We start from the raw sequence: 72,089 nt of genomic DNA, 5'->3' as shown, positions 1-72,089 counted from the left end.
CCCTCCCCCTTTAAGTCGTCGGGCATTATTTACTCTTGATATTCATTCAACTTCTCTATTTTGTCAGTTTCTTTTTTCCCCTTTTCCTCCACTTTTTGCACCCTCTATAATATAGAGATATTATAAGATAAATAAGATAAACAGAATATAAGATATCTTCTTTTTGTCTTTCTCTAATAATATACAAACAATCTCTCTCCTTTTTTTTTTCTCTCTCTCTATCTCACCTCGCCAATCTTTCAACATCGTATTTCATGATAGCAGCTGCATTTTGTGTGAAGACTGCAGATTGATTTCCGAGATTTGCCCGGTTGTCTCTCTGAAATCTAGTGAAACAAAAGCAATTCTTACACCTTCACTCATAATTCCCCCAATTTTTTTTTGTGTTATATACAAGCATGATAGTACATGTAGCTATTCAAATCTCTTGATAATATCCAACAAAGCTGATAGATGAAAGATGGTTAAATGTAAGTTGCAATCTACTTTTGTAGAAAAATAAGAGTGACTTTAATTTATAAATTATGTTTTATTTCACAAGTAGATTTTGTCCTTGGCAAATGTTTTTATACATGTATGGATTCCAATATTCTATAAAAATCATGTCTAAATGTGAATAATAAAAAGAAAAAACGAATCTTTGGAAATCTTTAGTGAGCTCTATGTTTCATAAAAGTCAGGCACAATTAATTGTTTTTTATCACTCTTGCAACACATGAAATAATTCTGAAGTAAACCAATACAGACCTGAATATCAAACCAGGAATTCCTATCATTTAGATACTAAGTGCAGAAACCTCAATATGTAACAAGTTTGAATTTTTCCTTGTAATAATGAAGGTTGTGTGTTTGAACTTCGCTGTAGCATTAGCATCTTGGCAAAACATCAGTATATCCATTTCGCCACTCTCTACCCAGGTTGCTAAAGTGTTACCCAGTATACTGTCTGTATGCCTGTCATCTGAAGGATTAATCCCTTCCAAGAATGGTTCAGAGAGAGACAAAGGAGAAAATGCATAAAATTGTAGATGCAAGGTAGCATCCAATGACCAGGCCTACAAGAAATATCACTGTATATGATTCATAATATGACTAGAAAGGCTTCTTTCAATTCTGAAACAAAATATTTCTTAGATATTCTTTATTTATTGGAACCTGTCTCCATGTCTCTTATTTCTTTTCTACCCCTGTGACACTTTTTCCCCCTCACTCTAACATTTTTTGTATGTTTTTTTTCAGTCTCCCCTTCTTTGTATTTTTTTCCTTGACTGTCCTTGTTCGTCCTCAATTTATTTCATACTCCTTTTCGTCTGTAAGGGGAACATAAACGTCTTTATTAAATTACGACACGCAATACATCATTACATGCGTACAATGCCCGCAACCAAGCCCTCCGGAGTTCATTCCCTGAAACCCAGCGCTGAACGCCCTGCTTTAACTCCAGACGACGTTGCCCCGGGCTTCAGCCTACCTTCACCCACGTCAATCCCATGCAGGCACAGAGCCTCGATTTCACCCTCTCCTGTTCTTCCCTACTAAATCAATGTTGTGTTATCTAAGACCTCATTCTCCCCCAGGCCTGCCAACATCACGTGCAAACTTCCGGTGAAAAAAAAAGAAGGCTCTTCGTGCGAATCCCCCTGTACTTGATTGCCTCACATGCGTTTCATCTTCCCCCGTAAGGGCATATATGTCTGGATAAATTTGCTCAAGCAACATGCAAACTCTCCCAATACCATGGGATCTAAGGGAGGCTATTCCTATCTTTGTCTCTCCATATGAATTCATCCCTTGTTTCTCTTCATTCACTCATTCTCCAACACAATATATTCCTTCTCATTTCATCACTAAGGTCCACAGTAATTTGAAATACATGCATTCTTTGGCCCGACTTCACAAAGGTGGTTTTGAAAACCCACGAATGAGCCCATGCATGGTTTATGCAGATTTCCTGTATAAATTACGCTTATTTTACCGCGTATAGTAAAAATGTCCAATGCTGATGCGCGCTTATGTCACAGTGCGCCAAATTGACGCCTGTTGCTGTGGTTATCCACGCTATTTTAATTCATGAGTCAACTGTTTTATTCATGAGTCCATTCTTCAAACATTGGACTCATGAATAAAATACATGTAGTGTATCTATAACCATGGTAACAGGCGTTAATTTGGCACACTGTGACAAAAGCGCCCATCAGCATTGGACATTTTTTATACACGTGCCCGATACACAATAAATTAAGCATAATTTAGACAGGAAATCTGCATAAACCATGGATTCAACCGTGGGTTTTCAAAACCACCTTTGTGAATTCGGGCCTTTGAGTTTTCTTTTCCTTCAAACCAAGGGTCTATCTTATGTTAACACAATGGTGTCAGAGATGGACTTCCTCTTTTTTATCCCCCTTTTTTCCTTCAATGTTCATCTTCATTCATCATAATTCATAACTTTAGAATGTTAAGTCCCAATTCTTTTCTATTCATCTCAATCACTGCATTTACCCCTTTTTTGCATCCCACTGACCTTTATATTAAAATATGCTAGAGAAATGACACTTTGGTTTTTGTTAATTGTTATCAGATGCCCAGCTATGGAATTTTGTAACCATATCTCTGTATATCTATAGTAAGCAAGTAAAATATAAATGATTTCCATCTGCCCAGAAATTGTCTCTGTTGTTCTTAAGTTGTGATTTTCAGATAACATCCCTGAATCGATGTACTTTGCTACTGACTGTCGGCCTCATGCTGTGATTTTCCAAGTAGATCCCTGCACCGATGTACTTCACCAAAGACTATGGTGTCCTCATGCACAGGAAACCACAAGTTCAGCGACCTGACGAGAAGACCGTGAAATAAAGGGGCTGAGATGTACTTGGGGGAACAGCATTTACCCTGAAGTAATTAGCGCACATTATTGGGCGCCTTTTGGAGGACCTCTCCATGACCATGTTATACATTCATAAAAAAAGGCAAAGGGGTTGTATTACACAAGGTGCTCTAATAGTGACTAAATGACATGAGCATGTACCAGACACATTTCAGTGAGGATCGCATCATGGCAAAAAGCATCTTGTACCTTGTTCTAAAATAAATCATCACCGGTTTGGTTTTGTAATTCATGTCGTCAAGAGTTGAATTTTGAGTTTAATTCTGAGTTAAGCTAACCATATTGATAATTCCAACTGCAGCAACTTTCATAGTGTAATTGTATCTCCTTCTTAAGATTATTGAAGAGAATTTGGAAATTCATGCTTATTCTGGCTGATCCCAGTCAATTTGAAAGGATACAAGAGGACCTCTCCAATTTTGATCTTGTATTGACAGGGCATATGCCAGCGCCAGGATAGGTGATGCAGGTGAAAAGTAAAATTAGAGGAAGTTACAGAAAATACTGCAAGAAATCATTCTTAAAGATAAATTCCAGTTTTGGAAACGATCTCAAAATGACTTTTTACAGAATCTAATATAATGACCACCCAAGTGTCTGTTTGTATGAATAAAAAATATGTGCCAAAAGATTCTGGAAGAAATTGTGTAATTGCTGAGAAATAAGCAAAATAAGCGTGGATTTGGTCACTTCCGTCGGGTCTTTATTCCAGCAATAATAATTCACTGTCCCACGTGTGCCTATCTGTGTTGGTGATCTTCAGTGTGAACATTTTTCAGCATAGATTTCAAGATTTCACAATGTTCTGTTTATGTAACTGTACCAGATCTAGATCCTTGATGATATTCTGACAATTAAGCCTGGTTTTACAGACTTTCTCATGAAATCAGTGTTTACTGCAACTACTGGAATTTCTCTTTAAGTTTGATAAATTGTTTCTTGGAAGTATAATTGAATAGTGACTGAAAATCATTCCCACTTGATCAAACAAAGTGGAAAATGGGAATGATAAAGAACAGCTAATTATCAGATTGATGTTTGATTAATAAAGCGCTCTCAAAGTCAACGAAAATGAGTGCACTTCTGCCAAACTGACATCTCTGTTTTGTCAATATGCATGCATCTGGTTTAAGAGAGCCTGCCACAACTCTAGCAATGATCAAAGCACCAAATGAAAGGATAAGATTTATTGCGCATATGTGACATGAATGCAATGGTGTGAAGACATCGCTTGAAGACCTAATGAAAGCACTGCTTTGCCAGTAGAGGTGAAAAAAGCAGACTAATATGCAGCTGACTTGGCGATATCTTTTCAGTATTCCAAGGCTATATCTTTAAACTTTTATTCTATTATTATTTCTTCACATCATCTGCATGTGTGTGTTATTGAATACATCTGTGACAAGTTACCCCAACAGATCAGAGAACATTTAGAACTACTAAAACAAGCATAAATTCCTTGGAAAATCCATCAAGCTTTTAAAGACACATGCATGTACATAAATAGACTATACAGTCCGTCACATGTGTCATCATAATCAATGTAACAGATTCACAATGACATGAATTTGAGGCATGACATATAATCATGAAGATGAAGCTATTTCAATCAGTTTACACGTGTGTCAGAAGTCAAAACGTAAAAAGGCGTTTCCATGACACTTTAATAATACGTTCATATTCAATAGTATTTGGAACGAACTTGTTTTCTGATAATTCAGTTTTCATTGTTATTCAAATCTGCTTCCTGAAAAAGTTCCTACATATGTCAGTACATTGTGCACACAAATAGTAATGATGGAACCCTCTGGTTCCTACATAAATGTAGAACTGGAGCAGTGAGAGTGTCGACACTTTACTCCTGCACGCTTTTGTCAGCTCAGAAATTTTGATCTCTGATACACCTATCTTACATATGATCCAATAATCGTAACTCTATGGAAATCCATCAGTGACATAATTTTTTCTATAGGAAATTTGCAAAATGTCCTTTGTAAACAAAGAAGATCACACCAATTGTCAAGAAATCAATGAATTTATGAATATACATTCATATCTAGAATTTTTTTTAACAAACATGCATTTTATATGTTGACTTTGCTGGCTTTCCATAGTTGCGATTGATCGGATCAATCACAACTCATTGTAAGACGGGGCCCTGAAATACTTCTGGGCGGGGAATTAAACCCACATCCTGCAGATTGAAAGACAAGAGTCATGACCAAAGTGTAATAATTATATGAACAGAACTGTAGAAGCCCAGCCCCTGAAAAATTCCTTTGCCATCATCTCTCTTTTTAGGTGGTCTTTCTGTGACAGATCACCTCTTAATTTTGTAAGAATTTTCTTTATTTCTTTCTTTAGTCATTCATTTTTCACACCATTGTTTGTCGCCAACTTTTCTCCGAATTTGCTACATAAATTTTTCTGAATTTTTTGTCATATGTAAAGTCTATCATAGAGACGCTATACTAAGCTTTCCAAGGTCATCAGGTCATGATGACATCATCTAGGAGCCATTTTGTAAAATTCTTTGTTTGATCATATCTAGGGCTGCGTTTATGCGACCTCAACCGAGAATCACGATCCGACAGAATCAGCGTTTATACGACCATCTTTCTAAAGCTGTTTCTCCCTGAATTCGGGCCGATCCAGTGCGCATCACAGTGCGCAGTTTGACCCAGGAAGTATAGGTCAACATTTTCGCGCGTGTTTCTAACTTCAAGTCGGCTGCTAGATTTTTGCTGCCGCCCGAGCTAACGCGCGATCGTTTGTGCAACGTTTACTAGGCTTCCGAAAATAAATCTTTTACTTCCAGAATTCCGTGTATTGTACCTCGTATTGTTTTTGTTTACTTGTATTCAATCTTGTCAGTTCATCGAAAATGGTGTTCGGTAGCCGTAGTACTGGGCACGAATTCTGTTAATTTTGTCTCGACAGGCGGTGCCACATCTCCGTAGAAATCCCTCCCTCGCAAGCGCTGCTGAAAGGGATTCGTAGATCGTCTTATTTCTGTGAATCCCGGTAAGGGATGCTTTTGCTTCAGGCCAAAGCACAAGCAGAGCCCTGAGTTCGTCGTCAGTCCAATTTGTGCCTTTGGAACTTGAAGATATGATTGATGAAAACAATGAAATATACAAATGACGCTACAGTACAACCCCGGGGGTAAAATACACAGAATGATAATTCCTAAACGCACGTGACAATTGGCATATACCGGTACTAGTACACTGGCAATACTGCTGCACGAAAATTAACCTGCACGAAACACAGCGTGCGCCTTTGAGTCGAACCAGGAAGCACGACACGACGTCATAGAATCATGATTCAAATCACGATATCGTTTATACGACCTTTTTCGTACGTGATTCTACAGAAACGTCTTCCAAACGCCCCTTTTTCCATGTTTCATGTTTGTGATTTGAAAGACGTTTATTTCCACTTTCGACTAAACGCAATCGTGATTCTGCAGAATCGTGATTTGAATCATGATTCTAATCATGATTCTAGGGTAAAAAAGTGTCGAATAAACGCACCCTACATGTAACGGATCATCAATACTCAATCGTTTTTACAGCATATAAACTTTAGGTCAGAAGTCAACTGTCAATGTCATAAAAGGTCATGCAGAGGTCACAATGTGCGGTACGTGCACGTCAAAATGTAAAAATGGTAAAAATGGCCTAAATTTAATTTTGAGTATGTTTCAGGTCATTTTGAGAATTTTAATATATTGAAATTTGCAGCATGTGTGCAAGAGCACTCTCTCCATAGCTTAATATGGGCAAAAACATGCCTATTGAAAATTCACTATAGCTCTTCAGAAGGAGCGGGAACCCTCAATTCTGGCGTCGGAAAGCAATTTTCCATTTTTGCGTGTTATGACGTCATCATACAAATTTGACTCTAACTCCGTAAACATGAGTTAATGTTCACCCAGTTTTCGATATGTTGTAGCTGAGGGCTTACTCTTTCTGAATTTTTGCCTTTATTTTTCATTCTGATAAACGGATCATCCTAAAAAAATATGCAATTTATAGAGGTGTGCCATTTTGGCTCATTTTGCATGTAATCTCTATGGGAGATAACTTTTTCTCAAAACTGGATTCTACATTCCTGTATATCTTGAGCCATATCTCCATTATTCATCTTCCGTTCATGCTGAAATTTGGGTGAGTCGTAGGTGAGATTCTAAGCTTTCGAAAGTTTCTCCATTTTCTGATAAAATGACAAGATTACGCCCATATTTCACTTGCGATATTGAGTTTGAGATTCTCATAGTTCACTTACAGACAGACCACCTAATTCGTATTCATGGCAAATTAAAATCTAGTACGCATATGTACATGAATTTTCTGTTTTCTGTCTTCCTGTCTATCTATTTATCTATTTATCTGTTTGAATATATCTGTCTGACAGACCACCTAATTAGTACGCATGACAAATTAACATCTAGTTTTTATTTCATTTATTTATTTTCATTACTTTTTAAAAATCAGATAACTGCTTTCCTCGTCACTTATTGTTGGTTCGCGGTGGCTGGTTAGTGGTCACGTATGCTCATATGTTAAAAGTACAAACAGGGCCCCGTCTTGCAAAGAGATACGATTGATCCAATCAATCGTATCTCTATGGAAATCTATCAGTGTCATAATTTTTTCCACAGGAAATCTTCAAAATGTCCTTTGTAAACAAAGGAGAATATACCAAATTGTCAAGAAATCAATGTATGGATATACATTCATACGTATAAAAATTTTAAGCAAACAAGCATTATATATGTTGACCTTGCTGGCTCTCCATAGTTGTGATTGATCGGATCAATCACAACTCTTTGTAAGATGGGCCCCAGAACTTTGAACATACATGTAGAAGCAATACCAAATAGTGTCCAGAGTGTAAATGTATGTTAACGGCAAAGGGTGTTTGAACTCACAAGAATTGAACAACTGGGTAAAATGCTTGGTGTAGTCCTATGCAGGTGGCGTAATTCTGACACAAATATTATACAAATAATGAATGTTTGAAATGGACAGAATACTTCATGAGGTGAAAGATGAAATAATGATCCATTGCACTCATAATTTGGTTTATATGACACCAAAAAATTGATTTTTTTTTTTTCATAAGAAATATATGAATTTCGATGCAAAACATGCTCCTGCAGCGCAGTGCGAGATCGGCCTGTTCACTGTTATGTCATAACACGCGCACTGCTGGTGCCTGCAGCTGCAGTCTCGGTACGCGAGTGCAATGGACAAAATCATATGGATCCAAAATTGCAGGATGAATGGATCCAATATTGCACGGTTGAGGACGTCATTGAAAAGTGGGCTGAATGAACGATATCAAACCAATCAAATCACAAGGATCTATCTACATGTAGGTGTCGTATACATGTTAATAAATATATAGTGTCGTTATATGCAATTATGTGCACTACAGCATATGTAGATCTATATCCAACGTGTACATGTAGATATGATCATTCTCAAATATCCCATATTGTTGTGAACCTTGGGCCGGAAGGTACATGTACATGTATCAATACAACACAATTTCAGTGCTCAGAAAACATACAAAACATACATCACACACCACAGTTTTTTAAAAATGAATACAATGTGCATGCGCATGATGAACTGGGACTGCTAGTGCTAGCACATCACACCTAGCACATCACACCTAGCCAACAAATGAGTGAAATTAAAAGTTAAAACTTTTGAGGTGCTAAACACGTGCATGAGTACCAATATTGGCACCACATAGGCTCACTGGGTTGATTTCAATTGACGTTACAGACAGGAAGGTGTCAGGGAAAGATGGTCTGTTCACATTTGATAGGTAAGCCAAATGCATGATGCAAACCATAAATATTTCCAATGTCACATGATGTCACAAAGAAATTTGCACATTCTCTTGTTGTTTTTTCCTTCATAAGAGAATGCATGTACCATCTCCTGAATGAACATTAATGTTAAATGTGATCAATATTATTACACAGATATTGACTGATGGGGTATGTAATATTTTTAAACATTCTTTGGACCACCGGATTTATATTTTCCCGAGGGGTTATATTTTCCCAGAAGCGCGCAGCGCTGAGGGAAAATATGATAGGCGGTCCAACAAATTTTTTTTTTACACATCCCATCAGTCAATATCTGAATTATTAGATAGCTTCTAATGATGAAGATAAAGTTAGGCCTAACGATGCATGCAGCCTGTTGTTGTTGGTATAGATCTAACGTTAGATCTTGATCTAACGTTAGTCTAACGCAGTGAATGACCCTTTTCTAATCAAATCAACTTTGTTTAGGCCTAGCCCTAGATCTGAATCTAAGTTCGAGTCCAGTCCAGGTCCAGGACCCGAGGCAAGCCGATAATGCATGGTAACATCTAATCCACAAGAGGGCGCCATACACATAGATAAATATATTCTTGGACCGGTTGGTCAATATATTCATCGAAGGTGGACCAATGACTGAACATAGAGATGTATATTAGTATATATCTCTATGTGACTGAAGTATTTCCAGTTCAGTGAGGTGGACCGGCTGGGAAAATACATTGATTTCGATCATATCACGTGACGCGCTATGGACCAACCGCGCTTGGCTACCTGTCTTGGCTATCTAATATCAATATTTATTCCCAACAAATATTTTGCAGTGCTAATCCGTCGGCATACATGGCCAAGCTTGTTTTATTCCATACACGTAGCCCTGACAGCATCAAATATCAAGAACACCGGAATTCATATCTCATTTTTTTTCAGAAAATTACCATTTCTAGGACCTAATACATTCTGAACAAGGTTTATTATTTCAAGTACATGTATGCCCTGACAGTGACAAATACATGCATCGTAATTGGGAATTCAATATTAGCACATGATTTCATGTCTACCTTTTCAAACATTATAGAATATATTCAACCCAAAATAATGTTACATTATGAAGAGGGTCATTTTACTCCAAATATAAGCCCTGACATTGAGAAGTACATGTGCATGTATTATGGGGAAAATGATGGTACGTCTACTTTTTCCAAAAGTGTGCAATTTCTTGAACCATGTTTAATGCTGCATGTGAACGAGGCTTATCACATTCCAAACACAAACGCCTTGACAGCTCGTCACATCATGAATTGGAATGTGATACCAAATGATTTCACATGGGATGCGTTAACCCTCCACAAAACTAGTGTCATTGACTTTACATGCATGTGCTTGGAATGTATCATGTTCTCATTAATACTCCTTCATGAATTTGTGGACGCGGAGTCGATGACACGGAAAGAAAATTTGTAATCGCTGAGAAGTGAGCAAAATGGGGTTTTGCTCTTCTTTCCTAGCAATAAAACACATCCACACAGTATGCTCTTACATGTATTATGTGTTATCATAAAATTCAGTGCACATGCTGATGTTTCAGCAAAGTTCTATCATTTCACAAAAAATGTTTAACTTGAAAAAAAAAACTCATCACGTGTAGATCAAGATCTATGTTGACGTTGTAATAATTAACTTTCAATTACAAGCCTCTTTCATGACATCGTTGCTTGCTATGTACAACTTGAGTTATGGTGTAAGCTTGGGGTTTGTAATTCAAACTTTATAAAATCAAACCTCATAATCAGTTTTGGCTGACTAATTGTGAGGTATGACTGAGCTGAAGGGTGTGATCGGGGGGGGGGGGGCACTCAGTATATAATGCATAGTGGGTATGTGCTGTGGAGGGGACCCCCAATTTACACTAAAATTTCTGTTCCAAGGCATAGCATTTTTGTCTTAAGAACAAAGAAAGCCGCTCCAAGGCATAGTATTTTCTTCTTATCGGGAAAAAAGAAGAAATCCGCTCACATACTTTTCGTTACGCCGTTCCGATCGTATTGATCTGCTACAATGAGCTGCAATTTTGGTGAAAAGCGGCCGCAGAGCGCTGTCCTACCATCGCCTCAGCTATCCGCGAGCGCACCCGGCCGAGACCGCGCTAGCTGCATCATGCACCGTTCCGTAGGGATGCATACACACTCACACGCTGGCGATCCGTTCCAAGGACCACCGTTTACACAAACATTTTTAGTTCCGAAGCCCATTCCGAGGACCCTCCTTTTTACAATAAGCCTGCTCAAAGGCCCCCGTTTTTTGTCTCGCCCGCAGCACACCCCGCCACTTTTTTGGTCGAGTGAAACCCCCCCCCCCCGCGGGTGTGATGACCACACAATCCATTTCACACTCTGAAGCCATCTTTCATACCAACTACACAAGAGGCTAATTAAGATGATTTGAGAATGTACATCTGGCAATGGAATCCATTGATCCTCCAAGAAAGCGTCATTAAAAACGCCCAATGAAATTGTTTTGTACATGGATTTCCATTTCCATTCTCCCCCCCCCCTTTGCATAAATGAAATCGTACTACTGTTTCTACATACTGAAAAAAAAGTTAAGTTGTAATGTTGAACAAAAGATAAAAGTAGTTAGATTTCTGACCATTTCCTTTTAGAAAGTTTCAACAAATTTTCCAAAGTACTATTACCACTAGTTTGCACAGTACATGCTTGTGTAAACCTTGAGCGCTAAACCTCATTTTTTTCCAAAATTCTTTGAATCTCTCCTGACATGTACATGTATATGCACAACTCATTTTAGTTGTGGTCGATATTTCACGGCATTACAAAGTTTATTTCAGGTTGAGTTAATATTCTTAAAGCCAAACGTGAAGGAACATCAACATAACAACAATCTGACATTAGCAAATCTTTGCAGATCTTTGAAAATAAACTATTATTTATCAAATTATACAAGAATAATCTACTGTAAATTATGCAAAAAAAATGAAGATGCCAAGGAAATGAACACAAGTGCAAAAAAACTGTGCAATTCCTCTTTGCAAAGGGGTCAGTTATTAATCACTTTTCATTTGAAATTAGTGGTGGACGGAAGCAGTGTTTTCATGTAGAGTGGTGGTCAGAAAGAAATCTTCTGTGCCGGTAAGGCCCGAACACTGCCATCCACTGTAGGACCTGAATTTTTTTTAAACTACATGTATATGTACATGTATGTAGGTTTTGTGCTGGCAGTCATATCTGTGAATAAGCCAGTTCGTAGTTCCTTTCTGCGCATGATCAAAAGATTCTACGCATCATCAGAGGAAGGTCATTTGTACTAAAGTGACATGGTGGTGAGATAATAACTTTGATGTCTTGATTATTCATATATTCTTTTCAATAGTGGTTTTCATTTACATCCACAAAAAACAACAATGCGTCCACGAACGACTGGTATTTCACAGTTTGCCAAGTACATTGTGCAACATGCTATGATATGCATTCAAAGTAGGAATGCAACAAATACCTTCATAAAGTGTTCATTGGTGTGCTATTCTAGTCACCTGGTCTATTCAATTTCTTCATCCTGCTATGTAAGGCAAGCTTACATAATATCTTGCTTTGAAATCTGCCTATCATAATGAAAGAAATGAAAGGTAATTTGACCAAACTAATCCATGAAGTAACTACGAACTGGTCTATTTCCCCAACGTCCACCCCCCCCCCTCCCAAGCTTGTGTGGTGATCACACAATCCATTTCACACTCTGAAGCCATCTTCGATACAATCAACACAAGTTGCTCATTAAGATGATTTGAGAATCTACTATAAATTAGGTCAGGCGTTTATTGCTCCTCCAAGAAAGCATCAGTAGTTTATCAATTAATTTTTAACAACCCAATGAAACTGTACTCTACATGTATTCAGACCCCCCCCCCTTCTGTATAGATGAAATTATACCATTACTTCTATAAACATACTGAATAAAAAAAAACTTATAATTTATATTGTTATTTAAACCAAAAAATTGTTAAATTTCAGATCATTTTTTCAGGATGTTTCAACAATTCTTCCAATGTACTATAGCAATTTTGCACATGACATGCTGGTGTAAACCAGGAGCACTGAACCTCATTTTTCGCCAAATTCTATGATCTTTCCCTAAATCATTCTTTTGCTTTTAGGACAAGGGTTTTTATTATTTTACAAATTCCAAATTTTGTGGGTTTTTTTGCCAACTTATATGCTTTTCACAATGCACAAATTTTCCTTAACCCTGGAAAATAGGTGGGGCTAGGTTAAAGGACAAGTCCACCCCACCAAAAACTTGATTTGAATAAAAAGTGAAAAATTCATTAAGCATAACACTGAAATTTCATCAAAATCGGATGTAAAATAAGAAAGTTATGGAATTTTAAAGTTTCGCTTCATTTCACAAAACAGTTATATGCACATCTCACTCGGTATGCGAATGAGGAACTGATGACATCACTCACTATTTCTTTTGTATTTTATTATATGAAATATTTTTATTTTCTCGTCATTGTCATGTGACATGAAGTTTCATTCCTCCTTGAACACGTGGAATTCCATTATTTCAACATTTTGTGCTTCAGGCAAGAAGGTCCTAATCGTCAAGTTCGTAAAAATTGAAATATTGTATAATTCAAACAATAAAAAACAAAATAAATAGTGAGTGAGTGACATCATCAACTCTCTCATTTGGATGTACCTGGCTCGTTCATATAACTATTTTGTTGAAAATGAGCGAAACTTTGAAATGTCATAACTTTCTTGTTTTATATCCGATTTCGATGAAATTTTCAGCATTTTGCTTGTCTAATTTTTCTCTATTGATTCAAATAAACATTTTTCTGAGGTGGACTTGGCCTTTAAGCTTAGCCCACTTCGGTTTCACACTATGTTTTATGAAAGTGGGCTAGCGGGGTCAATAGTACTTTACTATCTAGCCCTGCTGAAAAGCAGGGTTAGCCGGATTATTGCTGTGCTAGTACCGCAATTGCATTGTTATTAAAGAGCGGCAGTGTAAAACCAAAGAGGGCTATTAAAGGAAAAGTGGGCTAAGCAAACCAATTGCACAAAACGTGGCGGGAAGTCATGAATACAGGTATGTAGCTTTTTCTTCTTTGTTTGGTTAGGCTGGCAACCAAGATGAATATTTTTGCCACCGCTTATGGAAGAATTGTTGTGAGAGTATTTATAGCTTGAATAACACATGAATATATGGCATGATAGTTCACAACTAACTTACGAGGCAAAGGTGATTATCAAAATCGATAACTAAATACTAAAAAATATGAAAATTACAATTCACAAATGTATCATCTATAACCAGCCATATTTTCATCAATCAATCAATGAAAATTAATGCAGTAAAACAGTGGTAATCAATTTGGGAAAATAATTGGTCAAGTCATCAATATTCATGAGTTTTTGGGGTTAAGGCATGTACAGTGTGAAACGTGATAAAAATTCTCAACCCAGCTAAGCAAATAGTATGGCGGTTAAGAAAGACAGTATGAAACCAAAAAAAATAGTATGGGACTTAGTCCGAGGTTAAGGATCATATGAAGTTAAGAAAATGCAGTGTGAAAAGTATAATATTGCAGGTTTTGTATTGGGTGGTCAAATCTATCAAGAACCTCCACCCCCCCCCCCCCCCCAGCTTGTGTGATGATCACACTATCCGTTTCACACTCTGAAGCCATCCTTGATACAATCAACAAAAGTGGCTCATTAAGATGATTTGAGAATCTACCGTCGGAACTAGGTCAGGGATGTATTGATCCTCCAACACCTCTATGGTCCAGAAGAGGAAAAATCACCACCAAGGGTCAGTTGACATTTACCTAGTCTTGACCTGCAGTCTTGCATTGGTAATGTGCTGTAGCGGCACAGGTGATAAGCAGTGATTGCCATTCCAAGTTGTCTCACATCAAACTCATTTTGTTCTCTCTCCAGCAGTTATATGCACTCGCTCTACAAGCATCACGGGGGCTGGGGGCAATTTAGCTCGCAAAATGCTCAAAAGAGCTCTGGGGGCCCATTTCAGAGGACTTGCAATTGTTGTAACTTTGCCATTATGGCAACTACCATGGTAACCTTGATTTTGATTGGCTGCTGAGCCCTGTCACCATGGTAGTTGCCATTATGGCAAAGTTACAACAGTTGCAAGTCCTTTTGAAACAGAGCCCCTGGTGCGTGTTTTATAAAGCTGTTTAAGAGCAACTTTAAGAACGACTGGTGAACCTTTCTTATGCACTAGATAATCACCCATGAACATTTGATATCATTTACCACAAGAAAGGATCGCCAGTCGTTCTTAAAGTCGCTCAAAACTTACGAACAGCTTTATGAAACGGCCCCCTGGAATCTAAAAAAGACATTGTGCATAGCAGTATTGCGATGCAATACCTGGAAAATTATTCCCTGAACTGCATATTAACATTTGACCAAACATGCACACACAGTAAGATTATCAATATGTTGACTGTGATATTTATTTATAAAACCCCATTTCAATACGAAGCTTTATATTGCTTACGTTATTTTTCTAAATATTCTTTTCTTTTTGCAATTCTGGAAAACATCATTAGTCTTCAGGCTCACAGAATAATCTCATCTACAAGGAAAAAAATTGATTTTAAAAAATCAAATTTGCTTGAACCACATTTACTTTCCCTAATAAACTGACCAATGAATTGTCTTGAGTTGAGGCATTGACAATAGCGTACAAAGCAAAACTGAAGCTAGTCTGCAGGCACAGACTATGATTGAAACCTTGATCAACAAGTGGGTCTTCAGAAAAGACTAGCACATAGAAAACTTGCTGTTTCAATTTCAGAGAGGGCCTTCAATATATTACAGGTCATTGTAGGCTACGCATTCAGACTCTATTCGAGTAAAGGGTTTGCACAGCACACTAAACTGAAGGTGAGCGGGGAAGGCATCCAATGATAAAACAAAATCAATGGTCTTTAGTACTATCAAATTGCTGGAAGCCAAGTGCTTTTTGGTTTGCTGTGAATGGACTAATAACTGGGACCCAATCGAATGTCTGGAGGCTGAGAAAAAAAACAGAAACTCAAAATAAATTTGCAAAGGCTCGGGGTAACTATATATCAATGGAAAATGGAATGGGAGCACAAACTGTATGCCTGGCCGAATACAAACATCATCAAATCAATAGATTTGGAGAGCCATTTATCAGTCCACTTTTCCTGATGACCAAATAAATGGTGATGAGCCATTGATCAGACAGTGCATAGAGAGTCAAGGCGAGTGAGTGAATGCTCATAATCATCTCGATTGCATTTTCCCATTTTTCATGCTTTATTTCAGCATTCTCTCCAACAAACTGTTAACCACCTTTACTGTACCTATATCCTCTCTCTTTCTATTTGTCTCCCTCTCTCTCTCTCTCTCTGTCTTTCATTGCTTATTTAAAATACATGTGTTTGTTACTCTCCTGGGGGGCGTTTCATGAAAAGACATGTCGGACGTTTATCCGACAAGTCCCATTTTATCCGACAGTTACCATAGGAACAGTGCATCTTAGCCAATCAAAATCATGGAAAGATGTCAGATCTGACAACTTGTCGGAGGAAAATATTGATGAAACGCTCCCGTTTCCCCTCTGCATCTCATCATCCCCTTCTCACTCTCTCTCTCTCTCTCTCTCCTAATTATCATTCCACATACATACTCCCATTTGCCGTGCTGTATTTCAGGGTTCTTTTTCTAAATATCCTTTATCACTTTATCTCTCAATCGCTTCAGTAACTCTCTATCTTTCGCTATCCCTCTTTCAACTCCCTTCTACCCTCCTACAAATGGTAAAATCAAAATATATATCAAGTTTTCTTTTACAATATTATACATGTAGTATTAACAGCAAACCAAAACAAGAAGGAAACATTAGTGAAAAAAAGGGAAAAGATGTTTAGAATAGTAAAGCAGAAGAAAATGGCACATGCACTGGAAATATTCCACATAAATTCTATATAAAAGTTGCCAGCAGAGGGCAAAAATTCTTTAGTTTTGTAAGGCACCTACACCCTACTTTAACAGGGCTTTTTTTCAGAACAAGGTTTAATCTCCTCCTCCTCCTCCCGTTCATCCTCCTCCTACCCACTCCACCTCCTCCCCCCCCCCCCCCTCCTCCAAATGAATATAATTTTCTTTCCAATAGGGGCAAATTTTCTACTATTGGCAAAGTTATTTCTACTTACTTTACTTTAATTCAATTTACTCCAACAATGTTGTACATTTGTACATTCCTCAAACAGCTGTGCGCACCAAAATCGGTAGACTAGCTTAGCCGGGGTATTAAAGGAGAGCCTTGAACACCTAGCAAGGTGGATACTACACTATAATATTATTATTATTGTTATCAATATTAATCATTACTGTTATCAGTATTATTATTATTAATATCATTATTATATTATTATTGTTATCATTATGTAGGACTAAGCCCGTTCATCCGTCAAAGTAGAAATATCCATTGCTGCTAACTTCAAACAAATGTACTACCTGTGTTTGCAGATAGGGGTGGCAGGGGTATGGTGGACAGCAAAAGCAAACTTTAAAAAGAAATGAAAACTCTTTTAAAAAATCACTCAAAATCATCGGCAATCCACTCCCAATGCTTATCAAGTCTATTTTCAAATACATTGAACAAGCAGTATTAAAGTACCATTTCTGGGAGACTGTTTCACACATGGATCGTTCATTAAAAAAAAAATCTTATGGGGGGAAATAAGCTTAGGTGTAGTCAGAAAGCAAGCAGCATTTTGGTATGAACAGCTTGGGTTTTTTTTTTGGGGGGGGGGTAATAAGCTTGAAACAAGGTGTAGTCAGAAAGGAAGCAGCATTTTGGTCACAGTTTTTTTTTTTCTGGGGGGGGGGTAATAAGATTGCAATTCAATGTAGGTGTAGTCAGAAAGGAAGCAACATTTTGGTAACAGTTTGATATTTTTTGGGGGGGGTTAATAAGCTTGAAACTCAATAGATGTAGTCAGAAAGGAAGCAGCATTTTAATTGAGTAACAGTTTGGTATATGATGAATTCAAATCACTTCATTTTGTTTCTTCTTATTATATGGAGCAGTGAAGAAGTGCCAGGCACAAGTTGCTATTATCTTAACATAATCAAGAGATGGCGCTCTTTCTCAAATGCCAATGGGAGACTTCAGACTTCATCCAACCAAAATGGAAAGGTGTTTTGGGAGGAAAGAGACAAATCAGACAAGCAGTTTATACAATATATCAACAAACCAAATTATAAGAAAGTTACAAATTTTTCAAAATTGTAAAAATTTGTAAGTGCTGTATCTATGGGGACTAAAATGGTAAATAAATTAAAGGGGAATGAAACCTTTGGAACAAAGAGGCTTGTGTAGAAACAGAAAAATCAAAGAATAAGAATAAAGAAAGTTTGAAAAAAATCGGATAAATAGTGAGAAAGTTATGAGCATTTGAATATTGCAATCACTAATGCTATGGTGATCCTCACATTGGCAATGCAACAAGGATGTGTGATGTCACTGATGAACAACTTTCCCTTTGGTGGACTACAAAATACCCTCAAAATGTCTCTTTTTGCTTTTTCTTATGATGATACAAACTCTTTATCCATGATGTATTCTTAAAAAATATGTATTACATGCCCTCATGTAAACAGAACACATTATTTATGGATAGATGTGATAAAAGAGGCAATTCTAGTGAAATATATACTAAAGTAATGGGAGAGTTGTTCACAAGTGACATCACACATCTTTGTCGTATTGCCAATTTGCTATCTCCATAGCATTAGTGATCGCAATATTCAAATGCTCATAACTTTCTCATTATTTGTCCGATTTTTCTCAAACTTTCATTGATCTGTTTCTTTGATTTTTCTGTTTTCACACAAACTAACTTGTTCAAATGGTTTCATTCTCCTTTAATGGAATTGGTGGTGTCATTGTGATGCAAGCCAAGGACTAATTTCACATTTGCCAAGGTACACAGCATGACTACATAGACAGTGATTTGTTCAACGATTTACACATCAAACAATATTCTTTATTCACAAGAACATAAACTTGAATACATTTTGATTACTGGCCAATGGGAACAGGAATTGAGAGCGGTGTGAATTCCTGATAATTCCCCAATTAAGAATTTTGTCACTACCACTAGTCATTGTTCACTTACCACATTGCCAATCAAGACATAGTGATCCATTTCTAATCGAGTCATAACTTACTTATTACTTTTAAAATTTCTTTAAAGTCTTCACCGCTTTGTTTGGTTTTTCCTCTCAAACACACCATATTCCTAGACATGGATTCCCGTTATCATTGCTATACGAAATACCAACTATACAGATAGGCATTCTTTGCATCATTTCTTCATGCTCACAGCATACAGGGGTGGTGTGCATTTATTCACGTACACTAGTCTAGATTAAAATTACAAACAGGAATCGCAGAGCTACTGTACCAAGTCTCATGCATTGTGCCTGAGACTCACGCATCCAGGGTCAATCTCACGATCTCACGCATGGCACCCATTTTTCTCACGCATTGGAACCCGACAGAAAAAAAGAGAAAAAGTAGCATTATTCGCTACATTATAAACACTGGCCGACCGCCTTTGCACGCCGTCGCGTCTACCCCGGCATGCCAGACGAATCAAGAGTGCAGTCAGCACACAGCTAGAACGTGATATGATGAATCGCGTGCATGCATCGCGTGGTTTTGTAGTATGAATCGATATCATGATGAAGCCCGTATCTCGTGTGCCACCTTTTCGAAACGTACAAGTGTAAGCAATGGCTGCCACGCGCAGAGATGCCGAGTCATGAAAATCTCACGCATAACATTTTTTTGAACTTGGCATCTCTGGAATCACCAATGAAATGCATACATAAATCATGATTAATTGGGGAGGATGTTCAGTTGCAGGTCTTTCCCTCTCTTGTAAGCCCACCCGCCACACAATGCAGATAACTAGTGTTGTTATCTAGAAAAAAAATCCCGGTCCGAAACCGTCCCGGCAACTTCAAAATTTCCTTATCGGGATCCCGGCTCGTCCCGAATCCCGAAACGTATCTCCACGCACAAATGCAATCCAAAACTGTGAACCTACATTTCAAGCCTAACACTGCGCACTGGCGGTGCACCAGACAGTCAAAGTGTGCATACCACCACCGCAAATTGTAAACATTCACTCAAAACGTGGGGAAAATAATGATGAGACAGTCAAAGCGTGCCACCACCGCAAACTGTAAACATTGATGACCACTGACATGACCCGAATTATGTTTGAGTCGATCCAGCTGCTGATCTGACAGTCCAATAACACACGTGTCGGTGCCACTGATCTGTGGTCGGTGCGCACGTGGTTGACAGTTATATAAGCAAATTGCGTAATGTCTTGTCAGTGCGCCTGTGGCCCTAGCTAGCCCGGAATATGGATTAACTTTCAGTTTCACTCTCTCTCGTAACTCTGCCCTGTTATGTCATCTCCTTGATGTTAATATCCTCTCTCTTGATTGATATGTTCTTATCTCACTTTTATTTTTATGACATGGGGATCCAGAGGACACACGTTTCTTTCTCATCATTTTGTTGAATTACTAATACCATATATTCATAAAAATTTGATACTTCATTTTTATATCTAGGCAGTCTTTCACTTTTGTATTCTTTTCTTTCTTTCCTATTTTCCTTATTCTTACATTTAATTTTGTTTATGGATGCAAAATCGGTTTAAAGGTGTGATTATGCTTAGTTTATGCTGCAAAACGTCTGTCTGTTCATTATTTACTTGTGTTTTATATACATGTAGCCCACTTTAAACATCGCCAATTCTAATAGCGTTTGGTACAATTTTATAATTTAAGTCGAAATATATCTAGGAGAAATGATTTGACCGACTGGTTTGCAATTGTAAACATCAAGTCAACACTATCAACCATTGACGGCTGTCGATGACAGATGGTCCCCAGTCGTGAACGACCAAGCACTTCCCGTAACCCCCCCCTCTCTCTCTCTCTTTCTCTCCCTCTCTCTCTCCCGGCTCTAACCAGCTGAAACATGGTGCGCATTCGTCTAGTTGTTATTTGCAAACCTTTTCGCAAAAAATACCCCAACAAATACAATCATCACAAAATTAATGTCGACTTTTTTTAAATGACTAAATTTGCAAATACTCATAGATCATCATCGTCAATTGTTAGTAAATTATTTCATGATAAATTCACTAGTCCATACATATCGTAGCAGATTCAACTCGAAAGTATGGGTAAATGAATGACTCGGTAAAACGAACTGAGGCGAAAGAGGTCTGCACATGAGACTATACAGTAGACGATTGTTGTCTGCGTAGATCTCTCAGAGCCGTGTGCAAAGCTGCATGCTCATGCGATCGACGAGTAGCTATGTAATTGCGTAATATTTCGAGGTGCATGTGCACACAGCCAGTTGAAACTAAATTGTTCTCTCGTATTTTGTAAGTACAATTACTAATTAGGGAAATATTACAACATGAAGTTGGCCATTATTGATTTTATTTTCCTGCCGGGATACGGTCTAAGTTTATTGATCCCGGAACCGTCTCGGAGCCTCTGACCGCCGGGAATTCATCCCGATCCCGGACCGACTGACAACACTACAGATAACGGTGCTTGACCCAGGAAGTAAAGGTCAACCTTATAGAATATGTAAGTTTGAACCTGGTGGGTGTTTCATAAAGTTGTTCATAAGTTAAGAGCGACTTTAAAAACGGCTGGTGGTCCTTTCTTGTGGAAAATGGTACATTCGTTGGCAATGGTTAAGCGCGTAAAAAAGGCTCACCAGTCGTTCTTAAAGTTGCTCTTAACTTACGAACAGCTTTATGAAACGGCCCCCAGAAATCCTGTTGGAGAATAATAACCCAGATCTCTGTTGTGTTTAATTCACCCTGTAACAGTTCTGCAAAATCTCTTTCTAAAAATGTTCAGCCTTTGATTTTTGCATTTTGAGAGAAGTTTACATTTATGACTGATGAAAAGCTGACTGAACGAGTCTATTTTTTTTAACTACCGGTAAACGTCTTTAAAAACCTTGTTTATAGAGTAAATTGAATTGAAGGGATCCCAAGAAGCCCAGGCACCATTTTATGAAAATTGAGAGCACTGACGAATAGACGATCACTGACAGTTGTCATAGCAATGGTCTGAAGCCATTCCTTCTCAGCCAATTATGTCGGTGCAAGACGACGACGAAACACACCCAAGATTTCAAACAAATAGATGAACATCACTTACCATTCTGGAAAGTTGAAGGTTTGTTCTTGTGCGACGGAGCATAGAGAATGAGCACTGCCAGAACATAGATGTTCCACATGCCGTACACCCCTGTGAAGAAAGCGCTACTGTACTGGATGTTGTGCTTGTCCTCCCCCCACTTCCAGTTGCCCTCGTTAATTTGGGAGAAGATGAAGAAGATGGCCGTCATGACGGCACAGACCAGGGTGAATAACATGAAGAAGCGGAAACGGTAGATCAGTCCCTGCCATGAATAAAACAAATTGGATAAGATATCAAATTGGTACTTCAAGCTCAAAACAATTATATATAAATGAATAGAATAAAATTCACTGAGCAAAATGCTGAAAATTTCATAAAATCTGATTGAAAGTAACAAAGTTATTGAATTTTAAAGATAATAATAATAATAATTACCCAGGGTAGCCACTTCAGTTTCGAAAACTGTTCTACCAGCGGGCCCTGCTATTATTATTACCCCGGCTTTAGCTGAGCTGCCTAGGTGCTCAAGCATTCAAGGAATTTCTTCCTACCAGGTACCCATTCACCTCACCTGGGTTGAGTGCAGCACACTGTGGATGAGTTTCTTGCTGAAGGAAATTACGCCATGGCTGGGATTCGAACCCACCACCCTCTGTTTCAAAGTCAGAAGACTAATCCACTGGGCCACAACACTCCAGATAAAGTCTCTCCCAGTTTTGGGAGAGAGCAGCTCTTTTATACTGATGTTCTTATACAAACCATATGGACAGTATCATGCATCTGCTACCCCAACCTCATTTACTACAACCCCCCCCCTTCCTTACCACCTTCCTCCCCATAAATCCTGTGGCGGCCGCACAGAAGCGTTGTTAGCGTAAGTACGGCCAGTCACATCTTTTACGGGCGACCTCCATCTAGATGCATTGTTTTCACTAACAGAGCACTAACAGGAGGCCTACCGGTATTGACGAACTCACAGAAGCTTAGCCGAATTCCTAATAATCGAACAATAAAAGGCCCAGCAGAAGCTAACATTGGAGCTAATGTTAATACAAATCGCCAACAGTGCCAAGGGCACCGATAGTGACTATGTAAGTGAATAATTTCTCCCTTTAAAACTTGTCTCCCTGTCTTATACCAAGTAATTCAAAATAGACCTCAACCAAATTAAAGGGGTACTCCGGGCCCACACACAATATATGAATAAATGGAGTAAAATTAGATGAGCACATTGCTTAAAATTTCATCGAAATCTGATTAACAATTTAACACTGTATTTTGCAAATAATATTACTGAGCAGCATGTTGCCATGAATATGCAAAAAATGAAACGATAATGCCATATCCTCTAGAAGCTAGAGGATATGGCAAGTGTCTAGCTCTTTCCCCTTTTTCTGATTTTATTGAAATGAACTCGGAATTGCTCAAAAGTTTGTATGTCACCCAAGTAACAAAATGATGGATGGACTAAATATTTTAAAAACCTGATTTTGTATGATACAACAGACCCTCATTGCATATTCCTGACATGAATATAGATTTCACAGAAATAGGGTCTAATGCAAAATTTTAAGATAATATAATATTAATAATAATAATTTTTTGTATTCATTTTCAATTTTTATCAATTTGTGTTTGTCTCACTTTCCTGTTCAAACCGCATTATTGTCTTCAGCCTGGATATATAGCGGGGATGTTGATTAGTGCCAACATATGAACCTTTTCATCAAGATTTTTTTTCTTCCAAGATATATCTTTTTTTAAGTGTTTGAAGACATTTTTAAGAATAAACCCTACGTTAAAAAGAAGAACAATAGCTGATGAAATTCATAGCATGATAATCATCATTTGCAAATACTCTGTCATGAGCATGATGAGTGAAGTCTGTGAAGAGCATTTTCAAACAAAAGAAACTGATGAAAAGAGGGATTGCATTTTCTTTTAATATAGAATCTCCATGGTAATATCATGATAAGCTAATTTTCTTGATCTTTTCAAAGCTAATTCGATATTTTTTTTAAATTAAATTAGTAAATACATATTTACATCTTGGTGTCACTTCATGTTTTAAATATAATAAGGACATTTTTTGTAGGCCTATATATTAATAAATTACATTCCTTTACCCTTTCTTAGACAAGATTTTAAACTTGTAGGATGTGCAAATAATCATCACTAAATCTTAAGTTAAATGTAGATCACTACGCACAAATTATATATTTTGCCTAACTCAAATCCCCTATAACAACACTCGCGCCTAACAGTGCTTTCTGAGCCTTCTGGGCGATCATTCTACCCATGTTGTTAGTAGCTGATTTGTTAATGAATAATGATATACAGATTGTGATGTCAAGCATTGATCCCAGATGTAAATAATGCATTACTTTGACGATTAGCCATCGCGGCGAGATTACCTGTTGTAACAGGGCCCTTTGTCAGCACAGTGATGGCGCAATGTTAAGCGAAACAGCGTTTCTGTGCGGCCGATTCTGGTCATTTACCTCATAATGTTCATGTACTAGCAGTCACAATGTTCTTTTTTGAAGACACTCATAATAATATAATTAAATGGCTGCCCCACCCAAAACTTCCATATCATGCAACCCCCCTTTTTCCCCTCCATATGCATCCCCATCATTTACCTCATAATGAAGCCTCCTAGCAGCTACCATGTGTGGAAGGGCAGCTCATTTCATGCCGATATCCTTGAAGACACCCCAGACCATGAATACAAGGACGATGTCACAACCCCCAACCCCATCCCTCATCCCATTTTTGTATGCACATCCGTGGAGCGTTTTGGCCCAGTGGTTAGTCTTCGGACTTTGAAACAGGGGGTTGTGGGTTCGAATCCAAGCCATGGCGTAATTTCCTTCAGCAAGAAACTGAGCCACAATGTGCTGCACTCAACCCAGGTGAGGTAAATGGGTAATGGTAGAAGTAATTCCTTAAAAAGCTGTGTGCGCTATGAACGCATAGCTTAGCCGGGTAATATAGGAGCACCTTGAGCACCTAACAAGGTGGATATGTAATACATATAAAATATGTAATAATATAAATATCCCCCAATTATTAACTCATAAAGCATTCTCCTAGCAGTCACCACGTGTGGGATAACATCTCTCTGACATTCTTGAAGACACAGAAGATATCACAACCCACAATTCCATCCCTCTCCCTGACCCCCTTTTCCAAAGCACATCCGCATCTCTTACCTCATAATGCAGTCTCCTAGCAGCTACCATGTGTGGGAGGGCAGCTCGTTTCATGCTGATATTCTTGAAGACACCCCAGACCATGAATACAAGGAAGATGGTATATAGGAAGCCACAGATACCGGCAAGTACCACAAAGATCATCTGATCAGTTTGGTCAAGGTTATTGCTTTTCTGTTTGTTCTTAACCCTATCTTAACTGGGCTATTTCAGACCAGTATATACTGGGGGGATGTAAATTTGACCCCCCCCCCCCCCCGATCTCTGCCTCTGATCGCGCAATCGCTGCGAAAATTTGCACGTGCCTAGAGACGGATGTAAACTTTAAGACTGTATAGTAAAAATTTTAAAAAATTAATTTTGTGTATGTTTTTGCCTTTAACTCAATTCATATAGCTAGTAGAATGCTAATTTTGGTTGGAGTACCAATTATTACATTTCTAACAAATATGTACAAAAAATCGCAAAAATACATGTATAATTAATGTCGTATGTACTTTAATGTTTTTTAAATTCTTATGTATTTCTTTGTTTTTTCGAACCTTTGTTTTTTATTGTTTTTTTCCAATGAACTTTGTCGGGGAACCTTCTGCGATCATAAATAGCATAAAATAAATCCATTTAAACCAACAGAAGTAAAAATAATCATACATCTATGATTTTTGGTTAAAAAACACAATTTGCATTGACTTTGTTCAGGGAATCACTTATTTGAGCAATTTTAGGTCGACATGCACTTACAAAATGTTGCGTAATTTCAGAACCATGTCCCTAGGTCACAATTTTGGTCTCAAAAGATGCGCAAGACATGAAATTAAAAAGTCAGTGAGCGGCGCGATAAAAAAACTTTGCCAAATTGACCACCCCCCTCCAAGTTAAATAAGGGTTAATAGTCTTGCAACTGCTGTCTTGAGATTGTTGTAGAATCATGACTGGGATCTGTTCCGGGTTCAATCAACATTTAATGGCCGTTGCTTCTTCAGAATCACCTTTTAAAATGCATCTTTTTAGCCTTTAATTTTTTGCATTTTGAAAGAACGTTATTTTTACCACTGAAAGTACCCCAAAAAATTATGAAGTCATTGCTTCAACTAAAAATGTTTGTAGGGTAAATTAATTTAATTAAGGCAGCCCCCAAAGTTCAACTGTTTGACGCTTTGTTTACAATATCTCATTACAATATCTCAGTGTACAGAAACACAGGATACCATGAGGTATGCATAAACTATGTAAATCTACCTTCTATAATTCAAGTAATAACTGAAACAATATATTTAAACTCGGTACTTCTCCATGATGTTTGTTTTATTTGTCATCAACATGTACCATGCCATTTAAGCATTAAATAAGCATTTTCATAAAATGGTGAAATGGGTAAGTACGATCGGCAGAAACAAATCATGTGACCAGTTATAAATTTCAGCAAATAGGCAAATTTGCTTACGACTTCTAGTATTAAAGGGGAATCCAACCAAAATAAACCTTTGTTTCAAGAAGAAAAAGAAAAATCAGACAAGTTTATTTTTGAAAGTTTGAACAATATCGGACAAACAATAAAAAAGTTATGAATTTTTAAAAGTTGTACATATTGGTAATCAGTTAATAGAGACTTCTAATTGGCTGCATTTGTGATGTCATAGCTAAAGGCAAGGACTACTCTTCCATGTACTCCCATACATAAAATGGCTGAAATGTCATTTTATTCAAAAGTGTTATTCCGATTATATTTTTCTTTCTTTGGGACATAAAACAATATACTACATGGGTTATTACTGCCCCAGGGGTATAAAGAGAAAACCACAAATCCCTGATAATTAAGTGCATGGCCTGTGGGAAAGTTGTCCTTGCTCCATGTCACAATTTAAATTCTACATAGTCTTAGGGATCTCAATTTTAAAATAGCCATAACTTACATGTACTTATTGCTATTCCGATTTCTTTCAAGCTGTCCCGTATCTGTTAATTTTCTCCAATCCAACACAACATTTATGACCAAGGCTGGGTTCCCCTTCAATGACTAGTTCTATTTACCAGTCATGGCTTTGAGATAAGGATGGTTTGTCAAATGACAAGGATCCACATCAATATCTTATAGAAAATATTCAAACACATCCCTTCACTTGGGCACTAGAATGATCACCCACACTTGTTACCATTGAAACAGTCCAAATGCCATTCCAGAGTTACCTCGAGCCAGTAACTCATACTAATGGCCAAATGGCATTCCAAAGTTACCTCTAGCCAGTAACTCAGACTAATGGCCAAATGCCATTCCAAAGTTACCTCGAGCCAGTAGCTCAGACTTATGGCCAAATGCCATTCCAAAGTTACCTCGAGCCAGTAACTCATACTAATGGCCAAATGGCATTCCAAAGTTACCTCGAGCCAGTAACTCATACTAATGGCCAAATGCCATTCCAAAGTTACCTCGAGCCAGTAACTCATACTAATGGCCAAATGGCATTCCAAAGTTACCTCGAGCCAGTAACTCATACTAATGGCAAAATGCCATTCCAAAGTTACCTCCAGCCAAAAACTCATACTAATGGCCTCAGTGTATTATTCATATGCTATTTCATGTCACTTATCATAAAAAATTGTCAGAAATCACATTGCGAATAAATTGGTGTGAATTTAAGGATACAGCCAAACGTCTGCCCGTCTCAGTGTTCCACAATGAGTAGAAAGGATTCGTCAATTGGACACCCCTACAATTTCAGAGGAAAATAAATAGAAAAAAATAAACTCTAGTGGAAGTTAACAATCATGAAATGAATATTCAGAGAAGCCAACCAATATTTCATAAAATGCTGCTTAAAAATTCAAAGTGCACACAATTGCATCAACTAAATGTCCATCTACCGTATTGTCTATATTTCCTTGAAAGTATTTTGATAGTTGAAAATTACCAAGAAACTGAAGGATATCCCATTTTTCTTGACTCTGAAAGATCACTTCCAGTTGATTCAAACTACAATCAATGTGCAACTGTAAGACTTTAGTGAAAGAGAATCAAATTCTGACAAAGTTAACAAAAATAAGCCATTCTTGTAGGTATTCAAATATATTTTCTGGCAAAATGATCCTAGAATAAGTATTATAATCATTCATTTTAATTCATGTTCTGGGCCCCTTTTCTCAACTTGAAAAATATGATACTTCAGTTACAAGGTGTACACTGTGGTCATACATATTCACTTTTATGACATGAGACCCAAACCTGACCGAGCACTATTGCAAATGAACCTTGTTTAAGCTCACCTTTCTACAACGTCAAAAACAAAGAGACACATGCAGCCCAGAGTCATGGAACCGACTTGTCTCCAGTAAACTTTCAATCTATTCCTCTCTTGTTGATCCTATAAGAGAAAAAAAATAAAGTTGGAAAAGAAAGGAATGAAGAATATGGTTATCTTCATGATATGTAATGTACAAAGTACTAATAACAATTTCAATTTTCAAATAAAAATTCATTTCCTTTCAACATCAAAACACCAGTCATATAACTAGACTACAGATAAATGTTTCTATACGAATGTTGTTCATCATCATCATCAAATGTGAGACGTGAACGAGACAGAATCAAGATTCTGGCTGTTAAAAAATATGTGTCATTCTTTCAGGAATAAAATACATTTTCTGGCAACTATTATCAAAGAATAAGCTCTTGAATCATTTATTTTTAATTTATATTTTGTATATTTGTTAGTGGTTATGACTTTTGTCTATCAATATGAGGGATGTTGGTTCGATTCCCAGCCATGGTGTGTTTTCCTTCAGCAAGAAATGTACCCACTTGTGCTGCACTCAACCCGGGTGAGGTGAATGGGTACACCTGCAGGAAGAAAATCTGTGAATGATTGAGCACTTAGGTAGCCAAGCTAAAACCCGAGTAATGATAATAGCAGGGCCGGCTGTAATTTGGGACTGAAGTGGTTACCCTGGGTAAATATACCATTATTATCATTCTAATTATTATACATTTGAGGAACAAATATTAGCAATAAAAAAAAGTTGATTTATTTAAAAAATTTTGATGAAAAATATATCAAGACTGATTGGCTTGAAAAATGAAATTCTGTGGAAGATATGAAAGGAAAATACATATTTACCATCCATGCGTCAAAAAATAGGGAAAAGATACCAAGAAACTTTCCAGAAATAAGAACATTTTTAAACCTCCTATTAAATATTACCTACATGTTTTTGCAAAGATATGAAACAGATGGTTAAAATGGCAATATTCCTTCCCCAAAATAGGAATATTCTTTATTCAATGGGAACGGATGGCAAGTATGTAAGTATAAGTTCTCATATCCATTATATAATTTGTACGACAACTTAAAAGTTTTTAAGGTGATACTCCCAGAAGGACCTGGTAATGAGGATAGCTTCCTTAACAAATGAGTCTAGCACAACAAGTGGAAATCGTCCCAGAGTAACAACATTGCAAAACCAGAAATCTACTGACTAAGTTATTGTGCATGCCTATTTATTAATTTTTGTGAAAGTAACTAGTGAACAATGCCTCCTTCATACAATGTGAAAAAAAACTAGTGCATATAAAAGAAAAATGGGACAGGTTTGAAGTCTATAAAATTTTGTTTCAAATTATGATGTCTAAATTTTGGTGTTAATAGGTGCTCTGAAGTCTTATCTTTCAAATGCCATTAAAAAAATTTAGTTTCGTTCATGCTTGAGCCAACACAGAATGTTTTTTGTCAAGGAATCAATAACCCCTTGAAAAATTGATTCATTTCTTTGAAAGGTTCCATAACATAATTTGTTTCACTTAATAAAAGGATTTGAATAATTACAAGTTTCCCCAATTAATAATGCAAATCTTCTTGCTTGAGTTGACAAAATGTCTTCTTTTCTTACTTATGAAGGAAAATCCAAAGGTAAAAGAAGTTTAAATGAAAAAACAAAATAATTCATGTAAATAAAGTTTGACAGCATAATTCGAAAATTATGGCACAGATAATGAAAAGATTAAGAGGAAGTCTGCTGATTAGCAAGTCTGATCATCATATTACTCTTATTCTGCCTTCTTGGCGCAAGTTTCTTTTTGAACCCCCCGCCAAAAACGTCCTGTGTTCGCTCAAGCATGAACAAAATTTCCTTTTTTTAAATTGCTTTTCAAAGATAAGATTTCAGAGCATCTATAAACATCAAAATATAGATATCATAATTTGACACTTTTTTATAGACTTTCAAAACTGTCCCGTTTTTTTTATACGCACTGTATAGACCTACCATCATGTGCTCTCCGACAAAGATGATCCAAAAAGAAAAGAGCATAGCATAGCAGGCCCCTTGTCTGATGTCACTTAGTAATAACATATAGGGCATGTCATGGAAGAATGTTAGCCACTCTAAAGGTACTGTAAGAAAACATAACAATGTAATACATTTATGGGACTATCTGGAATACTTTGCTGTAAGAGAATGGCAGCCACTTACAAAAGTACAGGGATAAACAACACGTTTATGCCTATATCGGACTATGGACAAAAGGATAGTTATGAAACATATCACAGCAATATGGAACTATCCAGAATAATGTGTTGTGAGAAGATGGTAGCAACTCTTAAGGTGCTGCTATGAATTGATATATACACACATATATGTATATATAGGCCTATATACATATATACATATATGTACAATGAATAAATATAATTGACTTTTTGGTTGTTAAGTGGAGCCTTTCATGAAAAGCATTATCAGTAATTTTTTGGTGTGGATCTAGAAGGACCAGACACAATGGCCCGAATTCACAAATGTGGTTTTTTTAAATCCATCGGTTGAACCCATGGTTTATGCAGATTTTCTGTATGAATTACGCTATTTACCGTGTATATTAATAAATGTCCAATGTCGATGTGCGCTTTTGTCAGAGTGTGTGAAATTATCCATGCTATTTAATTCCTAAGTCCACTGTTTTGAATTAATGAGTCCACTCTTCAAACAGTGGAATCATGAATATAATAGCGTACTTAACCTTGGCAATAGGCGTCAATTTCACAAACTGTGACAAAAGCGCTCATCAGCATTGGACATTTATTAAAATATGCGGTAAATAAGCGTACTTTATACCGGAAATCTGCATAAACCATGGATTCAACCAATCCAGGCCATTAGTTTTAAAGAGCAGACTATTGTGCAAAAACAACATGGCCCCTGAAACGGTTGCATTGACCTTGGCTGGATCTGCCACTGTTTATCTTCACTGAAAAATATGCTCCCAGCCAGTCTGGTGCAAAGAGTTGCAGTAACTTATCAAAATAGTCATTGAAAATCACTGACTATTATCAAATGCTTCCCAGGAAATGATGGTGTGCAGTTTTTATATTCTGTAAAACGTTGCTATACAGTAAACATATGCCAAAAGGCAAATGGGTAATTGCATGCCTCCCGTGAAATCAAAATGCATTCCATCTCTAGTCCATAGGCCCACTCAATTACATGGACACACATTATCAGTGGACCGAGATGTTGTTTTTGTCCAAACAAAATAAAAATCCATATATGTCTAGCCAAAGACTACATAACCCTACAGGATGACAAGAATTTGGAAATGTAATCATATTATGTGTTTATACTTACAATTTAGAATACTAATTGTGATGGCCAGAGCTAAGATTGTTCTACAAAATGAAAACAAAAAGACAAAAAATACAAGTAAATTTAGAACATTTTTCAGGAACTACATTAAAACAAAGTTGAAGCCAGCATTTTTCTGCTCAATGAAAATAGCCCAATAAAAATATAATTATGTTCATATGACTTTATTCATATGGCAGAAATAGGGATATTCACATCCATCACACAATTACTGGCTGTGAAACAAATAGCTCAAATAATTCAGCAACTGCCCAAAAGTGAAAGAAAATTGCCCCTGAAAATCAAAATTCTTTTCCTACCCTGATACCAGTGACAGATATGGCAAGGTTGAACACAATAGCCCCCCCCCCCCCCTAGGTTATGATGGCTAGATCTGTGTCTGCTTGATACTGTACATAAACTTACCTCTCAAGAAGGACTGGTGGCCTTGCCAGCTGAACAATCCTCTTCCAGAACCAGATCATAGCTAGGATAACCAGTGGGAACAGGGCCGTCTTCAACGTTAACCACACCAGTGTGAATCCACCATTCTGATGAATCTCCTGAATGCATACATGTAGAAACCAAGAGGCAGATTTCATCAGCAAATTCATCTTATATTTTGTCACTCTTTTCTACAAAGCATTCCAAGTGGCCCAAATCATATCAATAATAAAAATTCTTGACACCTACACATAGCAATTATCGACTGACGAATATCTATAATCTCAAGACATAATATAGTCTTGAATGATATCACTCAATTACTTTATACCATATGCAATGATCCCAGAGGTGAGGGAAATGGAATATGCCCCACTCCCATCCTTCAATATTTAATTACTTACAGTACAACAACAGAGAGTTCCTGGACTGCTCCGAGATTGGTGTTGAGTTCTCTGATGACTTTCTGTTATCAGGGTCTGCCTCGCACTGAGAAGGCAAGACTTGTGAAAACAGCCTATTTTTAATTACTTACAAAAATAGACAGCTCCTGGACTGCTCCATGATTGGTGTTGAGTTCTCTGATGGCCTCATGTGTCTCAGGGTCTACCTTCCAGACGGAAAATCTACTGTCGAGAAGGAAGGACTTGCAATAACAACCTACGTATGTCTAATTACTCACAATAGAGAGTTCCTGGATTGCTCCAAGATTGGTGTTTTCTGATGACCTCATGTGTATCAGGGTCTACCTCCCAGACGGAAAATCTAATGTCAAGAAGGACTTGTAATACCAACCTACATGTATGTCTGATTACTCCCAACAGAGAGTTCCTGGACTGCTTCGAGATTGGTGTTGAGTTCTTTGATGACCTCATGTGTATCAATCAGGGTCTACCTCCCAGATGGAAAATCTAATGTCGAGTAGGAAGGACATGTAATAACAACCTATGTCTAATTACTCACAACAGAGAGTTCCTGGACTGCTCCAAGATTGGTGTTCTCTGATGACCTCATGTGTATCAGGGTCTAATTCCCAGATGGAAAATCTAATGTCAGGAAGGAAGGACTTGTGATACCAACCTACATGTATGTCCGATTACTCCCAACAGAGAGTTCCTGGACTGCTTAAGATTGGTGTTGAGTTCTCTGATAACCTCATGTGTATCAGGGTCTACCTCCCAGACGGAAAATCTAATGTCGAGAAGGAAGGACTTGTAATAACAACCTACTGTACATGTATGTCTAATTACTCACAACAACTGAGAGTTCCTGGACTGCTCCAAGATTGGTGTTGAGTTCTCTGACGACTTCCTGAGTATCAGGGTCGACTTCCCAGACGGGTAACCTGATGTTGAGGAGGTAGTACTTGTGATGCACTGTACCAAGCTCAAAGAGGGGGATGGGCTCACAGTCATAGCTATATCCTTCTGCTTCAGGAGTCTAAGGGTGAGAGAAGAAAGGGGAAACAGATTCACTCAAAATGTAACATTTTATGCCAAGGGTTTTTATTTCTTTATTTGATTCATTGTTTCTTCTGCATTCATACACACTGCTGATCAAAATTATTTTCTACTTCAAAAGTAAAAAAAAAAACACTACAGTAACATTTCTGACAATGAGCGATAGATATGTAACTATTATGCCACGCACAACTGTATCTGCCAAATTCATCAATACATTCGTATTCATAAATTATACAGTGCATGCTTGTGAAGGACTGATAAACAAGTTGCTCGAGAAAAAGAGCCTTTTCTTAAGCTGAACGAAGTATGAGTATAAGTATGAATTGACTTGGCATCACTTAATTCAACCTATTACATAAATTAATAACAAATATTTGCAATGAATTACAACAGGTATGTTCCTGCAGCCCACCTCCCCCAACTCTGCCCCAATCCCTCTCAAATTATTCATACATGAAATACTTACTTTCTGATGATAGAATTCACAGTTGAGTTTCCTGGTCTCATTGATACTGTACATCTTCTTCCATTCACCTTGAGCATTGTCATTGTTATTATACATCATCTCAACAAGGAGAGTCAGTTCAGGCTCGTCACCTTCAAACACATAAAGCACACAGGAAGAAATGAAACTTTGGGGTATACATGTATATATTAAAGTGATTGATTAACATTGGTTTGACTTTCAAAAAATCTGAGCTACAGGGTCACACTTGTCACCTGTGTCTGTGATATGTTACAAAAATGAAGCCCAGAAAAATTGCGTTCGAAAATAATTATTTAGTGCTTCAAAAATTGAAATATAAAGTGACCGGAAACACCATCTTAATTTCATCCCATACACTTATGTGTACTATTTAGGCATCTATAAGACACCTATTTACAAAATGGGGGTTTGCCTTGTAGTTTTAGCTTTTCATTCTCAATAATGGTTGTTTTCAGGGTTTATTAGTTCTAATACATGCACTTGTACACATGTTTCATCTTGGTTTGAGAATTTTTTTAAATCGGCTGCTCACAAAGTTAAACAATACCTTTAACAGAATGAACGCGGTTGGGACATACAATCTTGACAAGCATACAGAGGTTCAGGGCCTCATCTTTAAGAGTTGTGATTGGTCCGATCAACCACAACTATGGAAATCAAGCAACGTCAACATTTAAACTGCATGTTTCTTCAAAATATCTTCTTGATATGAAGTATATATACATTCATTGTTTTCTTGAAAATTATTACTGTGCTTCTCTTTGTTTATGAAGGATACTGTGCAAATTTTCCTGTAGAAAAAAATTATGACATTGATGGATTTCCATATACCAGTAGTTGAGGTTGATTGGATCTATTGTGACGCTTTGTAACACGGGGCCCTGTTCAGGCTTATCACCAAGAAATGCATAAAACAAAGCAAATGGAGCGGTGAAATGAGACTTCAAAGTAATCCCAACCAGAGAAATAAAAATGCGTTGCCCCCCTCTCCCACTTTAATGGAAATAAAGAATTTTGTTTACATTTCCAGGTCATCCCCTTCCATTCCCTCCCAACCATCCTTCCACGTTCCTTTTTATGCACTACTCATAACTCACCCATTTCATTATCCTCCTTATAAACAATATCCAGAGACATCACACCCAGCATGTACTGGAAACTGCGGTCCATCCTGTTCGGACGGTGGGGCATCAGGATGGAAAAGACGATCCAGTCCGCCTCGATGTTCTTCTCCGTTGCCTCGGCGAATGTGGACACCTTGGAGCAGGCATCGGGTCCATGGGGTACAAAGGCCTTCTGAAGACTGATGGCGGGGTCAACGCACTTTGTAGCCAGGTGGGTGTGGGCAGAAGTGGGCGAGGGTGCTGCATAATGGTAAAAAAATAAATATGAATATATTATATATATATATATATAATATATATATATATATATATAAAATATAATATATACTCTATATTAGGAATCCCATCATTTTGTATTTTGTATTATATTGTGAATACAGTGACTTGAGCCATGACATACATTAGTACACTGTTTAAATATACCAACTATAGGTGGTTTCAGACCGCCTCGAAGTTCGCCAGTTCCAGGTATTCTCTGATCGGGAAATTTACCCCGATCAGAAAATACAAGGTATTTTGGTAATGTGAAAGCAAACTACGCGTAATTTCCCCGAAAGAAAATATCTGCTAAACAGTAGGTACTTGGCGAAATACGAGAACTTTCGTGGGATTTTTCCAAGGTAGCAGGTATTTTGGCAATGTGAAAGCAAATTACGGGAACTTTTAGCAAAGCGTGTCGTTTGGCCCGGCGGCGTGGGTGCTACTGGGCTAGTGATTTTGAATCTCGCGCCTTGCCTGCTTATCAGACCACACTGCGCATGCTCGTAACTTCGGGAACTTATCCCGAAGGATGTGTTTCGGGGCGGTGTGAATGCAGTAATTAACGGGTATTTATTAGCCTTAAAAAGTTCTCGTAATTTAACGGGGATTCTTGTGATCGAGGCGGTTTGAAACCACCTAATGATTGACTGCCTATACATGTACATGTAGATGCTTGTGCAACTGAATAGTAAAAAAAATATCAAATTTGGTCAAATAATTCAGTCAACCATGTCCCCCTTTAGCCAAATTTTACCTAAGGCTATATTTTGTAATTATAATACACAGAATGAATGCAGGTGACAAAGGATTAGACTTGTATAGTAAATGAGCGCAATACATGTACATGTAGGTATAGTGGCAAAAATTGGGCAATAGGAATTTACCCAATGACAATTAACCCTCCCCCCCCCCCCTTATACAATAAAGCACAAGTTCCTGAAATGTCACTGGTTAATAGTGAGTTTTCCAATACAGAGTTGAGTAGGCTCTATGGATCTCCAATGCAAGATGACTCAGATGCTATAAAACTGTCTTGAAGTGGAAATCACACAATAACTTCACGTTTTAGGTTCTCTTTTTATGGACCAGCCATGCATGAACCTTTCCCCAGTACGTGTACAAATTATATCTACATGTATAAACCCTGCAGGGATGTATGTATTCAATATTTAAAAAGTTCTTAAATATACACTGAAGTAGCTCAAATTCCAATAAGCATCAGTACTCAAATACCAGGTGTCAATCTTCAAGAGCAAAAGATTGAAATTTAAAGGACAAGTCCACCCCAACAAAAACTTGATTTGAATAAGAGAAAAATTCAACAAGCATAACATTGAAAATTTCATCAAAATCGGATGTAAAATATGAAAGTTATGACAATTTAAAGTTTCGCTTCATTTTACAAAAATAGTTATATGCACATCTCGTTCGATATGCAAATGAGGGAACTGATGACATCACTCACTCACTATTTCTTTTGTGAAATATTTTTATTTTCTTGTCATTGTCATGTGAAATGAAGTTTCATTCCTCCCTGAACACCTGGAATTCCATTATTTTAACATTTTTTGCTTCAGGCAAGGAGGTCCTAATCATCAAATTCATAAATATTGAAATATTGTATAATTCAAACAATAAAAAACAAAAGTGATAGTGAGTGACATCATCGACTCTCTCATTTGGATGTAACTGGCTCGTTCATATAACTATTTTGTTGAAAATAAGCGAAACTTTGAAATGTCATAACTTTCTTATTTTACATCCGATTTTGATGAAATTTTTTAGCATTGTGCTTGTCTGATTTTTCTCTATTGATTCAAATCAACATTTTTCTGAGGTGGACTTGACCTTTAAAAAATCACTCTTGATATCTGTTAAACTGCCAGGCAGGGGGGCAGCATTATAAAGAATAAAATGTGATTTGAAAGTCCTACAGCAGGCTACACACAACACTACATGTACATGTACCTTTTGCATGTGCATGGAATAACTTCAAACACAAGGATATTAGCCATTAAAACTTGATTCTTGAACGAGATGCTGCCAGTCAGTAGGTATATTGCTTTAATGAATATATTATGCAAACAACTACATTTGATACTGTACAGTCTCCACCCTTTAATTTTCTTCCATACTTTCAGAATTTTCAGAAAGTGGAAGAGCCGTGGTGTAGTGGTTCGGACTCTCGCCTTGTAAAAAGAGGGTCGTGTGTTCGAATCCCGCCGCGGTCTAGCGTCCTTTGGCAAGGCGTTAATCCACACTTTGCCACTCTCGGCCCAGGTGCTAAATGGGTACCCGGTAGGATGCAAAAGATATTGTATGTTTGATTTTGCTAGCACCATAATAAGGTTGCGATGAATGCAAGGAATGCTCCCCAGGGAGTGGAAATCGTGCACTTTGCGTGTGGGATTGAAATGAATCCAATGACCGGGGTAATAATATGCTTCAAGGCGCTTTGAGCCATTCTGGGAAAAACGCTTTATAAAATTGGCTAATGTTATTAAATTGGCTATTATTTACAGTGCATGTATTCTAGATGACATATCAAAAAGGGCATACTGTAGGCAAAAATGTATGATGTACTGTCATCTAAGTACTGTACAGTATCTGTCAAATCATGATGAGACATACAGTGTACAACTGGTGCACAGACTCGCAATAGTGGCCAATTGCCAAACATGCAGGATTACATTGTACGGTATATTATTTTGGAACCAACTTTCTTTAATAGTGACCGTGCCTGCATTACACTGTAAGCAGCCTTGGGGTCTATGGATCAGCCTGTCATTATCGTTACATAAAGAATAACACACTAAAATGCCAACTCAAAAATACATGTAGTTCTCATATGATAGCAGAATTAAAGAGAAATGCAAGTAGTTGCATTAAACACTGATTTCATGAGAAAGTCTGTAAAACCAGGCTTAATTGTCAGTATATCATCGAGGATCTAGATCTGGTAGAGTTACATAAACTGAACTTTGTGAAATCTTGAAATCTACGCTGAAAAATGTTCACACTGAAGATCACCAACACAGATAGGCACACGTGGGACAGTATTATTATTGCTGGAATAAAGACCCTACGGAAGTGACCGAATCCCCCCGGGGGGGCCACTTCCATTCACGAGTGGATACCATGCGCGACCATGGGGTCTCGAAAAGCACCCTAAACACGTAATTTCCATATTCTGAAAATGCACCCCTTAACAAGTATTGGCGTGTGAAACCCTACCCTTAACAAGTATTGGAAACAAAACGATACTCTTGGCAAATATTCCCTGAAATGAACCCCTAAACAAGTACAGGAATGTTTTATTGTTACGGGTCCTTTGATTGTCGGCTTTACCGGGGCTTTACCTTTTTGGTTTAGTACGACCCCACCTTCTACACCTCGTGCAAATAGGACTCTAAACACGTAGTGTTGGGGCAAAAAGGACATCCTTTATAAAACATTTTAATTTTGTTTTATCATCCCCGCAAATTCGACCCTAAACACGTAATTTTCCTAGCGAAATAGATACCCTTTTTTCCTTATTTTTTGTGTTTTTGACACCCTTTTCACGTTACGTACGTAACGTGCCCTATCGTGAAAAGGACATCCTTTTTACGTGTTTTTTTGGTCGCGCATGGTATCCACTCGTCAATGTAAGTGGCCCCCCCGGGCCGAATCCCCACTTATTTTGCTGATTTCTCAGCAATTACACGTTTTCTTCCAGAATCCTTTGGCACATATTTTTTATTCATCTAAACAGAGACTTGGGTGGTCATTATATTAAATTCTGTAAAAAGTCATTTTGAGATCGTTACCAAAACTGGAATTTATCTTTGAAACAACTTTTTACACATACTGATTCCCCATGTAGGCATTGGAAACAGGCTTGGGGTCTATCAATGGAAAAATGTCTGTAGCATTTGGCAGGATTCTGGGATGGGCCCATGTACAACAAATCAGAACGCCTTTAACACAATTCTGATATGATAGCAATTCAAGCAATTTTTCATTATTGCCACTCGTGTGCGGCTGGAGTTCTATGGAAAATGCTCTCTCATCTATCAGTCAGCTACATGCACATGTTCGGTACATGTAGAAAATACCAAAATACATGTACTTCACAAGTCCCACCTCAACAAAAAGTTGATTTCAATAAAAAGAGAAAAATCCAACAAGTATAACACCGAAAATTTGTCTCTTTTTTTCCTATATTTCTTTTTGCCAATTATCCTCCATGCTCAAGCCAATGCACCCTTCAAGCTCAGAATCCGATTTTGATCTACTTGTGTCTGAATGAGAAGACTACAGATCCCCATCAGCGGCACATCAAAGAAGAAGAGTGTATTACTTGTGGCATGTCCTCAGAAATAATACTTCCCCCCTAGTGCGTAAACCCTCTCAGCTTTATTCACTGCTGCTCCATCAGCCAGGGTTTGCTTGCCATATTCCTTGCTATTAAGCCCAGCCACCATCAAATCCTATAGAATATAAAGTGAACATTCAGCCAGGTTTCTTAACACATGATGCAACTTGTTCTACGGCGGCCGGACGGCAAGTCGCAAAAACAGCCGTTTTAACATTTTTTGTCCAACTATATATAGGTGGTTTGAATCAAAATTAATGAAACGGCTGTTTTCGACTCGTCGTACGGCCGCCGTAGTGCAAATGTGACCAAGGTATGAATTTCATATTTACTATTCTCAGACCATCCAATTTTAACAGAATAAAGGCAAAATGCGATGCAAGCTGCAGATCTCGCAATTTCGCCTACATGTATGAAAAATAAGCATTTAATAGCACTCCCAGAACCATGTTTGCGATCAGCGTTCTGAAACGACATATGAAAGCGCTGATTCTGCCTATCCAATGGAAGCATGAACACACCCTTTTAATAGTCAGCGCAGCAGAGAGCTTTGAATGTGTTTACTACCATACTACAAGTGCAATTGATGGCAGATTTGAGTGTTAGAAAGACTTATCTCCACTCTACAAACTTCAGAAATTCTATTCATCCACTTCCCTCTCATGAGGCGGTGCTGCACCACCCTGAGTTTGCTCAATCTCGAGATTTTAGCCCGATCGGCCCTCTTCGCAATTAATCTTGAGATTCAAGAAACCCCGTCTCCACCATCGCAAGAGCAACTCCTGCTCGAGCGAGGCATCGATACAATATGGTCTGACGCCGTGAATAAATAATCCCGAGTGCGTCTGCACCTACGAATTAGCACGATAATTCGTAAAATAGCGCGCTATTTTGCAAATAATCCCAAGTTGATTTGGAATTCCAATCTCGAGATTAATAGGACTACGAACTACATGTAGCGCGATAATTGCGTCTCCATTGGAAATAATCTTGAGATTGTTCAGATCGGGATAATTTGCCGGATCAGAAATAGCACGCTAATTTGAAAACTCGGGATGGTGCAGACGGCCCTTAACTTTTTTCTCAATATTCAAGATCAATAGGAGTAATGCCAATTTGAGCATTACCGTATGTACAGAGTAGGGCCTAATGGGCATATCAGCTAATATACAGTAATTAGTGAGGTTCCAGCCCAATCGGCCAGAGTTAGGATTGATCCTAAACCGTTAAGAATACATCTCCCGTGGCTCAACTGGAGGGATTCTTGCTTGAGCTTGAAATGTGACCTTGGTACATGTATGCGAACATGAATAAAATGCTATGGTCCCATTGAATAAATTCCCATGATTATTAGTAAATTCCTATCTTTAAATATCATTATTATACTTTCAGAAAAGAATCCAAAGTTGACTCAGGATTGCAATCTCAAGATAACAAATCAATTTGGGGATTGCTCTGATCAGGATAATTTTGTCAATCATGAGCACTGTGATAAATTTGAAAACTTGGGCTGGTGGGGATAGGTCTCTCAACGCTTGGTTCATTTGAGGGAATACAGTGTGTGTACAACACTGTCTTTATCAGAATCACATTAACATGTGTACACTATATAAGCCTAAAAGTACACAGCTTTTATTATAAAATATTAGGTATTTTTAGACAATTCTCCTAGCACTCCTCAAATTGGCAAAAAAATAGTTTTCGGAGGATTTACATTTCTGATTTCTATAGCCAACAATAATATATGGAGTAACAATCAATAGATGAATTCAAAATACATTAAATCAATTTATCAAGTAAAAAATACATTTGTAAATAAAAATAAATAAATGAATAGACAGGCAGACAGACAGACAAGATAAGATAGATAGATAGATAGATAAATAAATATTCATTACAAATCAATCAATCAATCAACAATAGATCAATCCAATTAATTAATTAATTAAAATATAGAATTGGGGTAAAATTCCATCAAAGGATAAAAGTTTTGATTTTGTGATTTCACATGTCTTAAAACAGTTCTCCTTTATGTACACATGTACATGTATACTGTACTTTCCTCTGAAAAACTTGTCCTTGAATTATTATTAAGTTTCATATTAACAAAGTGTAATAATCATGATATAACCAGAACTAAAGAAGTAAGCCCCTGATCAGAAAAGAAGAAAAATGCCTTTGTCATCATCTCTCTTTTTTTCTTCTTCTTTTCTTTTTCACCACCAGAATAAGTGTCAACGGCAGTATAGCCTACAAATTGCAGTGTGAAGGTATACAGTTGAAGTTCCAACCTAATTTACTATTTTGTTTTTAATCATTATCATTATTTCAACCATCAACGCCTTTATCATCTTTTATTTTCTATCCATTAATAATCATCAATACTGTGCTTGGAAAAATTGATAACACATAAAAGTTCATACAAGTATCTCTATTTCTACACAAAAAAAAAATCAATTGCATTTTTAATAAACTTGAACCTCATGTGTAAAGATTCCAATTGTTGGAGGAAATCGACTTGCCTTTGGGCAATCTGAGGTATTCCTTTCATCATAGAGTAACCATTTTGCAGTTGTGTAGAGCTAAGTGGTTTGACCTTGTAATTCATTTTCATTTGGGGTTCAATACAAGGCATTGTCATCAAACTACCATTCATGTATTGGTGTGCAGCCCTGGGATGTAATTTTCAGTGGCTTTTGCTGCTGTATTTATACATGTGAACATCTATTAATACAAGTTTACACTGTAGGCTGTAGGTATACGTAGGTAGATATATGTACTAGTATGTACCGCAATGTGCATAGAATGACGTCTTTCTCTCAATATTGGAAATAATAATGAGTATGATAATTATAATCATCATCATCACCATCACCATCAGCATCATCCTCATCATCATCATCCTCATCATCATCATCACCATCATCATTATCATTATCATCATCATCATCACCATCATCCTCATCTGACACCATCATCGTCGTCATCATCATCTATTACTACCCTAGCTTGAGCCTGGAAAGTCTCCAACTTTCATAACACAAAAGCAATAAAAATACCTGCCAATATAACATGTAGCACAAATGTCATACTGCCTACTTTTCACTACTGTGTATCTACATGTACATGTACTGCCTAAATCTACATGTACTGTATGAAAGCTTAGTATTTTGAGGGAAAAACCAACATCGAGCCCAAATACAGGCCTGCCCAATTGGTTTCTTGTTAACAAAGCTGTGAAAGTCTCTAAACTAATCCATGAGTAGTCATAGTTTCGAAGAATGCGTGGAAAGGTTTAAAATTGCTTTAATACAAATTGAAATGTCTTTTTATTTTGTCTTATCTTACTGGTAATAAATTCAGAAAAGTTTGAAAGAACAATGAAAAAGTAATCATTCTTTTTTGTGGTCATGTCCTTTTGTGTAAATAATGCAACTGATGTTATGTCTTTCACAATAAAGCCTGTGCACAGCCTTTCCCAATGTATTGCTTCAAAGCTACATAATTGTCAAGTTGAATTCTCAGTATAAACTTAACAGAAAGTCTCACCCTTGTATTAAACTGACAGCACCAAATATAGTTGTATTAAACTGACAGCACCAAATATAGAAGAGTCAGAAAAGTGTAATGCGACTGACCATGCAAGGAATCACCCAATTGACGCACAATTATTTGAATAAAGAATATAAAACGGAAATTCCAGTTTGGTAATGACCGTTTAATACATGTATTAAAACAGAGTCCAACAAAATCATCAAGGATGTGTTATAACAAATTATGAAATTATGCCACATGATTCCAGTATACATATGTACATGTATGTACAGTACATGTACAAATACAATGCATAATTTGCATACCAACATTCAAAAAAATATCCAATCAAACTATCTACATACAATTCTATGAAGATATCATAAGATTTTGCCCCTCCCATGCACAAGTCCGACTTTACTGTTTTACAATGACACGTGATATCAATCAAAGAGCTTTCAAGAGCTACAAGTTTGGGACCATGGAATACTTTTCTATCGCTCTCTTTCAATTTAAACATTTTGATAATTTGATTGTAAAATTAACTCATCTCATATCAAATATAAAAAAATAATAAATGATTCATATACCATGCACCCTATCGGACATGGCAATGAAATTTTATTTCAAATTTTGAAATTGACTGAATTTACCAAATCTCCATTACCACAAGCTATTAAAAGCTTTGATGATGGATCAATAATTCGAATTAAATTGGAGAAGATCATGAAACCTGTTCGAAGCCACTGCATTCTTTTATCCTTAAAGGTCAAGTCCACCCCAGAAAATGTTGATTTGAATAAATAGAGAAAAATCAAACTAGCAAAATGCTGAAAATTTCATCAAAATCAGATGTAAAATAAAAAAGTTATGACAATAAAGTTTTGCTTATTTTTCACAAAACAGTGATATACATTATGAGACAGTCGATGATGTCCTCACTCACTACTGTACATTGTATTTCTTTTGTTTTATATTGTTTAAATTATACAATATTTCATTTTTTATAGATTTGACAATAAGGACCAACTTGACTGAATCATAGTATTAAAAAGTTCTCATACCACATGTCCAGCGAAGAATTATCTATATTTCACTTAGCAATGAGGAGAAAAATAGAATATTCCCTATTTCATATAATAAAATACAAAAGAAATAGTGAGTGGTTGATGTTATCAGTCTCCTCATTTGCATACCCACCAGGATGTGCATTATACATGTATGTACGTGTAACTGTTTTGTGAAATTAAGCAAAGCTTTAAAATGTCTTATTTTACATCTGAATTTGATAAAGTTTTCAGTGTTATGCTTGTTGGGTTTTTTCTCTTTTTATTCGAATTTTTTTTTTATTGGGGTGGACTTGTCCTTTAAAATTCATAGTGTATGTATCTTAGCCTAGACTCTAGCACCATCTTCTGCAATGTTTTTTTTTATTTCTATTTTTAAAAAGGGGCTCTTTGACAGTTTACCTTTAAAAATAGTGATTTACAATACAAGCAGGAAACTAAGATATCTGGCTGATTTGGAATAGATTTCATATTACACAGAAAAAACACAGATCACTTTTATTACACACCTGATAAAAATAAATTTTCATGCAAAATCACAAAATAAGTCCTGCAAAATGCACTGTCTATTCACATCTACCACTTTTAAATTATCCTGTCTAGTGAGTAATTTATTGCAGTACATGCAGTGACAGACTAGAGTGAATTTACCATGAAGCTAATGACGACAGGCTTTCATAATTAAAGGAAACCAAAACCTAAGAAGAGAAGCAATCTTATTGGAAAGAGTAAAATGAGAGGAACAATTAAAAAAAAGTTTCATTAAAATCGGTTATGAAATAAGCAAGTTATGGACGATTAAAAAGTCTTGTTGTACTTTCTATGTGGATCCTCAAATTGGCAAACGTGCTTCAAAATGGCTGATTTTGTGGACAACTCTCCATTTGTTTTGTACACATATTTTCAGATTTTCCCCTTTATTTTACACATTTCACATTATCACCTCCTGACCTTGACATATATGGTGTGGATTATATTTTCCCATGACATATGTTGTGCTCAGAAGGAGGCAAGATGCAATTTGAAAGATAATGAGGAAAATCTGAAAATTTGTGTACAAAACAAATGGAGAGTTGTCCACAAAATCAGCCTTTTTTGAAGCACGTTTGCCAATTTGAGGATCCACATAGAAAGTACAACAAGACTTAATCGTCCATAACTTGCTTATTTCATAACCGATTTTAATGAAACTTTTTTTAATTGTTCCTCTCATTTTACTCTTTCCAATAAGATTGCTTCTCTCCTTGGGTTTTGGTTTCCTTTAAAGAGCATGGCAATATGCAGCAGGGGGGTGTTATGGCCAGGGGGCAACTGCCCCTTATAAATTTTGAAAACTTAGTACTTACGTTTTTTGTCACTTAAACTTTTTTACAAAATTCACCAAAGTGTGCACGAAATCCTTTTTCACTTTGAGGAACCCCAATGTGAATGTCAAGCTCGCTCAGTCACTTCACTCTCTCACTTTCAACTTTCTTTGAAAATTTTATTAAGGCATATCGTGCCGCCCAAGGAATCAAGAAATATACGGATGGCCATGAAATGAGACCAATTCATTGAGACAAACACAACTGGGCGTTGTGGCGTGCGCCTGTAATCCAAGCTGTGGGGAAGTTACAAATTGATGCAGAGGTTCGAGGTTCGAGCCCTGGTCACGTCTTTCGGATGGTGACGTTAAAGGTCGGTCCCAGACGTAAATAATCATATCTGATTGATACACGTCTGACAAAACTCAAATACACACACACACACACATATTTTGCATCACATAAGGTCTCATGAAGTGTCCCTTTATTTTATTTAAGTTATAACTTAAGAGTCTTAAATCATTCATTGCCATGATTGTTTAATTTAGATCTATTCTAACATATGATTGCATCTTTGACAATAGTCAAATTAACATTTGTTTCAAAACAAAAGTCAAAAGAAGACATGTTTTATTTCCAAAAATTAGAATTCAAGTGAGCATTGGAACGTTTCAAAATGAACAAAGACCACACTTCAATTAAATCTAACTCGTTCTGAGAACAGTGACTCACGCTCCGCTTGGCAAACCACACATGGACAAAACAAGTCAATGACCGTTCCACTGCAGCTGCACAGCACAGAGATTTGCATGGCAGGACTGCTGGTAAACTGCCAACACACACACACCGAGGCATCCAGGCCGAAACGTCGGCATAGACTCACCGATAAGACCACCCACAAGAAAACAGATGATTTGCAGCAGCAGAAGGAGAACAACAATTCCCATTAATTTCTTTGTGCTGAGGTTTTCAATCACAACACCCGCCATGATGAAACTTCAGGTATTATCCAACACTCTGAACTCAGGCGATTTCACTGTCAGATTTTGGAAAGGAAAAAGTACAATTCGGAATTAAATGGGGTGAATGGAGGCATCAGCAGACCGCTCGGGATGAAGACGGAAAATAATTCAATTGGATGTCTGCCCTCTACGACAATTCGAAGGATTCCTTTTTCCACGAATCTCATCTGAGCAGCAGATGAAACGATATATTTTCATATTTTCGGTTGTTGCTCCTATTATTTAATGTGTAAAATTGCGAGGTTAAGAAAGTCGGACTTTGGTCAATCATTCAAAATTTCCATTGTATTTCATTCAATACCTTTTAGTTTTTCCTTATACTCGAGATTCCACGATACCATAGTATACCCCCAGTGCAGTTAGGGTTGAAATACCACAATCCGGGACCACAATCAGGAAGAACCCGAACACTTTTCAGAAACGAGGAGGAAGAGCCCGGGGGGGGGGATTGGGGAAAACATACCGTAAAAACGTTTGGCTGGTCTTGGAAAAAAAAGCTTTGGAAACAAAAACATACACGAAATACGTTTGACCATTGACCAGTTTTTCAAAACCATATCCCTATTTTTGAAAATCAATACTTTTGCTTGTTGCGCCACTGAATCATTCTTCAACTGAGAAAATTAGGAGATCATGCGTGGTATTTTTGTAACCTTTTGGAAAATGCCCATAGAGATGCCGTCACGGCATTGCCATAGGCACAGTAAACTGTAGTACCAGTGTATAGGCCTTCGGCATTAGTCTTTTTCAAAGTCAGATGGGATTATTAATTTTTTATTATTGTGTCAAGTGTCTGTTTTCATAAAATACACGTTTCATTCAATGATCATAAGGTGAGATATATAAGTTTCCGAAAAATAAATTCCATACTGTCGGTGTCAGCTGAACTCCAGAACGGAATTATACCATACACCGTAAAAACTGTGTGTTAAAACTGACACAATTGGTGTTAATAGAGGACCACACCCTGATGTGTTAAAATTAGAGATTGAACATAACACCAAAGAGCGTAACGTGACAACCAAAGGTGTTGTAATAATACCTATAGGTGTAAAACTAACACCACAAATTTAACACCGGTGTAAAGTAACTGGTGTGATTGCTGTGTATAACGTTATAGCGAATGAATTAAACGATGATTTCACAACAGTGGCAGATAGATAACGATAAAATAAAGGAAATGTACCAGGTGATATATGATCTAGGTTTTTCTCCCTGTCAAAGAAATGTGTTTCAGATGTATTGTACAAGTTGAAAATATCAAATATAGGGTGTAAATCGGTACAGCGCATTTTTTTCAAGTTTCCAGGTTCCTTTATTTCATTTCGACTCAAAATAATATCCATACAAATCAACAAGGTGACCATACAAAGGAAATAGATGAATGTTTTCGGTAAGCAATAAACAATTAATGGTAATCATTCAAGTATGATATATATATACAACGAGGGTGAAATAAAATAAAAACAATCTTGATTAACCATTCTGCAAGGTTACTTTTTACATATATTTCAGATAAAAAATAAAAAAATGAGGAAATGGAGGGATCCACTGAAAAGGGGGGCTTATTAATTTGGATCCCTCAAAGAAGATGGTATAATTATGTATAACACACTGTAAAAACTGTGGTGTTAATAGCTGACCACACCCTGAGGTGTTAAAATTACACCCTAAAGATTGAACATAACACCAATGAGTGTAAATGTAACAACCAAAGGTGTTGTAATAACACCTATAGGTTTAAAACTAACAACACCAATTTAACACCGGTGTAAAATAACTGGTGTGGTCCTCTATGTACACCGGTTAACACCATAGTTTTTGCTGTGCAAACAAGAAGGAGGGGTGGTATACATAAAGTTATGCGATGGTGGATAAATGGAACATGGAGTTAATGGAAGGAAAATAAAGAAGAGTAACCGAAGGATAGGTTAGTTCTGAGGTATGGGTACATGAAAGAGAGGAAGAGAAGGAAAGGGAGAGGGAAAAAAGAGAGATAGAAAAAAAGGGGAAGGGAGGAAGACAAAGCTGGGTTATCGATCGCTCTATTGCGATTCGCTCTAATAAAATTGAAGAATTTGTTTTTTAGCTTCAGTTTAAAACAATTCAATCTAGCGCCATTATGATTTATAGTTTAATTGTGCCACCACAAGTGGCTTCCCATATATGTATGCGGCGACTCTGCCACGATCAATAAATGTCTCACAACCTATTCAAATCGTCTGTAGTTTCCTTTTATCTAATTGCGTGGTGGCTTACGGTGTGATCAGAATTCCGCGGCTAACTTTCGCTACCAGGATCAAAGAATCCGGATTGGGGGAAATCTCGCTCAGAAACTTGGGGACAGGCGCTCACCAGGTCTAAATGTGGTGTGATAGTTTGGGTAGGCATACAGAGTTGAGTATTTATAAAGCGTACGTAGTCCCATATATATTATGTACTGTACTGCAATGCGCGCCGCATCGACGAAGCGATGCACGGTCGTGGCGGAGCCCACCCGCGTCGGGCTCGCATCTCTACAGAGATGTGTAGCCGTCGCTGAGGCACCTCAGCGTAGGTGTCCTCCTGCTGTAGAGCATAAGTCTATCGTGACTAAATCTAAGAATGACACCCCATTTTTCCCTGCCAGTGTTAGGGGAACCCCCGAACAGTTGACAGTGGAATTGCATAGTGGTTCTCCTTTGAATTTGATAAGTGAGTCTACTGCTGATTTCTTTGGCCTTGAAGTTGTAATCGATATGTTTGGTTACAGTGACTATGTTGACCCTGAAGTGTCGTTTGCCTTACCATCTGGTATTGTTGGCATTACATCTTTTTCTCTTTTCTATGATGGATGTGAGTTGTATTATGATGGTTTCGTGGTTGAAGACAGTGTGGTGAACTTTGATGTGATGGCTGGGGCTCCCTTTATGGAGAAGAATGATGTTTCGATTCGACCTTCTAAACGCCAAATCATGTTTGGGGACTACCATACTTTTTCTTACATGTCATCTAATCAATTCCAATCTAATCCCACTAGTATGAATGAGTTAGATGAGCTGGATCGTGCAGTGGGTATGATAATGCAAGGATCTGAGAGTGAGTGCAAACACACTAATCCTGGATTTGACAGTGAGTGTAAACACACTCTTCCACTAAATGACTGTTCTCAAGTGCACAGAGAGATCATGGATGTTGGGTGTAATATAGAGGTGAATGAGACTGAAGCTGAGCGTCCACACATTCACCAGTCCAATGACAATGATAACATACACAATGAGGTCGAGTGTAGTGTTGGAGAGAATGAGACTGAAGCTGACCGTTTACATACTCGCAAGTCCAATGACATTAATAACATACACAATGAGGTCATGGATGTTGAGTGTAATGTAGAGGTGAATGAGACTGAAGCTGAGCATTCACACATTCACCAGTCCAATGACAATGATAACATACACAATGAGGTCGAGTGTAGTGTTGGAGAGAATGAGACTGAAGCTGACCATTTACACAATCGCAAATCCAATGACATTAATAACATACACAATGAGGTCATGGATGTTGAGTGTAATGTAGAGGTGAATGAGACTGAAGCTGACCATCCGCACATTCACAAGTCCTATGACAATAACATGCACAGTGAGTTCGGACTGATGACCAGTGTGGAGACTGAAAGTGTTATGACTGAGTATGATGTTGGAAACCCAGACTTGGGATTTACGTCACCACTACGTGAGTCGAAGATGGATGGTGAGATTGGTGAGACGTTGAGTGAAAGCGTTGAGATAGTGACAGTCACAGAATCCAAAAGCTCTAAGCCTGCTGTGAGTACTGAGGATAATTGCAGTGATCGTGCTAAGCTATGCGTAAAGACAGTAGGTGCAGTTGGGTCACATTACAATTGTCAGGTACAACATCAACATGAACATATTAGTTGCAGCGGTGACCTATCGTGTGTAAAGGTCGTAGGTGAATTTAGGCCACAAAACAACAATCAGGAAAATTACCAACAATTTTACAGTGTTCCTGATACTGAGCCTAGCTCTGCATCTGGTGTTCCTGGTACTGAGCCTAGCTCTGGCATTCCTGATACTGAGCCTAGCTCTGGTGTTCCTGATACTAAGCTTAGCTCTGTTCCCGACACTGAGCCTACATGTAGCTATGGCGTTCTTGATACTGAGCCTAGCTCCGGTGTTCCCGGTACTGAGCATAGCTCTGGCATTCCCGGTAACGAGCCAAGCTTTGACATTCCTGATACTGAGCTTAGCTCTAATACTAAGCCTTCCTGTAGTGTCATGGTAATGAGCCTTACATTAGCTCTTTTGTGTCTTGTCTTGAACATAGCTCTAGTGGTAGTATGCTCTTGTTTCATCGTTACTCATGTTTCGGAAGCGGAGCCTAGCCTTGCTGTTGCAGGTTATGTACACAGTGCTGACATCACTTCAATAGAGAATTGTGCCATCATTCGATCGCTTTCGCATGACCTTTATTCTCCTTTCACTACAGTAGAGAACCGTATTCGCGAAATCCATGATCGGCTTGAAAACCGAACCGCTGACTACCCGTCAGACATAGAGTACGTCAATGAGAGTATCCGCAGTACAAATCGTTATTTCGGTTTCGTTCGTTGTACACGTGATCATGATATGCCCAGACATGTTTGTGGTGTCTGCAACGCAGATCGTTTTCGGCATTTCGTCTTCGTTCATTGTACACGCGATTATGATATGCCCCGGCATGTCTGTGGTGAGCCGTGTCACCGCACAGACGCTTACCTTGATATTGCGCTGTGTTCCTCTCTCATCAATAGTAACCATCACTATACGAGTCTCTTACCTTATGAGGTGTTCTATGGATGCACAGCTTACATGCATTCTGTAGCTAGTATCATCTGGTCGCCCTACATGGACTGTATAGCTTATAGTACAATAGACAAGGATTTGGCACCTTGCCTTAGTCCCAAGACGCCTACTCTCCTACAGAATCTTGCTGATCGATTGATATTGCCTGTTGTCCATCATGCTACTGATCCTGATGTGATTTTGCTGCTATCTTACCTGTGTGACTACATCTGTTCTGGTAACCAGTCCTCTGCATATGATGTCATGACTAGTCTTCCCACCTCATGGCTCTTTGAGGACGGAAAAGCGGCCCACAGTAGCACACCCTTACTCCATGTTCATGGAAGTTCGTCACGCACCGTATTACCTGTGTCCGACCCAGTCCGTACCCCTGCTGTTGTTGATCAGCCCTTGAGGATCCAACCCCCCGTTGGATCTTGGCCTAGATGCGTCGCGACCATTGAACACCAGGATTGGCTTCTATGGACTTGTGGACCTCGCCCACCGTCGCCCTTTTCTGATGGAACTCACATGATCCCCAATCCCATGATGTACCTCGCATGATTCCCTACCCCTGATGGAACTCACTTTTCTGGTCGGAGTGTGGTTGTAATGCGACCTTGGCTTTCTGGACTCTTTCAGGCTCATATGATGACTTCGCACACAATGATTTTCGCCGTGTTTGGTGACTGCCCCGTGGGCTTTCAGTTTTTTTTTCCCACTTCAGCATGCACGGTGGCCCAAAGCCCCCCCCCCCCGCCGTGTCCCTTGGTAATATCTGCAGGAGTGACAATAATGTTTAAAGTGTCTACATTTTACCAGTGGTGTATTATGTTTTTTATTATTCATTCCCTGTATTGTTACTCATGTTTTGCTTGGGGATACGGGTATGGTTTCGCTATTTTTGTGCTTATTTTTTATTTATAGATATATACAAGTATAGAGTTGCAGTTGGTTTTAAGTTTGTCATGGTTTTACCACACAACGAATATCATTGTGTTACTACACTGATTGGATGCAGAAAGTTTGGTTAAATTAGTATTACGGCATACTATAGTCTTTGTTTCGTTTTTGAGTATTTTTTTTATGCCGTGTGTGCATACTTTCGGCCGTTTAAGATTATTAGTAGTGTACTGACCATATTTGGAAACAAGCCTTATTTTTTTTGTTTTTTATATTCAGTAGTGAATCCACATGACTTGTTTCATTTGGTCACATTTTTTTTGTGTTTTCGTATATGGTCGTGATTAAAGAGTGCTTTTGTGGTATTATTTATGCCTTTGATTTGTTAGAAGTAGCATGTATGCGTGCTGTTGTACATTATGTACGCAATTTGACCAGGCAGTCAATTTCTTTTTTATTGTTTAAAACAAAGCGAAGGTAGTTGGGATTAGTGTATTGTTTTAATATATTTTGAGGTTTTATATTAATGACCTGTATAGTGGAATTGTTATATGTCCTTTATCCATACTATACGTATATGGCTATTATTTGAGGTTTGTTATATTACTCGTATAGGGGAATGGATTTGATCCTTATCATTTGCACAGATCATATTTAGACTGAAACAGTTATGGCCATTTTTGATATACCTACTGTTTAAGTGTAACCCTACTTATGTTATTCTGTTACTTGAATATTGAATATTTTTATTGGTGTTCATACGTTTTGAATATGATTTCATACAGTCAAATTGAAGCTTGATTTTGGATCTGTTTAAAGGAAAAAAAAGAGAGAAAAGAATGAAACGTAATCACGCCATTATGATTTATAGTTTAATTGTGCCACCACAAGTGGCTTCCCATATATGTATGCGGCGACTCTGCCACGATCAATAAATGTCTCACAACCTATTCAAATCGTCTGTAGTTTCCTTTTATCTAATTGCGTAGCGGCATTTATAATGTAATGGCTGAGAGGGTTCCGGTATTTAGGGCCGTAAAAAGTAATATTTTTTGTTCAAAGAGATTGCGGGTACGGGGAAGATAATAACGGAGGGATTGTCGGGTTGGGCAACTGTGGTGCTGGTGTTGTTTTTTGTAAACATATTAATCAATCATAATTAGTAGTGCATTTATTTGCGATTGTACATTAATTTCCCTGTATATGAAAAAGAAACAAATCTGGAAATTCTAGATATTCAACTTGTAGAAAAACTTCTCGGATTTGGTTTTGATAGTTTATGGTCAATGTTCTGATGATTATAATTATTAATCATGTGTTTCTCATAAAGCTCAAATTGCACAGTATAATGGGGTTTTTTCGCTTGTCGCAGTACAATGGTCAAAATATTTTTATAACGAGTGTATATTTCACGGGTTTTATTATTTAGATTAGTTTTGTATTTATAAAAAAAGATTGTCTTTTCGGTTTATTGATCTTAGAAAAAGAGTTTGTTACCCGGCATGGAGACCTAAGGTCATTTTATAGTTACTCGCTTGTTCTGTGAATGGTATACAAATTGATGCTTTAGAATATTCATTGAAACTATCGTACGCCTCAGCCACATCTGATGAAATATAAACCTGTTGCCAATCATCTGGCAACCTGTTGCCAGGAACCTGTGTAATACTTCAACTACTAATAGTTTTATTCCCATTGCAACAAACAAAAATTGTTGTAAGTTTTCTTTCATACCACGTTCTGCTGTTGGCTGGCGCATACATTCGTAATTCAGAAGCTTCGTTATTCCGAAGGTTCGGATATTCCAAAGGTTCGTTATTCCGAAGGTTCGTAATTCCGAAGGTTCGTTATTCCGAAGGTTCGTAATTCCGAAGGTTCGTTAGTCCGAAAACTAAATGATTAACTAACCTTATTTCGTTTTCGGATTAACGAACCTTCGGAACAACGAACCTTATTTCGTTTTCGGATTAACGAACCTTCGGAACATCGAACCTTATTTCGTTTTCAGATTATCGAACCTTCGGAATAACGCCACAAATGTTCGGATTAATGAACCCTTTTACGTTTTCGGATTAACGAACATCGAGGTATAGGCAATTTACGTATTTCGGAATTACGAACCTTCGGAATTACGAAGTGTAACCGTTGACTGGAACAACTTATCAAACCCAATCAAATCAATTCTCGACAAAGAAATATTCAAAGTACCAATCCAGAAGCACTTAAACCACTGTCAATACTAAGCAACGCCTCTGACCTCTGCGTAACGACCATCAGTGCACCCTACCTCTGCCCGTTTGGTTTGACCCCTTGTAGAGGAGTTGGGCAGTATCCTGGAGGTATGTAAGTAACCATTTTTTGAACGATGATGCAAAAATTTCTCTTTCAACTTCGCCCTTCCCCAATCATGTTGATAAAAAATTCTAACTTCAGTCACACCATTTTTTCTAAGAACCAAAACTATTGTTGAGGATTAAAAAACCCAGTCACGTTTAATTTTGGAGAAACATGGTTGTGTTAGCTCAAATTGAAATAATGCATTGAAGGAAACAAAATCATTTACAAATTTCATTCTAGTATGAGGAAAGGTTATTGCACTAAAACATGTTTAATTCATTTTGTTGGATTTTGTTACGAATGATATTTCTGAAGGCCGTTTTGCATGTTGTCGGGGTGTTTCTTCTCGACTTGCAAGAAGCATTCGGCGACTCTTTGTTATTTGAATCATTACGTACAGCTAAACTTCCAGATATATTATATACCAAGATTCAAATTCCGGCTTCACATGCAACGATACCACACAGTCTTTCACCCTATTTAATGAATATGTTCTCAATTATTGCAAACATTCACAATTACTTTACCTATTGATCAATTAACAAATTCCACGGATGGACCTTTTCAAATGAAAGATCTAAATATTCAATACGACATACTAGCCCCACACTATGGAATATGGAATAGACCTATAAACATATAATATACAATTTGATAAGCTTTTAAAAGACAATGTAAAAGTAAATTACTGAGCAGTTATTGATTTCTCTTAATGTGGTCTTGTACTATTTGCTTATTTGATTGTGCACCTGTTTGTTTATATTTTGGGGTTTTTTTTAATTATCTTTGTTCTGTTTTGTTTTACCTTGAAGTTTATTTGTTTGATATAGTTTTTTTCATGATTATACTAATCTCTATTTATTCTTTGGTACTTGTCGCATCCATACCCATATACTGAATTCTATTTTAACGATAATTATCTTAGGATATGTGCGTTTTAACAAGCCTTTCTGTGGCTTTTTTGTGCATGCCCCATTTCCATCCATTATTTTGTTCATCTTATATTTTGTATAAATATGTGCCAACCATTATTTTATCATTACCACTATTTGTTACCCTTGTGTTGCATATTTTATTAGTGTATAAATTTGTTCTCATTGTGTTCTTTTTAATGAATCTGGAAAGAAATACTGGATTTAATATGTATATAATTACATATACAATACCATTTACCATCTACTTTACCATTTGCTATTATTTTATTCCATATGCCGAATATATATATATGTACTTTTTGCAACAAGTGTCAACACTATGTGTTTAGAGTACGATTTGCGTGAGATGTGGGAGGTGGGGCTGTATAAACCAATGAAACCGACGACCGTCGACGTCCGTGACTCGCCGCTTGTTTAGGGGTAAATTCAGGGAATACTTGCCAAGAATATCGTTTTGCTTCCAATACTTGTTAAGGGGTGCATTTTAAGAATATGGAAAATGCGTGTTTAGGGTGCTTTTCGAGACCCCATTGTCGCGCATGATATCCATTCGTCAACAGAAGTGCCCCCCCCCCCTCCAGAAATATATATCCTGTTCAAAGATTCCTGCATTGGGCTTCGAAATTGTCATACTAAATAAATAAGCATGCATAACAAAGTGAAATTTAAGGCTGCTCTATAAAGCATTCGCATTATCTGTTCATAATATATGTCCGTATTTTTTATGTTAGCTAGAGTATCGAGCAAAATTCCACCTGGCACTTCGCGCTCACATAATTGTTTGGTTTAATATGAGTAAAATCTTAATTGGTTTATCTTAAAGTTTAAAAGAACATTAGCTTATGACATATAGATATAACCCCATTCTTTAACCCCTAGTTTAATTTTTGAGCTATTCGAGCAGCCGATTGGCGAAAATGTGGATCTTAATCACCCCCACACACATTGTAATTCAATGTCTACGATCTGAATTTTAGCATTGTTATATCTTATTGAGAAACGTAACATAGAGTGCATTTTTTTTTCTTTGCTAGCTCCATCAGACTTTTTCACTCGCTTCGTACGCCCGCCCCCACAAAAACACATCCTCCTGCGGAACGGTTAAAAGTGGAGGGGGTGGCTGAAGCCCCCCCCCCCCCCCTCCCTTCCCTCCTAACCTCCGCGGCCCTAGGGCATTCATTGTACATAGTGCATCGACGAGCCGTGCGTTCGGAATTGAAAAATGAAAAATGTCGCGCCACCTTCGCACACCACGACCGATCGATTACTGTTCACTGGCTTGAGACGATGAAGAGGAAACGAGAGAGACATAATTCACGATGCGATATGATTGATTTAATTTTCATTGTCCCGTTCACATGCACTCGAGGAGCCTTGACTCCACATATCGCTCGATCCTAGCATGGACTTAAAATCCTATTCTAGTGTGCTTTCAAATGCGACGGTGGTGTATTAAAGCTCATGCTCACTGATGAACATCGTCAATTTGCAATTTGGTATCGGGGAGACTTACTCCCTGGCTATCGTGTACTCGTAAATAGTCACCACGGAGGACAAATTAAGTTATCATGGACGACGCAACGGCAGAGGTCTCCGCAGGGCGACCTCGATCTCGAAAAGCGAATTCCTGTTGCGGTGGATGCTCCAGCTGTAGCTCGTCGTGGTTGCTCGTCGTGTACGGTTTCTTCGCCATCGCTTTCACCAATGGATGTTTTCGGGCAATCACCATCTTCATGCCGGAGTTCATAGTCGAGTTCGAAAGCAGTGCTACCCTAATGGGCTGGATATTTTCCATCGACCCCTTCATGCTTGGCGTCATGAGTAATGATTCATTATATTAATTTATATTTATCACAATTATTAAATAACCACTATATAGCTAGGACGATCTACTATTATTTGTTCATATAATTATCATTTCCCTTCGCCTATGCCTATGCCTAGTATAACAGGCCTACTTGTATCCCAGACTTGTATACGCCTTCAAGTTCACGAGCTTGCATTAATAAATTATTATAACACAGGATGATTTTCTGTCATAATGATAACGTATGTGCATATTGCCAGCATAATTATTTGAAGGACATGCACTCTCTGTAATTATACGAGGCGTATGTAGTATGATATCCACAGCTGTTGTATTCGTAGTGTTATGCATGTTATCTCGTTTGATACCTTGAAATATGAATATAATATTTCCTCGTTTATTGTTATTGTGGCTATGCTAGACAGCTACACAATACTCTACGTGGGAGAATGTGAGTAGGCATGCATTCACTTCTGTTCGACTCAAGCTCCCCATTGATTTCCTGTTATTTCGATCAAGCTCGAGAACTATGGTGGATTGGATGCTTCTCTTCTCTCTCTTGCGCTTCCCTTGTCGACTGTGACCGTTTCAATGAATTAACTGTGACATCACATTCCATGAAGGTCAAGTTCACCCAAATATAAGTTGATTTAAAGAAAATATAACCAGAAATAAAGGGAAATATCCTGAAATAAAATCAGAGACGGGTCCTGCGTAAAATCACAATTATGACATTGGATGGCTTCGCTTATGCACAAAGGTGATGTATAGGCCTATTATGTATGAGAGAGCGATGCAGTCATATCACTCACTCATTGCTGTTGAATATGTTCAATGAAATTTCATGTATTGCTATTGTATCTAGAGTCAGTAATAATAAAGAGACTCTTGAATCAATAAAAGAAATTACAATGATGGTCAATCAAGTTGTTAAAAGTTACCATAATAATATTATAGGAGGAAAAGTATATGAAAATTAAAGTACTTACATCCACAATATGCGGGCTTTGTTTTCTTATATTTAAGAAAAATAAATTACTTATTTTGTGGTATCTTATGTATACAGATATTGACCGGTATCCACAGTCACCGTTTTCCCCCATTTTAAAACTCTTCTAGTTTTATCTTTCCTCTGAGCATTATGAGTGTTACTTGGACAAAACCATTTTTCTGAAGTGTCATTATGTTTTGGGTAAATTTGCCCGTTTTCGTATTCTTTGATTATCATAACCCTGATTATAAACAACTAAAAACTTACACTGTAATGCCTCTCTCCTGCAACAACATAAAATGAAATAATACAAAAAGGCATTATCTACCGTGCTTTACCCGCACTAACCATGCTAACATTTTTATTTACTTCTTTCTTTTTTTTCTCTCGCTCACTCATACACACGGGTGATCAAGCCCCATTGTGTAGTTTGATACGTTGGATCATGGTTGGATCAATAGAGAAACACAAAGGCCCAAACTGAGCTGCACTCTAAAAACAAATCAGTCAAACATGACTAGTTAATAGGGTCAGCTGGGTGCAACTGTTATTCAAGTCATATTTGATTATTTTCTAGTCATATCGTCCCAGAAAAGATTATTTCTGACTAGAATATATTCAGAAATGTGAATATCAGTGATTGCCATATCAGTTGCTCCCAGCTGACTACTGGTCTAGTCAATTTGACTGATTTGTTTTAAGAGTGTGTATTAAAAGAGGAGGGATGGTGCCGATATCCATTTTTAGAAATAGTGCGTATTAGGCGTATTTAAATAAACAAAAGTAAAATAATGTGTTATTTATGTAGCTGAGTAAGTCAGTATCCACCTTGTTAGGTGCTGAAGGCTCTCCTTTACTACCCCGCTAAACTAGTCTACCGATTCCATTGGTCACAGGTTTTTAAGGAATTACTTCCTGCCGGTATGCATTTACCTCACCTGGGTTGAGAGCAGCACAACGTGAGTAGATTTCTTGCTGAAGGAAAACACGCCATGGCTTGAAATCGAACCCACGGCGCTCAGAATTAGAGACTAGAGTCCCAATCTCTGGACCGCGACGCCCTGGACACATAAATATAATTTTTGCGTAATTTTGGCGGGCCATAAATCTTAGTAATTTTCAGCTCGACATGTTGTTATCTTAATTCCTCCTCTGCCCTGATCGGATACACGCCTCTGCAAATATTTGACACTATGAATTCCTTTCAGGAATATCATAATTGGAATACGACCATAACTAAATATAAGTATTATGCCTTTTACAATCTGTGCAACAATATTATTTGCATATATCATTTAAACCTACAGTTCTATTCATGTCTGCAAACTCCGATATTTGTATAAAGTCCAATACACCGACTTGGTCATGTCGAATAACGAAAAGCTAATAGGCCTTTGCTGTAATGTAAACTGCCGTTTTTAAATTGCTCCATAATACATTACCATTGGGAATCCTTCAAATTTCACTATTCTTACATGTTTCTCAAATTGTAATTTAGTTTTGTGTTTCTGTGATCTTTAACCCCCCCCCCCCCCGACCTCCAGCCGGACACTAATACACGTATATGAAAGTAAGCTCCAAAACATTATAAACGAATTAAGTGTCTCTGTAATACATGGAACTTGATTTCCTAATACCTGTTATGTGCATATGACTTATGTTTGCAAAATGAGCAAAATGTAAAATACATTGATTTTCTTATTTTACATCCGATGTTGATGGCAAGTCATGTTCAGTGTTAAGTTTGTGTCATTTGCCTCTATGCATTTCAAATTGCGCATTTGTGTTGGGATCAACTTCAACGTTGAATGATGCAGACACTAAAGAATATTTGACAAGAAAGGAGACCTTTCAAAAAGTTGAAAGTTCCGGTGTTTCCGTCTAGTTCCTTGTAAAATTCATTTTCTCGCCACAAACAATGAGCGATTTAATGCATAATAAAAAAGAATAATGGTTACAGGGAAGTGGTTATTACTAGTTTATGGTTATTTTTCCCGGCGAGAGAAATGTCTTCTAATTGTACAGAACCCGTAGCTATATCATGTGAGTGCATGTCTGTGCTGATGGGTCATGGGTGAGTGTGTCTGTGTGTGGGTTACCACGTCATCGATATAGAAAAACGCTTTTTAAGATTCTTGAACAACGCTGTTTACTGTATGAACCTTACAGTAGTTATTTAAACAATCCAAAAAAGTATATACACTTAAATAGCAAAGTTTAATTGTTAATAGTTCACTAGAAAAAGGGCAATTCCCCCTTCACCCTACCAACGCTGGATGTACCAATTGAAATGACCCAACAATATGTCTTGTGTAACATTTGCATAAATCAAGGTCTAGTCATACATGCATGGTTGCCTATTTTATTTCATGATATAGTAATGTAGAATGACCCTGCCCTCCTTCAATTACAATACAATTTTTTGTTCGTGGGGCAACTGTCCCTCACACCATGATTCTACATAGGTCCATGCTCACACTTCCTGCTACTACGCTGCAGATTCGACTTGCTTTGATATGACTTCAGTCTTTTTCACACATTTATCCCTATTTCCTTCAGAAATTCATAATTAATTTCAAGCTTAAAGTTTTGCAAGTTCTTACAAATTATTTGGAGCCCAAAAGTTATCAACAATTAATCCATTGATGTCACCAAATTATTTTGTGCTGTTTTATAAAAAAAAAGGAATTTTCTGTTATTAATAAAAGGCAATGATTGATCAAGAAATTATATTCTTATCGAGAATTCGATTTAATGACGAAAACCATTCGCCATTGATTTCTTTGTTTATATTTTTCAGCTCCTTTCGCCGCCTATTTCACCTCCAAGTTCGGGACACGCCCAGTTGTCATGGTAGCCGGAACATTCGCAGCATCCGGGGTTCTGCTCCTCTCCCAGGCACGTCACATAGCACTGGTGGGGTTCGCGATAGGAGCAGTGACATGTAAGTATAGCAGCAAAAGATAATTTCTTCTTGGGAATTATTCAAGATGAACACAGATTAGAATGCAACATCTGCCCTCCGCCCCTCTCCATCCCTCAATTACCTGCGAAACACCCTATGACTGATTTTTTTTCCGCTAGTATACATAAGATACCTGATATTAACAATGAGCGAGTGAAACGACCGATCCGATTAAAAAGTATTTATTTACAAATTCATTAGAAAGAACACGAGAACAAAATTATATATACACAAATAAAACATATAAATCACAACAAAAACACAAGTATCAACAGCTAACATAACCGTAACAAAATAGTGGTAATGATAAAATAATGGTTGGCACATAATTATACAAATGATAGATTAACAAAATAATGAATGGAAATGGGGCATGCACATTCCGAGGGCGGTTGTTTCTGTTTCACTTTTTTTTAAACTTAAATGTATATTAAAAGCGACGACGGATCTGGATCATATTTCAGATGGACATTATTAACACTTGCAATTAAAAAGGTCGCTTTAATAATAATGACAATACTTATAATGATAGTGATAATAATAATAATGATAATAATAATGATGATAGTGATAATAAAGATAATAATAATAGGTATTTAGATAGCGCCATCTATCTATTGCGAGGCGCATTGTTTTTACCCCGCTTTTAGCTCGAGGTTCCCTTCCAGCGCTCAGTGCATTCAAGGAATCATACCTACCGGGTACCCTTTCACCTCACCCGGGTCGAGTGCAGCACAATGTGGGTGAATTTCTTGCTAAAGGAAAACACGGTATCTTTGGGATTCGAACACACGTCACTCTAATTGAATGTCGAGAGTCATAACTACTCGACTTTGGGATTCTCTTTTTTTTAATTCAGACTGATCACCCATCACTCTATATCAACTTAAACAAAAATTTATATTGATAATATTTCATTTGGAAAACATGTCAAATGGTTTCTTTTAATCATCTTAGTCTTATAGTCTTTCTGAAACGCTTAAGCAAAAGCAAACCTAGACCAAAAGCTTCGGTCTCTGTTAATGTTGGTTGTTGAGCTGAACTCCGTTGGCTTCACTCACCAAATACAGAGACCGAAGTTCTAGCGCGATCTGTACAGGGGACTCAATGGCCATATGTTTATGTACTTAAGATCGGACAAAACGGGGAAGTGAATTTGCGTGACAGCCGAGGTAAGTCACTGTTTTTGTTCCTTTTAACTTGATTTTTCTCCGTTTTTTGGCAATTAATGCCAAGAGGGTATATTAATTTGCATTTTGGTTGCAATAATTTTCAATTTTTTTATTCATTAAAGACAAAAATTGAAGAGCCCCGACGGGGGGATTTTGCATTGCAAGTCCCCTAATGGTGGCTGCACGATAGCGAGCCGTCTGTGTACGAGGAGACATTAAAAAAAATGTTAAAAAACTCCTCGAAACAGACGGCTGCCAGCTGTCAAAAGCAAACCATGAAGTATATATTTCCGTAGAAGGTTTATGATATCACTATTCCTTCCGAATGTTTAATTCCAGTACGAGTTCATTCACGTCAAAAATTGTTTGTATAAGCTTGCTCTAGAGCAGTTTTTATTATCTTATATAGTGATATACACAAATAATTATGCGATATAAATACATGCTTATCTCCTTTTCAGTAAATATTATTCTTATGCGGGTTAGTATGACTGTTAACAATGTATACAATAGCATCAAAAGTCACGTCATAAGCAACAAATAGAATAATGCATTATCAGTTCTTTATCAGTTCTGGAAAAGGTGACATTTGACTTTAATTTCATGCATCTCCTCAACCAATTCTTTAAAATAATCCTAATAATCTCTGATCTCTGTGTGTACTGTCGTGTGGCGGTGGTAAAAAAGACCCCCTATATAGTATATCAACCGTTGAATGAAAAGATCAAGTAATGTTTTAACAGTATGCTTTTCATGATAAGTATGACAATGTGCAGACTGCGATTATAAAAATTCTATTTTAATGTCAGTGACCGATTGGAGTTCTAACATGCATGAATAATGTATCGTAATGTAATGATTACAATCGGATACCCTACGGTCGATGACTCGAAATAACTTTGACATGATTAAACATTATTTTCCTTGTTCCTACTAGTTTTGATGTACTCTAGAGTCTAGAATTTGATGTGACAGTAATCCACTAAGGAAAACATATCACTTTAGACTATATAGTCAAAGATACCCTAGGTTAGTCTGTAGTTGGATTCACTGTTGTGAGGTGGCATTACCTAAACAAAAAAGGGATACATTTATTAATCCATCATTTTAAGCGATAAGCCATCTTTGGATCCCGATAGTTTAAGAAAACAAACTGAAAGTAATTCAATTAAATTTTACTTATCCCCAAAAGACTAATGAGAATGCATAATAATATATACAAGTCTCATTCTGAACCACTCTTTAATTCATGCAATATTCTACAAACGATATTTATACATTTATACCTTGGAATATCTATGTTTTCATTTTTCAAGAAAAGCATTGCCCAGCATTGTCTCCCATATTTAGAAGGAATGACTAGATTTATAGTTATCCTACTCGTCAAAGTCATTGTCATCGTCTTCCACATTATTGTCACAGGGTTAGTATTTTAGAATGATCTACAAATCGACTTTAAACATTCCAGTTCCTAATATAATATTTCGAATTTGATTATGAAAACTTATATTTTAATCATATAAGCTCCTCAACAAAGATTGGAAATACTTGAAAATTCCACACAATGTTGCATTGAAATTCACCCTAGAACATGAATTTTATCCAACATGGGGGGAGGGGGTACCCAGCAAACGTGCATGTTCCTTTTCTACCCAGTATTGGGTACATTTTTACCCGTCTTTTTTTTAGAGTGTACTCTCATCTCTCCAGTTTCTTTCTTTTTAGGTATTTTTTCTCTTTCTTTTGGTAAACAAATTGACAATACTTATTCATAGATAATACTTATTCATAGTTATATATGGGGAAACTATAAATTACAAGATTTGTTTTTTTTTATAATTTTATTTTTGTCTGTCTCTAATCTGGACGTTCAAATGTTATAATCATTGTATTACTTATATTGAATTATTGCGATATGTTGTAGTATTATTTTACCATTAATAATTCATTTCTTTATGGACGTTACATTGTATTTAATATCTTTGTGAGATATGAAAATGAACCAAACTGAAGCTGAACTGAAACTAAATGGGGGTTTCATTCCCTATAAACATAATGAAATACCCATTCCAATTGTTAACTTTAAAAATGTAAAGATAAAAGTGTACAAAATTTACTTTATTTCTTGATAATATACATCATAATGGGGGAGGTCAAGGTCCAGGGGGAGGAACCTCGGTCGATTTGTCTTTGGGTAGGAAAAGATGGATGAACGCGCGACCGGGGCCATGGTAATTTACAGTCATGTGCAGGGGCGTCGATCCATTTTTCAGATGGGGGGGGGGCAAAATCATGAATCAATTTTCCAAAGGCGCTCGATCACACAAAACAAACAAACTCACACACACACACATGCCTATATATATGTGTGTACATATATATATATATATACACTCAGCAAAAAAAGTTCTTGGACACTTAATAAAGTTAAAATATTCAATATAGATATATGATTAAAGGCAAATTATTGTATGTCAACATGACCAGACAATATTCCTCTTCCAGTATGACATGACATTTTCATGTGAACAGTAATGCATGAGTAATTAAATGCTTTAAACAATAGCAATGTCAGTAAAAGAAAATTGCAAGAAATTGACCATTCAAATGCTAATGATCATGGCTATCCTGTAGGCATACATTCAGCAATTTCAACATGCGTTTATCATTTGAATTGAATGCTTAGGGATGCATCATGAGATGCATAATGAGATGGATCATTTGGATACTCACTTTCAAGATGAAGCTTTCCAACCAAGAGCATGCAAGAGCAATAGGAATGTTGCAGTCTGGGCAGTCATTTAGACAAGTGGCTCGATATTTCTAAGTGTCACCAACAATATCAAATTTGAACCAGCGGTATTCGGCTACTAATGGAGTTAGAGACTGCCCTAGGAGTGGTCGACTTAGGGCCACCACCCCTGCAGTAGATAGGAGGATAAGGATAATTTTCTTTTGCTTATGCCAAGATACTGAAATTGACATTTTGTTCATTGACTAACTTTGACTTAAAATTCCAGTGGAATAGTGATGCATCCAAGGTGGATAACTTTCTCTTCACTATTAGAGTGGTATTTGACTTTAAGTTTGCTTTTATCGTTTAATGGATATTTATGCCACACAAACTTTTACAACTGAAAGAATGACTGATAATTTGCTAGCAATTTTCTTTTACTGGCATTGCTATTGTTTAATGCCTGTAACCAGCCATGCACTGACTGATCCATTTCTTGCAATTTTTTTTACTGACATTGCAATTGTTTAAAGCATTTAACCACCCATGCATGACTGTTCACATGAAAATGTCATTTCATACTGCAAGAGGAACATTGTCTGGTCATGTTGACATACAATGATTTACCTTTAATCAAATATCTATATGGAATATTTTAACTTTTATAAGTGTCCAAGAACTTTTTTTGCTGAGTGTATATATATGTATGTATATATATATATATATATATATATGTATATATATACATATCTCACCAGCAGATTAATGCAAGCGCGAAGCGCGAGCTGAAAATTTTGATATTTCGATCTGAAAAAAAAATTGAGTTTAATGGAGTTTTTAAGAAAGAACAAGATATATATATCCAACAAAAGATTATTGCAAATCGAAGTGGAGTTCTTTTGAGGTTTAGAACTGAAAACGGGACCATATTCACCTATTGAATCGTGGAAAGTATGGGTTTCTGTTACAGAAATGATGCGAGCGCGAAGCGCGAGCTGAAATTTTTTGATATTCCAATCTGAAAAGTGGACATTTTGAGCACGATTTTAGACCAAGAACGAGTTGTTTTCATTCTCGCTTGGTGATTTCTGTGTAACATACCAATCTTATTTTATTTTTAGCACATGCGGAATTATTGGGGGAGGCAAAATGATATGTTTGCCCCCCCCCATATTTTCATTGGTGGGGCGATCGCCCCCCCCCCCCCCCCCCCCCTGCCCCCCCCCCCCCCCCCCATACTCGACGCCTCTGGTCATGTGCGAAGAGCAAGACACTTCGTCAACACTGCTCTTCACGTATAGTGGAGCATGACGTCGAGGGTGGCGTTTACATATATCGTTATAATACTGATACTATTACTACTAATAATAATAATAAAAGAAGAATAACAATAATAATGATAGGCTAATCATTATAACACGCAATTACAGTTAAATTTCTTAAGAAATTTCCCAATTTTTTTTTCTCGCCAGCTACTACGCAGGCAACTGTCTACGCATCTTCAGTGCTACTGATACGTCGAAACTTTCGCCGTCACTACGCACTGGCCCATGGTGTTGTAATATCCGGCTACAGCTGCGGACTCTTCGTATTTCCACCCATCCTGGAGGCCTTAAGCACCACCTACAGCTGGCGTGGTACGTGCCTTATCGCATCAGGAATCATGTTCAATACGGTCCTGATGGGTGCCTTGATGAAGCCACTAAGGACTCGAGACTGCTATGTGCAGATTGAGATGGACGACAAAGCAATACGTCGACCCGTGGGCGAGCAGGATGTTAAAACAGGAAGTAGTATTTCATTGCATTGTCAAAACCCAACGGTCAGGGCTGACCATGAGTGCAATAACGATCAGTATGACCAAGTGGAAGTCGAAGAAGATTCAGCAGAAAACTATTCCACAGACATGACAGGGTTCAAGAAAGATTATCTTTTAAAGAACAGGGTAGTCTCTACCTCACTTTCAAATGGTAATGAAATGTTTGACATGGTAAAGGAGGTCAATACAATCGCAGCTGTTGACCAAAAACCTAATTCGCAAAAGAGCCTCGATCTTGATCATCAACCATCGGCGGCACCAGAATGCAACGCGGACCGAATTATGGTGTCAGGAGTGGGATCAAGTCCAAACTCCAGATGCCTACAGAGTGTGATTGCTCGGAACTACCACACCTTTGTCATCTACACCCTATCCATGTTCTCCACAACGGTCGGGTATAGTATATTCTTGCTCCACGTCTCAACTTCCTTTAATGAGTTCGGAGTAGATCTGAAGGATATCGCAACAGGTCTCTCTGTCTTTGCTGCGTTCAATCTCATAGGCCGGGTGTCCAATGGCTTGTGTGTCTCCAGAGGAATTCCTCCTGCCCATCTCATCACTCTGGCCGAAATCCTGGCTGTCGTTTCAATCATGGGTAAACTTCACTCTTAAAAAAATGCTCAACTTTTTACAAGCCCTGTGCAATATACTGTCCACACAACTATTGGTTAAAATCTGCTCAAATTGGGTAATAAAAACTTATAACTGGATCAAAGATTTGCTCAATTGGACAATAATTGCCCAGAATATATATACTACAAAAACTCTGGTGTTGATTTAACACCAGCCCAGAATCTATATATATTCACACCAGACAAGTGTTAAACAGCACCAGTTTTGTTTTGGTCTAACACCAGATAGGTGTTTATACAACACCAATTAGTATTAAAACAGCATCGGGTGTGAAATCAACACCGGAGTTTTTACAGTGTATTTATATATATATATATATATATATATATATATACAATACATGATAGTATATATATATATATATATATATATAATATAATATATATATATATATATATATATAATATATATATATATATATATATATATAAACCAACATATACATCTAATACCAACCCGACAGAGTGTACAGTATGTTGCCCAACATTTTAAGTGTGTATTCTTTAAAAGTCTTAAAAACGAAATTTATCACTACTTGTCTAACAGTGTCTGATAGGCCTACCTTTGCGACTTGTGCAAAATGATTATTGCCTATGACATACAGATTTTATTCCATGAATTTAAGTAATTACGTGGGAATAGAATACAGAAGAATATAGAGGAGAGGAACAAGGTACTATGAAATGATTTATAATTTATGGTTAGGTAATACCGTATACTGAACCGGCCAATTGAAATTCGAAATAATTTCAACTTATAAATCTTGATAACAGTCTGTATAATGTTCCACACCCTGTCAGATTTTATCTTTGTGATTGCATGTTTCCCATCCTGCCCTACATAATTAAAGAGGATTCTATTCCAGAAAGGACCAATTTTTTTCATCAAACCATCATGATATGAATTTGGATTTCTTCCTTGTATGGTAGATATATTTCAATAAAACCAACTCGAATTAACCTCCTTGTACTCGCAAGTTGCGTGATGTCCAGATCATGAATATTAGGAATCGCATTCACGTCCATTATCATTGATAGCCCTTATAACTTAGAGTCACTATTTCGAATGCACTTTTTTAAAGTAATTCTTTGTGAATCTCGTCTGTAAGTCTAATAAATCTTTATTCTTTCTAGGGGTGTTTCTTTGCAAACAATTCCCTATACGAGCGACAGCCATCGCACTGTACGGGATGGGGACAGGGGGGTATACACCACCTTATTTTATGTCTTTCATCGGGAGATAGTAGACCCTAAAGTGGACGTCAAGACCCTCTCCATCTTCATGTTTATGGAAGGTTTGGCTGGACCAGCAGGAGGTGCATTAGGAGGTGAGATATAAGCCAAGAAAAAAAAAAGAAAAAAAGAATACATCAATTCAAGAAATTTATATTTCATTTCCATCACAAATATTAATCAAATTCAATTCGAAACACTTCACTCCATCTACAAGCCAAACTTACCACGAAATTACAAGCCGAAATAATACGAAATACGAACCAAATAACACAGAATACAAGCCGAAACACTGCGACAGAAAATCGAGCCATATAACCTGCTCAATGTCAAATAATTTCCATTTTAATTAGTTCACTAGAGTTGATTCTTTTTTCTACAACTTTTTTACGATTAATCTGCCAGTCAGATTGAATTTTCGGACTAATATAAACTTAGAATCTTATATGCTCCCACGATTGAATGGGATCACTTTCTAATAGTTGCAAATAGATCGGGATCTGTTTGCCTTGATTATTTGTTGTAAGTGTTGAACGAATTGACATTTGCATTTAGACTCCGCCTCTAGACATGCTGGAGCTTGTTTTGATTGCTATTTTCACTAATCTCTTACTGATCGTTTAAGGTCTCTTATTAAAGTGTCAGGGACTCTACCAAACACGCACCCGTTCTCCACCCGACCCCCGACCCCTACCCCGAGAATAACATGAACCGTCGCTCTTGAAATATGTTATACTTATTTATAAAAATAGTGGTGATTTATTGAATACGAAGTTACAAATTTTGGAATCATGAAAATGTATTGGTTTTTTTTTTAGTAAATCGTTTGCATTTGTCAATCACTTTGACAGGTCTTCTTCGGGATGTAACTGGCGGTTATCGACTTACATACTTCACTTCAGCAGGGCTATCCCTCTTCGCTGCGGTACTCATGATCGTGGTAATTGTACTAGAAAGGCGTCGAAAGAGGAGCAGCGAAATCGTGATGGATGTCTGATTATCCCATCCCCCTGAATCTTGTACAGGAGACCTGGGTGATGGTCGAGGATCTCATACATTTCCAAGGGATACCGCTACCATGGGAGACCTTTCTTTAAACATTTCAGCGTCGTGGATTTGTGGATTTAATTAATAAGAGACAAAATGTGGGGAATAATGTACAAATAATGCACATAGCCGAGGGAATTAATATTACACACAAGCTTCCTTTTGATCAGATCTAGCACGCCTAATGCATAGGCCTACCTCATGGCGCTTGGACTGTTTCAAATCTAAGAAAAGTTAGTGTATTGCCCAAGCAAATTGACATTTAATATATATTTTAGAACATAGTGATGTGGAACCTTATTAAATGAATATACCTATTCAAACACAATTACAACAATTACTTGTCAGATAATATATTTCAATATGAAGCGTTTAGGGATTTTAAATGCTGAAAGAGGATTCCATACTAATATGTGCATAAAGCTGAAAGTAGGGTAAACGTCGTATTGCTAATACAATTATTGAAATTATATATGGCGGAGTGTCACTGTTCACAACTTATCTACACCCAACCATGGTGAGTTTGGGGATCTGTTCCGTCAGTTCGATCGGGCAGCTATGGGGAATCCTAAATTACGCTACGCCTTTTGCCTCAATGGACTCCATCTTGGCGAATTTTCCAAGAAATGGGCGGAATATGAATACGGAATATGGGTGGGTGAGTTTGGTAGCCCCTGAGGGAGTACGCTTAGATGTGTCAGCAATTCTTTATTATGTAGCTGACAGAGGAAACTCTACTCTCTCGTCTCCAAGTGGTTTCAAAAGAATAAAAGTGTGTTTACTGCAAAGCAGAAACGCCTTTTACTTCAATGGGGCTACAAAATGGCGAATTTTCCAAGATTTCAGCAGCCTCTTGAGGGAGGCTTTAAGACAATTAAAGTGGCCTGTTATAGAGCATAAAAACTTTTTTTGGCCTCAATTGGCGCTCCAAACTGGCAGGTTTTCCCTTAAATAAGCAAAATACGGAAAATGGGTGGGTAACTTTTACAGGCTCTTGCGGGACTAAAAGTCTACTCATTCGTCTCTAAGTGGTTTCAAGAAGATAAAAACACGTTTTTTCTACATATTAATTTTGTCGCCCCATTTTGCCAAATTGGGGCGCTCCAAAAGGCTCGATATTTTAAAAGTCAAGTTACGGATAAGAATGTGGTACATTTGACAGGCTCTTGCGGGACTATGATTTAAGGTGCCCAAACGTAAATTGCATGCAACATTGTATTGTATTTTTTTAATCACGGTTTAAAAGGTCTTCTCTCAGCTAGAAGCTGCTTTTCAGCGAGGCCGTGAACAATTAATAACAAATAATATGAAAGTGAGCTTACACTTCCATAGAAAAGCCTTCTGTAACTTTTTCCCCTCCTTAAAAAAGAAAGAGAGAGAAAAAGGGAAGAAAGGTAGGAATAAAAGGAGGAAGAAAGGAAGAAGAAAGAAAGAAAGAAAGAAAGAAAGAAAAAAGAAAGAAAGAAAGAAAGAAGAGAGAAAGAGGAAAAAGATTTGTAAACTGAACAGCTGAAACAAAGAAATGTTAAAACTTAACTAGAATAGTAGAAAAGACAGTTTTTATGATGGAAAAGATTTATACTCGCTCCCAATCCGAATTTTTCAGAAAAACTTGACAACCAACCAAAAAGTTTTTCGCACCACGAAAAAGAAATTATGTGAAAAAAAGGGAGAAGAGAGCAAGATAAGAAGAAAAAGAAATGTGAATAAAATAAGGGGAGTGAATAGAATGGAAAATAAAGGAAAAATCGGGTCACTACATAAAAAAAGAAAACCTCGCTCA

General features: G+C 37.3%; 1 protein-coding gene and 1 pseudogene across 1 annotated transcript; one reads left to right on the top strand and one right to left on the bottom strand.

The window, feature by feature from the left end:
- Positions 1 to 22,016: 22,016 nt before the first annotated feature.
- Positions 22,017 to 47,022, bottom strand: LOC121424350 (protein wntless homolog). Its single transcript, XM_041620000.1, has 11 exons — positions 46,773 to 47,022; positions 35,340 to 35,606; positions 34,222 to 34,352; positions 33,547 to 33,732; positions 32,275 to 32,411; positions 31,852 to 31,892; positions 30,499 to 30,626; positions 28,504 to 28,601; positions 27,887 to 27,950; positions 25,243 to 25,386; positions 22,017 to 22,289 (listed from the first exon to the last, which is right to left on the bottom strand). Exons 1-11 carry the CDS (start codon positions 46,876 to 46,878, stop codon positions 22,038 to 22,040), a joined length of 1,554 nt encoding a protein of 517 aa, XP_041475934.1. The 5' UTR covers positions 46,879 to 47,022; the 3' UTR covers positions 22,017 to 22,037.
- A 10,135-nt stretch (positions 47,023 to 57,157) lies between these two features.
- On the top strand, positions 57,158 to 70,629 carry LOC121424201 (annotated as a pseudogene).
- The last annotated feature ends 1,460 nt before the right edge of the window (positions 70,630 to 72,089 follow it).

This window comes from Lytechinus variegatus, chromosome 11, assembly GCF_018143015.1.
Source record: "Lytechinus variegatus isolate NC3 chromosome 11, Lvar_3.0, whole genome shotgun sequence".
Classification (NCBI taxonomy): Eukaryota; Metazoa; Echinodermata; class Echinoidea; order Temnopleuroida; family Toxopneustidae; genus Lytechinus; species Lytechinus variegatus.
Note: the sequence above shows the minus strand (reverse complement) of the source record. Positions and strands in the feature narration are given on the sequence as shown.

Excerpts from the sequence above, each read along its gene's own strand:
- LOC121424350 (XM_041620000.1), bottom strand. The coding sequence starts at position 46,878 with ATGGCGGGTGTTGTGATTGAAAACCTCAGCACAAAGAAATTAATGGGA. Across the intron at positions 35,607-46,772 it reads TCTTGTGGGTGGTCTTATCG|CACCCTCGCCCACTTCTGCC; the intron begins GTGAGTCTATGC and ends ACCATTATGCAG. Across the intron at positions 25,387-27,886 it reads AGACGGGCAGACGTTTGGCT|ATGATCTTTGTGGTACTTGC; the intron begins GTATCCTTAAAT and ends CAAACTGATCAG.